The 72089-nt window shown below is 40.7% G+C and overlaps 2 protein-coding genes and 1 long non-coding RNA gene across 5 annotated transcripts; 2 read left to right on the plus strand and 1 right to left on the minus strand.

Moving 5' to 3' along the window:
- Window positions 1–3171: 3171 nt before the first annotated feature.
- Window positions 3172–5407, minus strand: LOC134286725 (uncharacterized). Its single transcript, XR_009996918.1, has 3 exons — window positions 4876–5407; window positions 4701–4804; window positions 3172–4637 (listed from the first exon to the last, which is right to left on the minus strand). It is a non-coding gene; the product is annotated as an uncharacterized LOC134286725 (long non-coding RNA).
- A 463-nt stretch (window positions 5408–5870) lies between these two features.
- LOC109413101 (uncharacterized) lies at window positions 5871–51231 on the plus strand. Of its 2 annotated transcripts, XM_062846238.1 has the most exons (19): window positions 5871–6290; window positions 13007–13189; window positions 13680–13862; window positions 19520–19702; window positions 20193–20375; window positions 20875–21057; window positions 21557–21739; window positions 22723–22905; window positions 23239–23421; window positions 23804–23986; window positions 24367–24549; window positions 34362–34462; window positions 42850–43005; window positions 44229–44556; window positions 45367–45570; window positions 45778–46111; window positions 50417–50647; window positions 50866–51017; window positions 51091–51231. In XM_062846238.1, exons 2-19 carry the CDS (start codon window positions 13040–13042, stop codon window positions 51109–51111), a joined length of 3324 nt encoding a protein of 1107 aa, XP_062702222.1. In that variant the 5' UTR covers window positions 5871–6290; window positions 13007–13039; the 3' UTR covers window positions 51112–51231. The 2 variants fall into 2 exon arrangements, with proteins under 2 accessions (XP_062702222.1, XP_062702224.1); XM_062846240.1 differs by lacking the exon at window positions 23804–23986.
- Window positions 51232–51590: 359 nt separating this feature from the next.
- LOC109429898 (synaptic defective enhancer 1) lies at window positions 51591–60294 on the plus strand. 2 transcript variants are annotated; one of them, XM_062846241.1, is made up of 3 exons: window positions 51591–51723; window positions 57163–57874; window positions 59915–60294. In XM_062846241.1, exons 1-2 carry the CDS (start codon window positions 51678–51680, stop codon window positions 57849–57851), a joined length of 735 nt encoding a protein of 244 aa, XP_062702225.1. In that variant the 5' UTR covers window positions 51591–51677; the 3' UTR covers window positions 57852–57874; window positions 59915–60294. The 2 variants fall into 2 exon arrangements, with proteins under 2 accessions (XP_062702225.1, XP_062702226.1); XM_062846242.1 differs by lacking the exon at window positions 51591–51723 and adding an exon at window positions 56615–56834 and having other exon boundaries at window positions 59915–60293.
- The last annotated feature ends 11795 nt before the right edge of the window (window positions 60295–72089 follow it).

The following is a 72089-nucleotide window of genomic DNA, read 5'->3' on the forward strand; positions in this document are numbered from 1 at the left end:
CGGTTAGCTCAGTACCGTATTTGAGGAAAAGGAGGCAACAAGTTGGGACAGCATTGATGTTCCGAACCGAAATGTTTGGAATGATCCGATGGTCGGATGTTGAATCGGGCACAAAGTGGCCGCATACGAAATGTATGAAATGGTCGGGGAGATGGTTTTATGGATGGCGGTTCTGCGGGAGATGCAGCTAGGGAAGTTTGGAAGGTTGACGAGGTTTCATAACAGGAGGAATCAAAATGCGGCTCGTCGACTACTTTTGGTATTCATCTGTAGGTTAAAGCTCGGGTAAACCGATTACAGCTGCACAGGTTATGCATTCGTAATAGATGATCGAGGAAGCAGCTGTACATTAATTTGTGGTTTATAGTGGCGAGATGACGATAATCATCCAACACCCAATCTATCGTACAAAAGTCCCGATGATATTTCATTGTTCTCCGACAGTTCAGTTTTGTTTTGCTTCAAAGCTCTGATTGATATAAACGTCATGTACGCCAAGCCTTTTAACAGCACTGTCAGTCTTCTAATTCGGCTCACAGGCTCTGGGTTTGCAAGCACTACAGTGTAGCGTAATATACTAATATACGGCTTATTTTAGTGCTTACAATTTATAATGCCTGTGAGCATTTGAAATTCACATACAGAGCCTAATGATACGGAGAAGCTGCTGAATGACCTTTAGACCGCTTATGACAGTGCTTAGTGGTTACCTGGGTAATACCAATTTTATTGGCTTTCGCGGACGACATCCTTATTATGGCAGAGGACCAGGGTAAAATGGAAGAAATCATTACAGCGCTAGAAGAAGTTTTACGAGAGGTAGGTTTAGAAATCAATAACCAGAAAAGTCAAATTCTAATAAGAATACCAAATGCCATAAATCCACCTCCAAAAACGATTGTTCTAAATGGAAAGAATTATGCAACTTGTGAATCTCTCAGATATCTAGGAGTTAATCTAACTAGTACATTGAACAGGCCAGCTACCACTAGACAGAGATCGATTAATGCGGTTAAATCTGCCAAAAGTGTTGTACAATTTTGTAAAACATTTAAGCCTTCATGGGAAATCGGTAAAATTATTTATAAAACTGTCATCGCTCCAGCCATGCAATATGGTACAAAAGTGTCTACTATCACAAAACGAAGTCGCTTGCAATTAGCAAAATATGAGAAGCTTATTTTAAAGGATATATGGAATAACTGTAGAGACAAGAAGAGAAGGTTTAACATCAAAAAAGAACTGAATGGGAAAACCATTAATAGAAGAGTCAGGGTAGCCAGAATTAATTATTACGGTCATGTGATAAGAAGGCCCAATATGCATCCGTTAAAATCAGCGTATAAATTCAAATTTTGCTTCAAAAAGGAAGGCAGACCTAGTTTTACTTGGAAGGATTCATTGCGGCAGGATCTTAGGAGATACCGAGGGATGACACGACAAGATTGGAAAGAGTTAGCAAACGATAGAGAGAAACTAAAAAAGAAAGCAGAAGAAATTTACAAAGACAGCTGTAGTGAAATTTCAAGCGGAGAGGAAAGTGTGTAGAAAACACAGAAAAGAGACGTTAATCTAGACAGTATTTCAATTGTAAGAACATCTACACGACCAGTTTCAATAAATAGTCAGAATAAGGAAACATACTGTTAAAAGTTCCACTCATTATTGTTTGAAGATACTTAATATAGGATTATTCACTAATCATGGAAAGAAAGTATATGAAGCTACTGCGTCATGGTACAGGAATCAAAATCCCAAGACATGTGAGCGTACCTTTATTATCGGTTTATATCAGCAAAGGTAAGTCATTATTGAACGGTAAAATATTGTTGTAATTTGATGACATATATCTATTTATTCCTTTCACTGTTTATTTGACATAGCTTTTTACAATTTCCATTTTTATATTGTGGGGAGAACACTCACACACACCCACACATACACACGGGGAGGGGTAGCCTAAGGGAGTTAAAAGAACTGATGACCGGACTCAAGTTCGTGGAGTAGCCAGCCTTTTGTCATGAGATAGCAACTTTTGTTGACTACCGAAGGGATTCAGCAATTTTAACTCACCCTGCTACAACAAACCATCACGTAGATAATTCCCTACCGGAATTATTCTGCAGTCATAGGTAATCCTTGCGCTGATGGTGGGTACACATTTATCATCATCATCATCATCATCAAAAACACATCGATCCAATTGGTCTTTTCACACATAAATTTTATTACCTAAAATATAACTAAGATATTTGTTGTTTATTGCCTAGATTAGTTTCACAAATACTTGGTATGTGTTAACACCCATAGCAAAAAAATATGTGAGTTCACACATAATACCAATGCTTAGCGTCTGTGTCAGCCGCCGGAGATGCGCAAAGTGAAAACATGGCGACTCAGTGTAAACATGTGCTGCAGGAGTTGTTCAGATATTTTACTTAAATCATCGCAGCTACATTCCTTAGAGTACGAAAAAGTTATAATCAGTTGCTTTACATCGATAAACACTTAGAAACTCGGGTGAAGAGCGCAGTTTTGATCATCATTCGGAGCTGCAAAGTTGATCGATTGGTAACTCACTGGTCGAAAATAATCAACCAACTTTCCAGCGCAATACGGTGTTTGGCTCTTTCTACATGAGCTTTCGACTTGTTAATTTGTTAATAAATAATGTTAACTGTATCCATAAATGTTAGATCATTGATAAAACTTTTTATTAAAAAATAAATAAATAAGCGCATATATCGATTTTATTTGTCATTCGGTATTGTTTTTATGTGTAATCACACATCACAACGATAAATACCAAAAATAATTGGTTATGTGTGATTACACATAAACATCATTTGTCCAGACGAATTGCAAAAATATATGTGTACAAAACATAAAATAAATATTTGCAGTTTTTGCAGTGTACTATATTTGGTCACCCACCCATAGCGCTACTATTTTGCGAGCGCATCCAGCAGCGACCGGTAAAGTTTGCTGTAATGATGGAGGGCTGCCAAACGGGGTACATATAGAAGCGCACCGTTAAAGGTGCTCTAACGCCCAAAATGGCCTTTTCTGACACCCACTGTCATCACCACTGGGCTGACTAGAGTGCGACCTAGAGAACAAATTGAACAAAACGGATGAGGAACAAAAACAAAACCTAAATTGAGAGTGGATGAAGCTGCTATTAAAGGTTATTAAAATCATTGAATTTCTATTGTTTAAACTAATAAAATAAGTAAAATTTAGTGGTCATTTACATGCAGTAATATAGTAAGCTATTGCTCTTTAATTTAAAGGTAAAATGTTCAAATAAACCCCTAAAAATTGATATTTTAGTTTAGGTGAACTACACGCGATCATCTGTAGTTTCGGGTACTCCAAAAGCGTTTGTAAACTAGTTTAAACGTTAACTTAGTAAGTATTCTTAACTATAAAAGCTAAATGAATTTGTTAAATATGCTAGGAGAGCGCAGTAGGCTTTGCCGCGTGCAGACGTTTTCTAAGCTGCTCGTCACATTTCGATCGCGTTTGTTAGTTTTTTTTTCTTTTTCGCGATTTCGCCGACGGTTTGACCGGTGCTACGCCATCCGGATGGTACTTCCGCGGGTGCGAGTGTTTGTTCTGTGTAGTTTTGAAATAATTTATTGATTGTGAAAAGAAATGTGAAGAATTGTGTTCAATTGTAACGTTCCGTCCTGTTCCAAAAGCTAGCGGCTTAAGCGCCACCTCCTCTAAAGAAGGACCGTTAGCTCTGCTAAGTTTTACCCGGATGAGACTGCCAACTCAGGGCAGGTTTAAGTTCCACCAGAACCGAAGTCGCACTTCAACAACACCAAAACGTCGTAGCCAATAAACCAATTCAGTACTTACCAACTTCAAATTGAACATAAAAACTAAGAAAAATATATACAAACCTCAAAAATCAAACAATAAGAAAAAAGCTTAGCAACTAATAGGAAAATTTCAACCTTAAATCTAATAAAAAAAAATCCGTGACGAAAGCAAAGTGGAGTGTGGTCTAAACTAGAAGTAATTTTATTCGTTTTATTCAATTTACGCACGCGAAATAATAGAAGCGATCAATTTTTCGAGTAATGACCGTGCAATAAGTAGAAATTGATTTATTAAATTAAGGAAAGCCTAGTTCCCTAACCGTGTGTGACGTCACGTTCTCAATTCAATTATAATAAACAGGATTTGTTTCTAGAAACAGTTTTCGAGCAAAGGACAGATCTGACCTTGTCTTCTTCCGGCGATCCCACGTCGGATGTCCTTGGACTTGGCACAGACTACGTAGCGAACCCTCAATGCGGCAGTTTCGAGCCAACAATATACGCCACCCACAGGACTCGCACGCTGGTGTCTTCTTTCGGGGTACAGATATCCCCTAGCACTGTGGAGTGTTTCCGTTAAAAATGTCACGGCTGACACCACGCGACTGATGGACTTGCGAGTCGTGTCACACGTGCGGGTTTTGTTGCACGACTGTCGAAACAGCTATGCGACGAGATGTGGGCTTCGATAGGCGTCCCCTTGGCGTCGCGTCGGTGCGAAATTCAAACGACGACGCACGTGGCTTCCGCAACCGTTGGACCGTAGTCACTCCGCACAAACCGCCCACGTTGGCTGGGCTCGATCTCCTGCTCAACGCGGATAATTTCACTATTTGCTCGAATTATTTCACGTTATTTCACTAGGCTTACCTGAATTTAGGAATGTTCACTAATCCAAAGCACGAATTATCACAAACTATCCCAATGGTGGGATTTTCTCTAAAAACTTTTATCACACTCGATTAATTGAATCACTAAATGTAAGAAAAATATCATTAAATACACTTAATTTATTTAAATAGACAAGAAACGACCGCGAACTTACTTCGAGTTTAGTGTTACACAATAAGAATTAGCTTTAATCAAACTTTAAAGTCACTTCGAAAGTTGGACTGTTCAGTTGTACGCACTCCACAATTATGATCAACCCGACGCGAGTTAGATTGGGCAGATCCTAATCGCTGCAGCGCTAATCCCGTCTATTGTTCGATTTAAGAGAGAGATTTTATTGCATTAGGTATTTCTCGCTATTCTTAAACAATACTGCACCGATTTATTCTCTACGACGCAATTTGGCATGTTACTGCGTAATAAATTTGAATATTGGAATATTCCATCCGGTTTACTAGTTCAAACACTAGGTGTCGCATTATTGGGTGGTGTCTTCGGTAAGCTTGAAAAGTACGCAGCCTAGTTACGATATTTCGTTGCAGTCAAACTTGCTGCACCCATCTGACAGCATAACAACTGACAGCACAACAAAAAGCATATCAACATGATAAACATTTCAAAGTAGGTTCACAATGTCCTTACATTCTCGCCCATCCTAACTGAATAAAAAATTTGAAATGTACAGTAAACGTTCGGTCGGTGCAAACGGTTTAACTGCAATGCTTTTTAATTGCAAGTCCGGTAAGTGCAACAAATTTGCAGTTATCGCACCGCCAAACGTCAAAATAGTGCGCCATGTTAGCCCTAATGAACAGTCGAATGAATTTTTCATTCATTTTACGTCAATTGACGGCTTGTTGACACTGTCAGGCGTTGCAGTTATCGGATTTTCGTTCGCTAAGTGAAACGTAAACATGTTGCAGTTATCGAACGTCTACTGTATTTCGAAATTTTTATACTACAACAATTACTATTTCCAAACTGAATGACAAGAACTAACATTAATCACGATCTCCACATCTAAAACGACAAATGGTTGATTGAATGAAGAATCTGAATGATTTTTTTACGGGTTGGTTGTGAATGAAACCTATTGCAGGTATGTTGTGGCTTTAATTTTAATCAGGATATTTTAATGCAATTTCGGGCTCCCTTTTCTATGCCGCATTTCGTTGCGTCGCACTGATCGATTGTATCGAATATCGATATTTTTGACGCATTCTTGAACTGGTGTTAGTGATCTCAGGCAATATGATTTTTCCTACGGCTGCGTTCTTTCCTCAACGGCAGTTTGAATATTTTTACTGTCTAGTTTTGTAGAAAGTTGGTGGTTGCTGTACTTTTTTTAATAATTCGAGAGTTTTACGACCCGGTGTCTGGTGTCTGGTGGCATTTCGCAGGTGACTGCCGAAGGACAGAAGGCATTTCAAACAGCGGCCCAAGGAACCGGAGTATTCGAGAGTTTTACGACCCGGTGTCTGGTGGCATTTCGCAGGTGACTGCCAAGTGGCTGCCGAAGAACAGAAGGCGTTTCAGACAGCGGCCCAGGGAACCGGAGTCATAATCAACGTAAGTTAATCCTTATGAGGTCGGCAAAAATCACCCGAAGAATACCGGATGAATCTATACACTTCACAATCTGAGTTTTTCCACATTTATGAACTGAGAGTTCTCTGTCAATGATCATTGCAGGCACCGGCCGAAACCATCTCCAAGCGGCACAGCATGGATACAGAAGGTGTTTCAAACAGCGGCCCAGGGAACCGGAGCTTTCGAAAGTTTTACGACCCAGTGTCTGGTGGCATTTCGCAGGTGACTGCCGCAGAAATTCGGATTTTCCCGGAAACACGGTGACCGGACCGGTTTATTCCGTTCATATGTCGATGAGGGATGATTTCCTAAATAGATACCCGAACAATACTTGTTATTAATGCATGTCCGCAGAAGTTCGGATTTTCCCGGAAAAACGGTGACCGGACCGGTTTATTCCGTTCATATGTCGATTAGGGATGATTTCCTAAATAGATAAAAGTTGGGTTTTGAAGGTATCTGAGCAGGACAGGAAGTTTTTGGCGTTTCTTCTATTGGAACATATATTTTTTTCTTCAGCTGAGTTTTTCCCAGAGCGTTCATGATTAACCTTCGCGTACCCAACGTCTATTTCGGATGATTTTCGAATCTTGAATCAGCTATGAAAAAGGCATTTCCGAACCGATTTTTTTTAAAGTCAATTGCATTCGATCCAGGTTTGTCCAAATTGTCAAGGACTACCATACGGAACCGGTTCACCCATCCGTTCCGGAGTTATTCCAGATTCCGTTGGGGTCATGACCGGCCGGAAAATGACACATTAATGTATTTGACTCTGAATCTATAGTTATTTTGGAAATTTGCACATATTATACGTCAGGAATACAGAAACTATATAACTGCAAGGAGCCATTGACTTGAAATGACACAATCAAGCAGTTTCATGAACCGGATATGTCCCGGGTGCCCCCAGGGATGTGGCCAAAGTGGCCATTCTAGCAACATTGTCAGAACCATTCATGCGGCACCTCGAACTTCATGATTTGTCGAAACATGAAGAAACATAGTCCTTCCATGCTCCTAAGACCCCTTGGGAACGGACTGGTCATACCCGGAATGTTCCGGATGCCCTCAGGGAAGTGGTCATTTCTCAAACATAGTCAAAAGCAGCCGTGTGACACCTCAAACTTCATGATTTGTCGAAACATGAAGGATAATAGTCCTTTTAGGCTCTCATGACCCCTTAGAGTGGTTCTGGCCACACCCGAAATATTCCGGATGTCCCCAGGAGAGTGGCCAAATTGGCCATTTCCGCAACGTTGGATAAATCAATCGTGCGGCACCTCAAACTTCATGATTTGTCAAAATGTGAAAGAAAATAGTCCTTCTAAGCTTTTATGAACCCTCGGGAACGATCTTTCCATACCCGGAATGTTCCGGGTGCCCCAGGGATGTGACAAAAGTGGCCATTTCCTCATTGTTATCAAAATCAGCCGTGTGACATCTCTAACTTTATGATTTGTTGAAACATATAGGAAAACAGTCCTTCTAGGCCCTTATGGTCCCTTGGGACCGGTCTGGCCATACCCGGAATGTTCCGGATGCCCTCAGGAAAGTGGTCATTTCTCAAACATTGTCAAAATCAGCCGTGTGACACCTCAAACTTCATGATTTGTCGAAACATGAAGGATAATAGTCCTTTTAGGCTCCCATGACCCCTTAGAGTGGTTCTGGCCACACCCGAAATATTCCGGATGTCCCCAGGAGAGTGGTCGAATTGGCCATTTCCGCAACGTTGGTCAAATCAATCGTGCGGCACCTCAAATTTCATGATATGCCAAAACGTGAAGGAAAATAGTCCTTCTAAGCTCTTATGACCCTTCGGGAACGATCTGGCCATACCCGGAATATTCCGAGTGCCCTGGGATGTGAAAAAAAATTACCATTTCCACAACATTGTCAAAATCAACCGTGCAACACCTCTTACTTCATGATTTGTTGAAACATAAATGAAAATAGTCCATCTAGGCCCTCATGGCCACTTGGGATCGGTCTGGTCATACCCTGAATGTTCCGGATGCCCTCAGGGAAGTGGTCATTTCTCAAACATAGTCAAAATCAGCCGTGTTATACCTCAAACTTCATGAGTTGTCGAAACATGAAGGATAACAGTCCCTTTAGGTTCCCATGACCCCTTAGAGTGGTTTTGGCCAGACCCGAAATATTCCGGATGCCCCATGGAAAGTGGTCAAAATGGCCATTTCCACAACGTTGATCAAAACAACCGTGCGACACCTCAAACTTAATGATTTGTCGAAACATGAAGGAAAATAGCTATTCTAGGTTCCCAAGGTCTCTTGGAAACTTCCTCGCCACACCGGATATGTCCCAGATGTCCCCTGGAAGGTTGTGGAAACCAATAGTGTGATACCTCGAACTTCACGATTTGTCAAAACATAAAAGAACATAGTGAGTCTTGATCCCTTGATTGTTAGAAATATTCTGTATGCCCCGTGAGGAAATCGTCGAGGATAACATCACCTTAGGTATTAGGGTCTGTCCATAAACTCCATAGACTTGGAGGGGGGACGTGGGGGGGTCTGGTCAAAGTCTACGGTCCATACAAATTTCGAAAATGTTGTATGGACGAAAGTCTACGATGGGGAGGGGGTATCTGAGATTGCCAAAATTGAGTCTACGTAGTTTATGGACAGCGCCTTATCACAACGTGTCGAAATCAATCTTGCGACATCTCAAAGTGCATGATGCTATGAGAATAATCATCCTGAAGACCTAAGACAGACTATTTGACGCTTACACTATTGACGCCAAAGCCGAATGTGGTTCTGGTTTGTAATAAGTTGAAAGGTGGTGTCGCATGTAAACGCAGAATCGAATACATACTTTCTGTTCACATCAGCCAACCCTAATTACTACCGCAACGATAAAACCAGAAAGCGTAAATTTCTGGACTGGCTTGAAACGTAAATTTCTGGACTGGAGTTGATCCTTGAACACGCAAAACAACGATAAAAACCTTTCGGTTTGTCAAGCAATGTAATCGATAAAATTTCCGCTTATCTGAAAAGTTATGAGGAAATGTATGGTGACTATCTTCCGTTGACAAAGACTTTTTTATGTGTTCGAGTAACGATAATTTGTCCAATTGTTATATAGCGCATTTAGTTCACCACTGGACTATCGCACTAGTTTTCAAAGTGTGAAAATGCAAATAAAAGTACACGATTGCAAAAAATCAACTCGGTGTCTTCAGAGCACTTATTCAGCATAGATCGTAGAAATAATGCGCCGAAGACATCAAATTTATTTGATGCAAACGCACATTTTTATTTATGTTTTCACACTTATGAAGACTGAGTGCGCAGTCCAGTGGTGAACTGAATGCGGTATAAGTATTCAAACATTACATGCAAAACCCATTCTTATACTACTAATTTGATGTTGTGCTAACTTTATAAGAGTTTACAGAAGAGGGTTTTGCATCCTGATTTCAGATTCGTATCCGTTCGAAAAAAAGGTTTTTTACTGATGCCGATCCAAGGATGTGAAAATTCATACTAAATGTTCCTCATGTCTCAAGACAATTTGTAGAGAACATGAAACAAGCGGAATTATGCAAACAATTTTTTGCAAATGCTGGGCTAGCGAAGAAAAATGAATGTTGTAAACGATTGAAATATAAAAATTTAAAAGTTTAACAATTAATGTTATTTTTGAAGTTCTGTAATTTACCCGGCATCCTGAATTCAAATACAACATTCTATTCATGTCTCAAAAATATTATATATCAATTTCACGATTGATGCTCTCAACACTGTAATCATCACCATTTTTGTGAATTCTTCGAACCATATTCTATGCAACCAGATTGATCCAGAATACTCATTGCTTTCAATCTTCTTTATTCGATTTTATTTTTCGAAAAAAAAACTACAGCACTGTAAAGATGGCATCTCGAACTTTCGGGTTAAGTTTCAAATGCGTGAAGTTCTCCAGAATAACTTCATCGCTTCATCGAATTATGAAGTTAGAAATCGCACGGTTGATTTTGATAACGTTGTTGATATGGCGGAGCATGGGAGCCTGGAAGTACTATTTTCCTTCATGTTTCGGAAAATCTTGAATTTTGAGGTGTAGTACGATTGATTTGACCAAAGTTGAGGGAGTGAGGACATCCGAAACATTTCGAGTGTATCCAGGACGTCATGGGAACCTAGAAGGACTGCTTTCCTTCATGTTTCGACATATCATGAAATTTCAGGTGTCGTACGGCTGATTTTGACAATATTTCAGAAATGACCACTTCCCTGCGGCCTTCCGGAATAGTTCGGGTGTGGTCAGACCGATCCCAAGGGGCCTTAAGGGCCTAGATGGACTATTTTCCTTCATGTTTCAACAAATCATGAAGTTATAGGTACTCACGATTGATTTGACCAACTTTGTAGAAATGGTCATTTTGACCACTTCCCTGCCTGGGGGCATCCGGAACATTCCGGGTATGGCCAGACCGATCCAAAGGGGCCATAAGGGCCTAGAATGACTATTTTTTATGCCTAAATATCATGAAGGTTGAGGTGTGGCATGGTTGAATTTGACAATGTTGTGGAAATTGCTACTTTTGTCACATTCCTGGGGGCACCCGGAACATTCTGGGTATGGCCAGGTCGTTCCCGAGGGGTCATAAGAGCCTAGAAGGACCCTCCATGTTTGGACAAATCATGAAGTTTGAGGTGCCGCACGATTAATTTCACCAACGTTGTGGAAATGGCCATTTAGACCACTTTCCTGGAGGCATCTTGAACATTTCTGGTGTGGCCAGAACCACTCTAAGGAGTCATGGGAACCTAAATGGACTGATATCCTTCATATTTCGACAAATCATGAAGTTTGGGGTGTCACAAGGCTGATTTTGACAATGTTTGAGAAATGACACCTTTCCTGAGGGCATCCGGAACATTCCGGGTATGGCCAGAACGGTCCCAAGGGACCATGAGGGCCTAGAAGGACTGTTTTCCTTTATGTTTCAACAAATCATGAAGTTAGAGGTGTCGCACGGCTGATTTTGATAACAATATGGAAATTGCCACTTTTGTCACATCCCTGGGGGCACCCGGAACATTCCGGATATGGCCAGATCGTTCCCGAATGGTCATAAGAGCTTAGAAGGATTATTTTCTTTCACATTTTGACAAATCATGAAGTTTGAGGTGCCGCACGATTGATTTATTCAACGTTGCGGAAATGGCCAATTTGGCCACTCTCCTAAGGACATCCGGAATATTTCGGGTGTGGCCAGAACCACTCTAAGGGGTCATGAGAGCCTAAAAGGACTATTATCCTTCATGTTTCGACAAATCATGAAGTTTGAGGTGTCACACGGCTGATTTTGACTATGTTTGAGAAATGACCACTTCCCTGAGGGCATCCGGAACATTCCGGGTATGGCCAGACCGGTCCCAAGTGGCCATATGGGCCTAGAAGTGCTATTTTCCTTTAGGTTTCAACAAATCATGATGTTAGAGGTGTCGCACGGTTGATTTCGATAACATTGTGGAAATGGCCACTTTTGTCACTTCCCAGGGGGCACCCGGATCATTCCGGGTATGACCAGTCCGTTCCCGAGGAGTCTTAGGAGCATGGAAGGACTATTTTTCTTCATGATTCGACAAATCATGAAGTTCGAGGTGCCGCATGAATGATTCTGACAATGTTGCTAGAATGGCCACTTTGGCCACATCCCTGGGGGCACCCGGGACATATCCGGTTCATGAAACTGCTTGATTGTGTCATTTCAAGTCAATGGTTCCTTGCAGTTATATAGTTTCTGTATTCCTGACGTATAATATGTGCAAATTTCCAAAATAACTATAGATTCAGAGTCAAATACATTAATGTGTCATTTTCCGGCCGGTCATGACCCCAACGGAATCTGGAATAACTCCGAAACGGATGGGTGAACCGGTTCCGTATGGTAGTCCTTGACAATTTGGACAAACCTGGATCGAATGCAATTGACTTTAAAAAAATCGGTTCGGAAATGCCTTTTTCATAGCTGATTCAAGATTCGAAAATCATCCGAAATAGACGTTGGGTACGCGAAGGTTAACAAAAATTTTAATCATGATTAATCATTGATGATTAAAATTCCAATTTTGGTGATTATTGATTATGATTAATGATTAATTTGATTTTTAGGATGATTAAAGATTATGATTAATGATTAAAATTGGTTTTATCTATGATTATTGATTATGATTAATGATTAAAAATGGCTCATTGATTAAAAATTATGATTAATCATGATTAATCAATCACAAAAAACTGGAAATGATTAAAATATATTTATTGTTTAAGTTCGAAAGTAAAAGGTAACTCTGTCCGGGAGATTTTTGAAAAAAGAATCATAAATTATATTATTTAGAACAGCATTTGAACCAATTTAAATGGGATCATAAATTTTATATGGTGAATAATTTTTGGTGATGAATGATTAATGATTGATTAATGTTTTTTTCTTATGATTATGATTACTGATTAATGATTAGATTGCAAAAACAGTGTGATTAAGATTATTGATTAATGATTAAATGAGATTTTTTTGTGATTATGATTAATGATTTTGATTAATCTTAATCATTAATCATTAATCATGATAAAATTTATGATTAATCATTAACGGTCTGGTTTTTCCACATTTATGAACTGAGAGTTTTCTCTGTCAATGATCATTGCAGGCACCGGCCAAAAGCATCTTCAAGCGGCACAGCATGGTTACAGAAGGCGTTTCAAACAGCGGCCCAGGGAACCGGAGCATTCGAAAGTTTTACGACCCGGTGTCTGGTGGCATTTCGCAGGTGACTGCCGAAGAACAGAAGGCGTTTCAGACAGCGGCCCAGGGAACCGGAGTCATAATCAACGTAAGTTAATCCTTATGAGGTCGGCAAAAATCACCCGAAGAATACCGGATGAATCTATACACTTCACAATCTGCTAGAAATATTTAAAGATGTATGAGGCCCATTTTGCAGTTCACATTCTGAAATACCCGAACAATACTTGTTATTAATGCATGTCCGCAGAAATTCGGATTTTCCCGGAAACACGGTGACCGGATTGGTTTATTCCGTTCATATGTCGATTAGGGATGATTTCCTAAATAGATACCCGAACAATACTTGTTATTAATGCATGTCCGCAGAAATTCGGATTTTCCCGGAAACACGGTGACCGGACCGGTTTATTCCGTTCATATGTCGAAAATAGGTAAAAGTTGAGTTTTGAAGGTATCTTAGCAGGACAGGAAGTTTTTGGCGTTTCTTCCATTGGAACATAATATTTTTTTTTTTCTTCTGCTGAGTTTTTACACATTTATGAACTGAGAGTTTTCTCTGTCAATGATCATTGCAGGCACCGGCCAAAACCATCTTCAAGCGGCACAGCATGGTTACAGAAGGCGTTTCAAACAGCGACCCAGGGAACCGGAGCATTCGAAAGTTTTACGACCCGGTGTCTGGTGGCATTTCGCAGGTGACTGCCGAAGAACAGAAGGCGTTTCAGACAGCGGCCCAGGGAACCGGAGTCATAATCAACGTAAGTTAATCCTTATGAGGTCGGCAAAAATCACCCGAAGAATACCGGATGAATCTATACACTTCACAATCTGCTAGAAATATTTAAAGATGTTTGAGGCCCATTTTGCAGTTCACATTCTGAAATACCCGAACAATACTTGTTATTAATGCATGTCCGCAGAAATTCGGATTTTCCCGGAAACACGGTGACCGGACCGGTTTATTCCGTTCATATGTCGAAAATAGGTAAAAGTTGAGTTTTGAAGGTATCTGAGCAGGACAGGAAGTTTTTGGCGTTTCTTCTATTGGAACATAATATTTTTGCCTTTCTCGTACACTAAGTGTACTGGAAAGGCTATATGTTCACTCCAAAAATGAGTTTTTGATAGAAGGCCCGGAGGGTCAAATCACATATACCAATCGACTCAGCTCGACGAATTGAGGTGATGTCTGTGTGTGTGTGTATGTGTGTGTGTATGTGTGTGCGTGTGTGTCTGTATGTGTGTGTACAAAAAAACTCACATCACTTTTTGAAAGTAAACCTCATCCGATTTCAATGACCGACGGTTCATTCGACGCGGAATCTGGTCCCATTGTTTCCTATTGAAAATGGTGCGGATCGATTCAGCCGTTCCGGAGATATGGCCATTTAGGTGTTCCGGAACGGTACCCCAGGAAGGGACCAGATATGAAAATGCATCAAACCTATGCATGCGACACATCAAACCACGGCATTTTCAATAACCTGATGAGCGGTAAGCAGAAAAATAGTCTAAGACCATATCTGAACCGGTAGTGTTCCGGAACCGGTTCCGGGTGTCCCGCCGGAAGTGGCAAATATCAAAGTGAACCATGATGGAATCCCAGCGCAGTATCGACCGGACATAAACCCGTCCCGGGACTCGCGTGATATTAAAGTAGTGAATTACGCGGACCGTTTCTTTTCTCAAGACGTCTATTTACAATGGGGGACTAGTACGGACTACAAAACATCAACAAACATTCATCGTCATAATACATATTAGCTCTTACGCTTCGTCGGTTTTACTCTAACACACACATACATTCATGGACACTCGTGAACAGCTGTCATCGTCGGTCCAGGGGGCTGTCACAACTCTCTTATTATATTTCTTACCAGGGGGCTGACACTACTCTACTCCAACAAACCAAACCCATGCATGAGACACATCAAACCACGGCATTTTCGATAACCTGATGAGCGGTAAGCAGGAAAATCATCTCAGACCATATCTGAACCGGTAGTGTTCCGGAACCGGTTCTAGGCGTCCCGCTGGAAGTGGCCAAATGTACAAGTGAACCAAACCCATACATGCGACACTTCAAACCACGGCATTTTCGATAACCTGATGAGCGGTAAGCAGGAAAATCATCTCAGATCATATCTGAACCGGTAGTGTTCTGAAACCGGTTCTAGGTGTCCCGCTGGAAGTGGCCAAATACACCTAAACTTTCATGTACGTCCACTATTGGCTTAGCAAAAAAAAAAATCTACCGACAAAATAATGATCAAAATACACATTTTTATATTTTTGTACACTTCTCCTAATCACGAAGATGTTTTAAAAAATATAAAACTGTTGAGTTTGCTCATTGTCTTAGCGGTAGATTTTTTTGTCGCTCAGCCAAGCATGGACGTAAAAAAAGGACAAGGTGTATACAATTGAACCAAACCCATGCATGCGACACATCAAACCACGGCATTTTCGATGACCTTATGGATAATGAGCAGGAAAATCATCTCAGACCGTATCTGAACCGGTAGTGTTCCGGAACCGGTTCTAGGTGTCCCGCTGGAAGTGGCCAAATATACAATTGAACCAAACCCATACATGCGACACATCAAACCACGGCATTTTCGATGACCTGATGAACAATGAGCAGGAAAAGCATCGTAGACCATATCTGAACCAGTAGTGTTCCGGAACCCGTTTCGGGGTTCCCGCCGAAGTGGTTAAATCTGAAAGAGAAACAAACCCGTACATGCGTCACATCAAATAGCGGCTTTTTAGATTACCTAATGAACAGCCAGCAAGTGTTTCGGAATCGGTTTTGAGTGGCCGGAAGAGGCCAAATGTAAAAGTAAACCAAATCCAGGCATGTGACACATCGAATCGTGGCTTTTGCGATAACCTTAGCTATAAAATAGCCTTACGTCACACTAAAGACAACTGGTTGTGTTCCGGAATTGGTTCCGAGAGTCCCGTCGAAATTGTCAAACCCTGCATGTGACACCTTCAATTTGCAGCGTTTTTGGTTAACCGATGAGCAGTTAACAAGACAATAATATTAGACCATATTTGCACAGACAAACAGACGTAACACTCTTTAAAACGGCTTGGCACATGCTTTTAACGATCAATTTAAATTTCATTTGATTTGCGCGGTTGTTCCACCAGATGCGCTAGTGTTCGATCGCTTTGACGTTTGCCAGTGTACACGTTGCTGAACGATGCAAACGAAAATTACAGGCAATTTATGTAGTAGTGTGCGTGTCAGCAAAACGTCAAATTGGAATCCATCATGGCCGATAGCGTCGCGCGCGGTTCTACCAAGAGGTGGCAGTGTGCTCATGAAAATGACACCGGGCAAAAGTTTTTGATGAATTTCCTCTAAGAGTTACGTCTGTTTGTCTGTGATATTTGGTTCAGCCGGTAGTTTCCCGGAATTAGATCCGGGTAGTAAAATGTAAAATTTAACCAAACCCATGGATGCGGTACATCAAATCACGACCAGTCTCGTAAACATTCGACACTTTTTACTACCTTCATTTCGTTGCCGCAGTCGGGTGTCAGTTGGCTTTGTTACATTCGTGCGCTATCGTTACCTCTTACCTACACACAACACGAGCAGTAGAACGAAGATCAATAAACATAAGAAAGGGTCAAATCAATGTCATCTGACACGATGACATGTGTTTAATTCTAGCTTTACGCATAGATTTTTAGCCAATTCCGACTATGAATGTTAATATTAGTTTATTATTGCATGTTGCATTGAATACGACACACAGATGGGCAACATAGCTCTTATTATGGAAGAAGACAGGAATAACAAAAGCCGAACTGTCTCCCGAAGCCGCTATCGTGGTGAAGTGCATTCGTTTGACATTTTTGTTTCGAACAGTAGTTTGATTGCTTGTGTTGCGAATGTCGGAGACAAAGGAGGCCGAATATCGACGAAAAGGTTCAAATGACTGTGATCTCTAACAAGACTGATCACGACTTATCGACAACCTGATGGAAAAATAGGGTCAGACCACATTAGATTCCCGGTAGTGTTGCGGGTTCAGCTGTGGCTTCGAAATTAGTTAGAAGTAAAAGTGAAGCAAACCCATTCATGCGATATTTCAAATCGCGGAGATTAGGTAAAGGTGAATAAATAGCAATAAAATATTCTTAGACCATTATTGGGACAACCGGTAGTGTCATGGTCCATGACTCATGGAATCAGATCCGGCTATCCCACCGGAAATTACCAAATATGTAAATGAACCAAATCCATACATACGACACATCAGATCGCAGATTTTTTGATAATCTAATGAACGGTTAGCAAGAAAATAGCCTTAGATCACATTAGAGACTAGCTGTTGCGTAGCAGAACCAACGTTTATGTGAAAAATTAAATCGTGGCTTTGTTTAATGGCCTGATAATCATTAGGTATGAACAACAGTGACGAATAGGTCTAAGTTCTCATATATGAGAACAAAATATAGACAAAACTAAAGCGATCTCATCAAATCGTACCATTTTAGATTCCTAAGGTGTAAATTTATAGCAGGATGGGTCAACGTTGAATGGAAAAATAAGAATTTGATCGCGTCAACAGAATATGGTGGCTGTTTTAAGGAATTTTGAGCTCTAAAACTATGTAAAATAAGTGTATTTGGTATGGGAAATATGTTCGGAGTCCACCAGAGTATCTAAGATAGCGGTCCAAAGTACAAGATAATGGCCCAGTATTCAAGTTAGTGCCTATTTTATAGGATTTTTAATTCTTGCGTTATGGGCATATTTTGTATGAAAATATGTCCAGAATTCAAAATTTGTAATCAGAAAACCCAAGCTGTGCGCTGTTTCACAAGGTGTGCAATATGACTATAGTTTGAATGGGGAAGAATGCCGGTCTTCGCCCAAAACTGGTAACCAGAAAATCATAAACGACATGCCAAAATGCAATACGGCGACTATTTTATGTAATTTTAGGTGCAGAGTCCAAAAATGAATACCAGAACATCCAAGATGGTGTCTCAATGCGGCTTCATGACACTTCCCAGGTAACCACTAAGCACTGTCATAAGCGGTCTAAAGGTCATTCAGCAGCTTCTCCGTATCATTAGGCTCTGTATGTGAATTTCAAATGCTCACAGGCATTATAAATTGTAAGCACTAAAATAAGCCGTATATTAGTATATTACGCTACACTGTAGTGCTTGCAAACCCAGAGCCTGTGAGCCGAATTAGAAGACTGACAGTGCTGTTAAAAGGCTTGGCGTACATGACGTTTATATCAATCAGAGCTTTGAAGCAAAACAAAACTGAACTGTCGGAGAACAATGAAATATCATCGGGACTTTTGTACGATAGATTGGGTGTTGGATGATTATCGTCATCTCGCCACTATAAACCACAAATTAATGTACAGCTGCTTCCTCGATCATCTATTACGAATGCATAACCTGTGCAGCTGTAATCGGTTTACCCGAGCTTTAACCTACAGATGAATACCAAAAGTAGTCGACGAGCCGCATTTTGATTCCTCCTGTTATGAAACCTCGTCAACCTTCCAAACTTCCCTAGCTGCATCTCCCGCAGAACCGCCATCCATAAAACCATCTCCCCGACCATTTCATACATTTCGTATGCGGCCACTTTGTGCCCGATTCAACATCCGACCATCGGATCATTCCAAACATTTCGGTTCGGAACATCAATGCTGTCCCAACTTGTTGCCTCCTTTTCCTCAAATACGGTACTGAGCTAACCGATCTCACGCTGCATCAATGGATCAGATGGAAAACGTGACGAAATAAACTTGAAAACAGCAAGCCCGAAGATTATCAGTTCGAATCTGGATCAGCAGGCCGTAAAAATCGAAGAAAAAATAGACTTCGATGGAAAGGCATCCGGAGCAAAACATAAAAAAGATAAATAACTTTTTTTTTTCTTTTTTCTTAACTCACTTTTGACAGCTCTTTCACCAGAGACTCGGTACGCAGATTGAAGCTGGCCGTATATCAGCCGAATATTTCGCCAAAAGTGGCTTTTTAGCAGATCTATTATAGGATGTAGTTCTGAAAAGCTCTGTTGGCAATGTTCTTCATATGAATATAGAACCAACTTGGTGCCAATTTTTACGGCTTAGTGGTTACTTGGGTTGTTTGGTTTGAGTTTTGGATCGTTGGATCGTTCTGAATATTGGATGTTATGCTAATATAAGATGTATCCATATTGAGTAGATTTAGCAAGTAGTTTTCATTTTGTATTTATGTCAATGTCATCAACATGTCGCTCGAGTTTTGTTGAAAGGATATTTTAAAGCACGAGAAAGGCACCATCACCGCTAGGTGAATTAATTAGGGTTTTTTTTCTTCTGATGAGTTTTTCCACATTTATGAACTGAGATTTTTTTTCTGTCAATGATCATTGCAGGCACCGGCCAAAACCATCTCCAAGCGGCACAGCATGGTTACAGAAGGCGTTTCAAACAGCGGCCCAGGGAACCGGAGCATTCGAAAGTTTTACGACCCGGTGTCTGGTGGCATTTCGCAGGTGACTGCCGAAGAACAGAAGGCGTTTCAGACAGCGGCCCAGGGAACCGGAGTCATAATCAACGTAAGTTAATCCTTATGAGGTCGGCAAAAATCACCCGAAGAATACCGGATGAATCTATACACTTCACAATCTGCTAGAAATATTTAAAGATGTTTGAGGCCCATTTTGCAGTTCACATTCTGAAATACCCGAACAATACTTGTTATTAATGCATGTCCGCAGAAATTCGGATTTTCCCGGAAAAACGGTGACCGGACCGGTTTATTCCGTTCATATGTCGATGAGGGATGATTTCCTAAATAGATACCCGAACAATACTTGTTATTAATGCATGTCCGCAGAAATTCGGATTTTCCCGGAAACACGGTGACCGGACCGGTTTATTCCGTTCATATGTCGAAAATAGGTAAAAGTTGAGTTTTGAAGGTATCTGAGCAGGACAGGAAGTTTTTGGCGTTTCTTCTATTGGAACATAATATTTTTTTTTTTCTTCTGCTGAGTTTTTCCACATTTATGAACTGAAAGTTTTCTCTGTCAATGATCATTGCAGGCACCGGCCAAAACCATCTCCAAGCGGCACAGCATGGTTACAGAAGGCGTTTCAAACAGCGGCCCAGGGAACCGGAGCATTCGAAAGTTTTACGACCCGGTGTCTGGTGGCATTTCGCAGGTGACTGCCGAAGAACAGAAGGCGTTTCAAACAGCGGCCCAGGGAACCGGAGTCCTAATCAACGTAAGTTAATCCTTATGAGGTCGGAAAAAATCACCCGTAGAATACCGGATGAATCTATACACTTCACAATCTGCTAGAAATATTTAAAGATGTTTGAGGCCCATTTTGCAGTTCACATTCTGAAATACCCGAACAATACTTGTTATTAATGCATGTCCGCAGAAATTCGGATTTTCCCGGAAACACGGTGACCGGACCGGTTTATTCCGTTCATATGTCGATGAGGGATGATTTCCTAAATAGATACCCGAACAATACTTGTTATTAATGCATGTCCGCAGAAATTCGGATTTTCCCGGAAAAACGGTGACCGGACCGGTTTATTCCGTTCATATGTCGATTAGGGATGATTTCCTAAATAGATAAAAGTTGAGTTTTGAAGGTATCTAAGCAGGACAGGAAGTTTTTGGCGTTTCTTCTATTGGAACATTTTTGTTTCTTCAGCTGAGTTTTTCCACATTTATGAACTGAGAGTTTTCTCTGTCAATGATCATTGCAGGCACCGACCAAAACCATCTCCAAGCGGCACAGCATGGTTACAGAAGGCGTTTCAAACAGCGGCCCAGGGAACCGGAGCATTCGAAAGTTTTACGACCCGGTGTCTGGTGGCATTTCGCAGGTGACTGCCGAAGAACAGAAGGCGTTTCAGACAGCGGCCCAGGGAACCGGAGTCCTAATCAACGTAAGTTAATCCTTATGAGGTCGGAAAAAATCACCCGTAGAATACCGGATGAATCTATACACTTCACAATCTGCTAGAAATATTTAAAGATGTTTGAGGCCCATTTTGCAGTTCACATTCTGAAATACCCGAACAATACTTGTTATTAATGCATGTCCGCAGAAATTCGGATTTTCCCGGAAACACGGTGACCGGACCGGTTTATTCCGTTCATATGTCGATGAGGGATGATTTCCTAAATAGATACCCGAACAATACTTGTTATTAATGCATGTCCGCAGAAATTCGGATTTTCCCGGAAAAACGGTGACCGGACCGGTTTATTCCGTTCATATGTCGATTAGGGATGATTTCCTAAATAGATAAAAGTTGAGTTTTGAAGGTATCTAAGCAGGACAGGAAGTTTTTGGCGTTTCTTCTATTGGAACATTTTTGTTTCTTCAGCTGAGTTTTTCCACATTTATGAACTGAGAGTTTTCTCTGTCAATGATCATTGCAGGCACCGACCAAAACCATCTCCAAGCGGCACAGCATGGTTACAGAAGGCGTTTCAAACAGCGGCCCAGGGAACCGGAGCATTCGAAAGTTTTACGACCCGGTGTCTGGTGGCATTTCGCAGGTGACTGCCGAAGAACAGAAGGCGTTTCAGACAGTGGCTCAGGGAACCGGAGTCCTAATCAACGTAAGTTAATCCTTATGAGGTCGGCAAAAATCACCCGTAGAATACCGGATGAATCTATACACTTCACAATCTGCTAGAAATATTTAAAGATGTTTGAGGCCCATTTTGCAGTTCACATTCTGAAATACCCGAACATCATTTATTTAGTTAACATCAAATTCATGATAATACTGAATCAACAATTTGCCGCCATAATACTCGATTTGCAGCTGCAGCTCTCCAACGTCGGTCACGCCCAACACTCGCCAGATCACGCTCCACCTGGTCCGCCCATCGTGCTCTCTGCGCTCCACGCCTTCTTGTACCAACCGGATGGTTAGCAAACACCAACTTTGCAGGGTTGTTGTCCGGCATTCTTGCAACATGCCCTGCCCATCGTATCCTTCCGGCTTTGGCCGCTTTCTGGATGCTGGATTCGCCGTAAAGTGCAGCGAGCTCGTGGTTCATCCTTCTCCGCCACACACCGTTCTCCTGCACGCCGCCGAAGATCGTCCTTAGCACCCGTCGCTCGAAAACTCCGAGTGCTTGCTGGTCCTCCTCGAGCATCGTCCATGTCTCGTGTCCGTAGAGAACCACCGGTCTTATTAACGTCTTGTACATGGTACATTTGGTGCGGGGGTGAATACCCGAACAATACTTGTTATTAATGCATGTCCGCAGAAATTCGGATTTTCCCGGAAACACGGTGACCGGACCGGTTTATTCCGTTCATATGTCGATGAGGGATGATTTCCTAAATAGATACCCGAACAATACTTGTTATTAATGCATGTCCGCAGAAACTTGGATTTTCCCGGAAACACGGTGACCGGACCGGTTTATTCCGTTCATATGTCGAAAATAGGTAAAAGTTGAGTTTTGAAGGTATCTGAGCAGGACAGGAAGTTTTTGGCGTTTCTTTTATTGGAACATATATTTTTTTCTTCAGCTGAGTTTTTCCACATTTATGAACTGAGAGTTTTCTCTGTCAATGATCATTGCAGGCACCGGCCAAAACCATCTTCAAGCGGCACAGCATGGTTACAGAAGGCGTTTCAAACAGCGGCCCAGGGAACCGGAGCATTCGAAAGTTTTACGACCCGGTGTCTGGTGGCATTTCGCAGGTGACTGCCGAAGAACAGAAGGCGTTTCAGACAGCGGCCCAGAGAACCGGAGTCATAATCAACGTAAGTTAATCCTTATGAGGTCGGCAAAAATCACCCGTAGAATACCGGATGAATCTATACACTTCACAATCTGCTAGAAATATTTAAAGATGTTTGAGGCCCATTTTGCAGTTCACATTCTGAAATACCCGAACAATACTTGTTATTAATGCATGTCCGCAGAAATTTATTCCGTTCATATGTCGAAAATAGGTAAAAGTTGAGTTTTGAAGGTATCTGAGCAGGACAGGAAGTTTTTGGCGTTTCTTCTATTGGAACATAATTTTTTTTTTCTTCTGCTGAGTTTTTCCACATTTATGAACTGAGAGTTTTCTCTGTCAATGATCATTGCAGGCACCGGCCAAAACCATCTCCAAGCGGCACAGCATGGTTACAGAAGGCGTTTCAAACAGCGGCCCAGGGAACCGGAGCTTTCGAAAGTCTTACGACCCGGTGTCTGGTGGCATTTCGCAGGTGACTGCCGAAGAACAGAAGGCGTTTCAAACAGCGGCCCAGGGAACCGGAGTCCTAATCAACGTAAGTTAATCCTTATGAGGTCGGAAAAAATCACCCGTAGAATACCGGATGAATCTATACACTTCATAATCTGCTAGAAATATTTAAAGATGTTTGAGGCCCATTTTGCAGTTCACATTCTGAAATACCCGAACAATACTTGTTATTAATGCATGTCCGCAGAAATTCGGATTTTCCCGGAAAAACGGTGATCGGACCGGTTTATTCCGTTCATATGTCGATTAGGGATGATTTCCTAAATAGATAAAAGTTGAGTTTTGAAGGTATCTGAGCAGGACAGGAAGTTTTTGGCGTTTCTTCTATTGGAAGATATATTTTTTTCTTCAGCTGAGTTTTTCCACATTTATGAACTGAGAGTTTTCTCTGTCAATGATCATTGCAGGCACCGGCCGAAACCATCTCCAAGCGGCACAGCATGGTTACAGAAGGCGTTTCAAACAGCGGCCCAGGGAACCGGAACATTCGAAAGTTTTACGACCCGGTGTCTGGTGGCATTTCGCAGGTGACTGCCGAAGAACAGAAGGCGTTTCAGACAGTGGCCCAGGGAACCGGAGTCATAATCAACGTAAGTTAATCCTTATGAGGTCGGCAAAAATCACTCGAAGAATACCGGATGAATCTATACATTTCACAATCTGCTAGAAATATTTAAAGATGTTTGAGGCCCATTTTGCAGTTCACATTCTGAAATACCCGAACAATACTTGTTATTAATGCATGTCCGCAGAAATGCGGATTTTCCCGGAAACACGGTGACCGGACCGGTTTATTCCGTTCATATGTCGATTAGGGATGATTTCCTAAATAGATAAAAGTTGAGTTTTGAAGGTATCTGAGCAGGACAGGAAGTTTTTGGCGTTTCTTCTATTGGAACATTTTTTTTTCTTCAGCTGAGTTTTTCCACATTTATGAACTGAGAGTTTTCTCTGTCAATGATCATTGCAGGCACCGGCCGAAACCATCTCCAAGCGGCACAGCATGGATACAGAAGGTGTTTCAAACAGCGGCCCAGGGAACCGGAGCTTTCGAAAGTCTTACGACCCGGTGTCTGGTGGCATTTCGCAGGTGACTGCCGAAGAACAGAAGGCGTTTCAAACAGCGGCCCAGGGAACCGGAGTCATAATCAACGTAAGTTAATCCTTATGAGGTCGGAAAAAATCACCCGTAGAATACCGGATGAATCTATACACTTCACAATCTGCTAGAAATATTTAAAGATGTTTGAGGCCCATTTTGCAGTTCACATTCTGAAATACCCGAACAATACTTGTTATTAATGCATGTCCGCAGAAATTCGGATTTTCCCGGAAACACGGTGACCGGACCGGTTTATTCCGTTCATATGTCGATTAGGGATGATTTCCTAAATAGATAAAAGTTGAGTTTTTCTTAGTTACCGCCGTAGAAAGAACTACCGGTTGGTTCGAGAGTTGAACATAGAATGACAGTTTTATTTTTTCAATGTGTAATATAGGGTTACTATGATTAAAATAAATCCAGGTCCAAGCGCCTACTACTAACACTCCTCCTCGATTGGATCTGGTTCTATTCCGATCATCCCCCGCAATGTCTCCAAACGTACTCGTTGAAGTGGCTTTGTGAGAATGTCGGCTAGCATTGTTTCGGTTGGGCAATACTCCAGTTTGATAACTTCTTTCTGCTGCAAATCTCGTACAAAGAAATACCGCACATCAATATGTTTGCTTCTGCGTTCTATCCGGTCACCTTCCACAAGTTTTATGCAGCTTTGATTATCTTCAAATACGATGATTGGTCCTGTACCTTCTTCAGCTATTTCTTCCAATAGTCGTTTCGTCCAGCTCAGCTCTTGACAACCTTCTGCCAGGGAAATGAATTCCGCTTCAGTAGAACTCAAGGCTACGCTTGTCTGCTTTCTCGAGCCCCAAGCGATGACACCTCCACCGTACTTGATCAAATAACCGGAATTCGACTTTCTGTCCCTGCAATCGCCAGCGTAGTCAGCATCAACGTACATGCACAGTTGCTCCCGTGACATTCCTAGTTTCAGCTTGTGGTCTCTAGTGGCATATAAATATCGAAGAACCTTCTTTGCTTCATTCCAGTCTTGCTGACTCGGTGAACTAGATTTCTGGGCCAGTAACGAAACACTTAGGGATACATCCGGTCTAGTTTGTACTGCTATATACAGCAGACCCCCGATAAGGCTGAGGTACTGCGAATTGTTTGATAGTGGCTCTTTCTCCTCCTTCTGTTGTAGATAGCATGGGTCCTTTGGGATCTTGGAGGGCTTCGCATCTTGTAAATGGAAACGCTCAGTCAACTTGCGGATGTATGCTTGTTGGTTTAGCTTGTACCCGTCGTCATCCTTCTTGACCTCGATCCCAAGGAAACTTCGTACGTTGCCGAGATTTGTCACGGCGAAATTCTTCTCCAGTTGGTTGTAGATCGACTCGAATTCCTGTTCAGTTGTTGTAACGATAATCATGTCGTCTACGTAAATGAGAATGAATTCTGTTACTCCTCCTGCAGTCTTCCGCTTGTACAAACATTGATCCGTCCGGCATTGCTTGAATCCTAGTTTCTTGAAAACTGAATCAATCGTCCAGTTCCAGACTCTCGCCGACTGCTTCAATCCGTATAAACTCCTCCTCAAACGACAAACTTTACGCTCGGATCCAGTAACGTATCCTTCGGGTTGTCGCATATAGATTGTTTCCTCCAGTTTTCCGTTGAGATATGCCGTTTTCACGTCCACATGCTTCACGAACATCTTCCTCTGGCTTGCAATCGTCAACAATGAACGGAAGGTAACTTGCTTGGCAACCGGCGCGAAAACTTCATCGTAATCCACGCCGTACTTCTGCGTAAAGCCTTGTGCCACGATCCTTGCTTTGTTTCGGACGACGTTTCCCTTCTCGTCTACCTTGGTCTTGAATAACCACTTGCATCCAATCGCTTTCTTTCCGGCTGGTAGATCCACTAGGTCCCACGTGCAGTTCCTCAGTAATGCTTCGTGTTCCTCATCCATGGCAGCTCTCCACAGCTGCGCATCGTTGCTATTTAATGCTTCTGTTGGAGTTCGGGGATCTCTGATGCATCGTACTGCCTTCAAACCATGATTCGGATGGGGTCCCTCATTGATATCGGGTTGCGGGTTCGTATGACTGGTTGATGGTCCCTCGGGTTGCGGGTTCGTACGACTGGTTGTTGCTCGCGACGTATCTGTAATAGGGTACGACGACAGACCTTTGTTCGGTAAATAATAGTCATTATACTTGCCGGGGAATGCGCGCTCCCGTCCACTGCGCCTCAACACCGGTGACAACGGTGGATTTGAAGTTGTTCGTGGAGGGAGCGCCATTATAGTCACGTCACCAGAATCATCAGAACTATCTTCATGACTGCTTTCAGTTTGCGAGAAATACTGCGAAACTTCTGATTCTTGCAAATCTTCATCATCAGAATCGACTTGGATCACGTCATCATTACACACTTAAATTTTATTACCGGGCTCGGTTATCCAATTACCGAGTTTTCAACAGCTGAGCTCTCGGTTATCACCTCGGTAATTGAGTTCGACTACCGAGTACTCGGTATAACGATTGATCTAACAAAATGTCAAAAAATACTGAGCTACTCGTCAAATGATTGCTGAATACTTTGTAAAAATAATACCGAGTATTCAGTAACATTTTATTTCAAAGGTTTTGTGGTTTACCGAGTGGCTCAGTATTTTTTTACGGGTTCCCGTAATTTTTTACCTTCCATAAATAATAAAAAATAACTTTTCATCACTATTTATTGTTTTTATTGTAATAAACTTTTAAACATTTGCATGCATCGTTTAGTAAAACGATGTCATAGAATATAACAATTCTCTTGACGCTTACAGTAGATTTACTGGCTCTGAATACCCTCGAATGCTCAAGTCGAGCATGGTTATAAATGGTGCTGTTTCTCGGAGTTCTGACTTGTTTTCAAGTACCATCAGCTAATCCTGAAGAAGGAAAATGAATAATTTGCTGTAAGTATTTTAATTTATTTTGATGATAATGCAAACTTACCAATCATTTCTGTACAATTTCACGAACTTCGCGGAACAAAAAAGTGTTTTCTGGACAACATTCTGTATCACACATCAGCTCCGACCAACCAACTCTGATAAAAAACAAATGGCGTCACACATGTCCTGCAGGAACTGAGTGCTCGGTAAAAGTTTTGAAGAGTATTCAGCACTTTTTTACTGATTGTACGGTAACTTCAATTACTGAGCTCCGTGCTAAGCTCACAAGAAGTACCGAGAAATGCAATGTGCAGAGTTAATCAGTATTTTTTATAACTGATATTTGTAAAATATTTTATCATGCACGGAAATCGGTAAAACTAATTACTGAAGTCGGATAATTTCATAAAACTTTACTGATTCCTCAGCATAAATTTATTTTTACAGTTTCCACTCAGCAAAAATTATTACCGAGGTGGAATCTCAGGTTTTAGTGTGTAGCTTTTGGTAAAAACAAATTTCATAATTTTTAAGAACAATAAAACACATAGGTAGTAACAATCAAAAGCTAAGTTATTTTGGATAAATGCTTGTAGGATGGAACAACCAAGTGGCATGTTTATTTACAACAAAAAACATGACTTTGAAACTACTAAATAGAACCTTTGAGCAACTATTTCCTTAGCTTGAAAAACAACCAAGGTATTGTTTGTTTCAAACCACATTGATTTCTCTCCGTGATAAAAACAAATAAAACCAAATAGAATCAGGATTGTTACTTGGGATTCCCCAGGAAGAAAATAGAACTATTATCCTATTATTTTATTTCTAAATGGTTTATATTAATCGCTAAAAATCAAATATTTAATAGTTAAAAATCACCAAAAATTCTCATTTGACAATTTAGGTTGTTAGTATAATTATTGGCATCGCAACTGCTTACTTTTTCAACTTAGATTTACCCTTTTTTCTGCATAGGCTGTTCTTCCGAGTTACACTTTCCGGAATTCCGCTCCCCCAAACTAACGCGATTTTCGACCGCGACAGCGATTTTTCAGGTGAAGGTGCTTCGAAGCCGAACTTCAAATTTTCAAAAGCACAAATTATAAAAAGTAAATATCGAATCGCGTTGAAAATTTAATCAATTACATGTATTTACACTCAGTGAGTGATCAACCGTTCAAAATTTCAACGCATGACGATGTTTGGTTGTTTCAAGTTGCGCTTTTGAAAATGCGCTTCATGGCTTAAATGTTCACTCACCTGAAAAATCGCTGTCGCGTCGGTTTGGGGGAGGCTATTATCAGCATAGGTGTTTAGAAATTTATATATATATGCTGAAAAAGTAAGCAGTTGCAATGCCGATAATTTCCTGAAAAGTGTAACTCGAAAGAACAGTCTATGCAAAAAAGAAACCTGAGGCTTTCCACCAAGCAGCACGAAAATTATTCAATTTTTTTTTTATTTTGCATTTTTGTTTTGCTTACAATTTTGCACAGCTGTTCTAATAAATACAAATAACAAATTTCTCATATTACAGTCAAGTCTTTTTTTACGCGGCCGCGTAAATGAAAACTCCATACAAAAAAACATCGTCTTATTTTTGCATGATACGACGAGAAATGGTGAGACTTTTTTACGTGTTTTTTATAATAAAAGTCTAGCGTAACATTGAGAAAAGATCTAATTCTTCCGTATACGGAACATTCACCGCCGCGTTGAAATGTCTACTCCAAGAATTTAGATGAACCAAAGTAGACCTTGTTGTCTTCGATCGGCAGGATTGATAGTTTGTTGATCGGTCGACGGAATGTCGACTTGCCGCTGTACACGTCTACGGCTCGTACCAAACAATCGGCTCCAGGAAAGGTCTTGGTTACAGTCCCCAGCTTCCACTGATTTTTCTTTCTAGGTTGTAAGCTGCTCAGGTAGTCGCGGGACCAAGTCTTTCAGAAATGCTCCCGCAGCATCTGTAGGTGTTGCTACTTATCCAAACGGTTTGCCTGAATACCTATCTTTGTAGGACGGCTCTGGTATAGAGGTGAGTGGACGCCCGATGAGGTAATGGGCAGGCGTAATCACCTCGGATCCTTCCGGCGCTGATGGCACAAATAGCGGACGAGAGTTCAGGATCGCTTCAATTTCCGTCAGGATGGTCGCATACTGCTCGAAGTTCAGAGGAATTTCCAACTACTTTCTTCAGATGGCTCTTCATACTCTTGACTGCAGCTTTCCATATGCCAACAAACTCGGGGGCATCTGCCGGAATGAAGTGCCATTGGTCGTGCAAAACGATGCGATTTGGTTCGACTCTGCTCTTGCTGAAACGCGTGGTACAGCTGGTTCAGTTCATGATGCGCACCACGAAAATTAGTTCCGTTGTCGAAATGTAGCTGATGGACAATTCCACGCCGACTCACGAACCTCTGAAGCGCAGTGATGGATGCACTAGTCGTCATGTCTGACACCAGTTCCAGATGCACGGCTCGAGTCACCATGCAAACGAACACCGCTACATAGCCTTTCACAGTAGTCACCTTGAGCAGGCCCTGCTTGATATGAATTGGCCCAGCGTAATCCACGCCAGTAACGGAAAAGGGTGGCGTAGGTGTCACGCGGCAGGATGAACTGGTTTGTGTCCACAGGCTTGACTTAGAAACACTTCACGCAAGATGTGGTTACTCCACGGACAGTAGCTTCAGCGTTGATCAACCAGAAATCTCTTCGAATCACGTGTACCATGCCAGTCGGTCCAAGATGAAGATGCTCTTCATGCAGGGCACGAATAAGCAAAGCATGTGAATGATGGGACTTTGGACTGCAAGATGATCGGATGCTTCTCATTGTATGGGAGGTTGGAATGCTCTAAGCGTCCGCCGACACTCAGAACACCGTTCACTAGGATGGGTCCCAGCGAACCAAGTTGCATACACCGTTCACCCGATTCGACTCGAGCAATCTCATCGTAGAACTCTTCACGTTGCACCACTTCCACAATAATGTCCATTGCAAGTCGAAGTTGTCTTATGAACTCGTGAAGCTGAATCCTTCTTCTTGCAGTTGCTGGCGAAACGCACCACCAGCGCAATAACATGTTGCAGCTTTCTGAACGAGCTGTACTTTGAGAACACTTTCAACTGTTCTTCTTTAATTGCAGGTAACACTGTTGGAGTTGCACGCAGCTCCGGAATCTCTTCTTCACTGTTTTTTTCGGGTGGCTTGTTTTCAAAGTTCACTGCACTCAAAAAGTTTGGTCCATGCCACCACAACTTATTGTTCACAAATTCGTTGGACATCTGCCCACGCGACACTATGTCAGTCGGGTTGAACTCCGACCGGACATACATCCACTCGAAATCCGCTGTTTCTTCTCGGATTGCAACCGCACCACGAACACTTGAAGCTGATCGAGGGATTCGCGCAACCAGGCCAGAACAATTTGGCTGTCCGACCATAGCACCACACAATGAAACCGCATTTGGAATGATTGCAGGACCTTATTCACCAGTCGCGCCAGCAAAAGTGCAGCGCACAACTTCATCAGCAGCATCAGCAAACCCATGAAGCTCGTAGCACGCTGCTCCGTCAATCAGAACACGCATTGGAATGCGCATCCTGTTTGTTGCTTCGAGTGACGCCTTCAACTGTGTCCACTGTTCAGCTATTTCCACTTCGACAGGCTTGTCCCAGCCCACCTTGCTACGCCACAGCTGTTGCAGTAACTTGGCCAGAACAATCACAGGTGCTAAGAATCCGAGAGGATCATACAGCTTGGCAGTTTCGGACAATATGCTTCCCTTCGTATTGGATTCGGATTCAGCATCAAAATTAGGAGATTTGATCGAGAACAGGAAATCATCGCTTCGATGGTCCCACAAAATACCAAGCACCTTAATGACCGTGTTGATACCTTGTTCTTCGAGGGCCTTGGGACTTTCATGGTCGCTTTCTGGAATGTGTTCCAACATCTGGTCGGAGTTAACCCTTATGTGGCCGGCAGGGTACCCGGGTACCCAGCACCCATTTAAAATGCACGGTGTGGAAAAAAGCAAAAAGTTTGCCGGCCACATAACGGTTAAAACACCACTTATGGATGGCGAAACCACAACCAGCAAGCAATTCTTTCACCTGCTTTTGTCGCTCGATCCTTGTATATCCTTCAAAAGAAGAATATTAAAGATGTTGACAAGTCCAAGGCTTGTGCAGTCTCAGCTGTGTGGTCCAATCACCACCCGTATTTATACTACCTTAGGTAGACATAATGAATCATACCTAGACATTTATGTACTGTAATGAATAGTATTTCAAGTAGGTAGATATCCTATGCATATAACCATTAGGTAGACACTACATTTCCAACGTATCATCGCCAGACAACATGTCGTCAACGTAAAAGTCTTTCTTAACGGTAGTTGATCCCAGGGGGTATTCGGAATGACCATCTTCAGCCAACTGAACAAAGCAGCGAGTTGCAAGGAAAGGCACACTCGCTGTACCGTGGGTCACGGTGGTCAACTGATATACTTTCAGAGGCTGCTCGTGCTCGGGACTCTCTCCCTAGAAAATGCGTTAGAGGGGCGTTTGACGGACGGAAGAACAGTAACGGCCAAAAGTACTGGGCAAGGAAGAATTGTTGGACGTGGATCAGAAGGCGAAACGGTGGAAATTGATGTCAAAGGGTTGCTGTATGTGCCAAGTTTGGTCGGAAGTGTCCTCTCCGTTAGCCGAATTACGGACCAAGGATATTCTGTCGTGTTTGGCCCGAGAGATCCTAAAGAGTGGTGCTGTTGTTTCTGTTGGAACGAAATCGAATGGTTTGTACGAAAATTGGTCATGGTTTGTACTATCTGTCACAGTAGGAAAAGTGCATCCGTCCAGGAGGAGTTTTTGTTCCAGGAGGTAAGGTTATGTGGGCTGCATTAAGGAGGAGTGTTGGAGAAATGTAGTGTCAGCCCCCTGGTTTAAGATGTTTGTATGTGTTGTAAAACAGCTGACGAAGCATAACTGCTAATGTGTGTTTACTTGACAATGTATATTATGTTTGTAAAAATAACCAGTCCGTGCCAATCTGTTGCCCCGAATAGATGTAAGTCGAAGAAGCTATACGTGTCGATCTTTCTTTGTCATATCACGAATCTCGCGACGGTCCGGAACCGTGTCTACTGCGCTGAGTATTCCATCAGTTTACTTGGGACCCGCAATCTAGCAGCACCCGACAACAGTGAGGCTCACCTTGAGCATCGAAAACGTGCACCATTGCCGTCAGGAGGAGAACGGTTTTCTTGGTCGTTGCTGCCTGAAGCGAACACGATGACGTCACGTTGTGTGCACCTTGCGATGTGGGGGCATTGGAACTGTTGGCTTGAGCTTTCTTCACCACTTCGGACTTTCTTTAGGCTTCGGAGCGGAACCCGACGGAACGGATTCTTCGGCAGTCCTGATTTCGGGTTGGTTGGGCTTGAACCACCGACGAACCGACGTGACAGTGGTGATTCAAAAGTGTCCCCCCCAAATTTAACGGTCGACCACCGAAGCGAGCGATCGCTTCTGTCAAATCAGCGCAGACGCGAACCGTTTCCTATATGAACACACGGGGGTTCGGTGTCGAGCTATCAAATCATCGCGAGACGTTATAGAGGTGGCGATAGTGTTCGGCTATTTTTCATCATGGCGTCGCGGACAACAAATTTGAATTTATTTGTTCTAGCTGTCACGTCGGTTCGTCGGTGCTTGAACTTGGTCTCGTCATGGAGTTATGTATTATGACGCTGGCGACACTTCAAACACTTTCGATCGGATGGGCAGCCGGTGGCCCTTCCTCAGGCAATTGAAGCACATGCCCATGAAACGCGCTTTCTCGACCCGCTGGGGTACGGTCATGGATTTCAGCCGCCACTAGTAGAAGCAGCAAGGATATTCAGATTGGACCTCGGATTTGACTTCGATTGATCTGCGGCCTTCACGTTTGATCTTTCCGCACGAGGAGTGGGGACTTGAGCTGACGTTTCGCAATTCTCAAGGATGTCACACTATTGCTTCAGGAACTTCATCATGTCTTCGTACTTCGGAAGCGTTCCTCGAACGATGGTTACTTCCCACTGCTTCCGAGTAACGGGATCCAGGGCTGATGCAAGTAGATGCACCACGATTAGTTCTGACTATAGATAGTAGAGTAAACATAGATACGCGGTACTGACATCATGAGGTTCAAATATTATTCTGATTCGTGTCCTAGGAGTTGTCATACTTTTTCTATTCGTCCCCAAACGTCATCGCCCCACCGCAAAATCGCCTGAAAAATAAAACCAACTGACACGACTCCATCTTTCGAATGGTGGACGGCATTGATATACCTTTTTCGCGGTGTTGCTTTACCGTAAACAATACCGCGAAGAAGTTACCTTCACCCTCCCCTACTCGAAAGGTGGTGGCGCGTCGATCGCTGCAAGTTTATCGTTCGGCAGTCGATATTAACAAAACCAGTGAAGCTTTTGAAATGTTGTTCATATAACTTTTACAATATTAAGAAGTTTCAACGTGAATATATGATGAAGCCTGTAGGATTCGAATTTGGAGTGATTGTGCTTCGATTTCCCAAGATTAGAATGAAAACTTTTATTGTCTCGTATATCCATACGCGACGATATTCGATTTGACGCTATGAACGGTTTATTGGCAACTGACTTTGTATTCTGACTGCTATCGGGTTTTATCGAAATACGGGATGATCGGTGCAAAGAATCGGTACAGCCATCGGATGCTGGGATGGCTATTTGTATGGTATTGGAATAAAGGAGATAACTAGCTATGGTCATATTCGAGCAGTTGGGCCATACAATAATTACGTTACTGGAACATTTGAAAACATGTTTATGCTGATCATTACCGCAAGCCGTCTCTCAGTGCAAGCGAGCATTAGGTCTATTGTTGATTGATTGTGATTCTAACTTTTCAGGTCCCTGTCTTGCAGAACGCCAAGATAAAACCATCGCCGCCGCAGCTCGGACCATCACATTGGCAGCAAATCGAACCGTATCCGCAGAAGTCGCTGACTAGGTAAGATTAGAGCACCTCCTCAGTGTTTAAAAATATTTCCAATCAGTTGCTTTTGGTGATTTCCTATGTACTATGTTTTTTATTAGTAGTGATAAGTGCACTGTTTGAATACTGGAAATAACAGTGTAATTGTTTTTTTTTGTTTGCAAGATCATTGTACTCTTTGATTTTAAATTCAATATTCATTTCAAGTATGTACAGGGGGTGGCCAAAATGTATGGGATAGGCAACTTTTTTTTCTCACAAAAAATTTAACATGCTGTAACTTTCCAAAGAGTGCATCAAAAATTCTCAAAATTTGACTGTTTGTCAACCTATTATATGTGCATCATTGGTACGAATTTGAGCTCGATCGGTTAATCTTTCGCGAAGCTAGAACCGTTCTCGTAAAATAGTATTTTTTAGACAACTAATTTTTTGAGCTGTCATATCTCGGAGACCAGTAAACCAATTTGAATGAAATGTTGAACGTTTATCAACAATATATTAACTGCTTAAAAAATCTTTAAAACATAGGTACTTTTCAAACGTTGAAAAAAGTTATGATGGATTGCCACTTTTAGAATCTTTCTCATAACATGTAAATTTTTCGCATCTACTATGTCATTAAATTTTATTTTTGATATCCACAGATTTTCTACTTCTGTTCTTAAGCTATCTATAATAAGATATATTAGAGCCAATTTAGATTAAAGGAAGAAAACATTTAGTATTTTTGTGCGGTATTGTAAATTTGACTCATTTTCCTCTATATGGGTGAAAATGTTAAATCATCATAACTTTTTCAAAGTACAAAATGTACCTATGTTTTGAAGAAGTTTCAAGCATTAATATTATTGTTGATTATCGCTTGAAATTTCATTCAATTCGGTTCACTGGCCTCCGACATACAACAGATAAAAAATTAGTTGTCTAAAAAATAGTGTTTTACGAGAACGGTTCCAGCTTCGCGAAAGATTAACCAATCGAGCTCAAATTTGTACCAATGATGCACATATAATAGGTTGACAAACAGTCAAAATTTGAGAGTTTTTGATGCACTACACGGGGGATACATACCGAGTAAAAATAAGCCGCGCTAATACAAAAATCCGCGTAAATGAAAACCACGGTTATTTAAAAATCCGTGTAAATAAAAACCGCGTTAATTCGAAAATCCGCGTAAATGAAAACCTCGATTTATATCTTTTAACACAATAATTTCCTTCTTGATTGTATATTAAAAAATATACTCAACGAGAACGAACTATTTTAAGACAACATTTTAAGATTTTTGCCTGTAACTGCAAGTTACATATCATAGCCTCTGATCATTCAATTGACATCAGCTCCAGCCTCAGTCAAGGCACATATCATTCAATTGAGTTCCAGCTAGGAAGCAAAATGTGTGGTGTTGTAGGTTTGAAGCTTTTTCGCTTTTACCATCATTGATGACGTCACACCCGACATCAACTTATCATTCACCTATTTTTATTTTGGCCACCAAACCCAACATGGACCCAATACATATTCGATGTTGGTCCAACAGTGGCCTAACATTCTATAAAAGTTGACCCGACTTTGACCCGACATTCGATATTTTTTCAGTCTGGCGGATTATTGCAGGATTTTTCGTATTTCGTGCCCAGCTACTCATTCGAATTCAATTGACAAGGATTCGCTTCTCATTTGATAGGTTTGATGAATAAAAGGAAAAATGATTATAAAAAAATAATTATTCCAATTTATTTATTATTATTCCAAAATTCCAATTAATTATTATTTCAAAATAGTTTTGAAATATTCCACATCAGCCAATTGAACAGTCAGAAGATTTACTGGACATAATAGATTACAAATCGTAGCTTTGTACAATGAAAAACGTACCAGTACACCCGTAGACTTTAGGATGTAATCTTGAGAACTGTTTGGATGTCCTTAGACATCTCAACAGATAAGTGTAGAATTAGCTTCTAGTTGAAATACACATTAATAAAAACCAAGGGGAATGACATATCCTTTTCTAACCGGAATATCCGCATTTATCCGTGTCTAACCGTCGCTAACCGCGTCTAACTTCTGCTCACTTAGCAGCTCGCTTAGCAACGGTTAGCGACGGTTAGAAACGGATAAATGTGGATATTCCGGTTAGAAAAGGATATGTCATTCCCCTTGATAAAAACAAAATCTCAACAGATCTGATGCTGTCTATTGAATTTTGAGATGTCCAGTATGTCATGATAGATTACAAGTCGTTCCTTTGTATTATGAATGATGTCATCGTTACACCCGTTGACTTTAGGATCTTAACTCTAGAACAGTTTGGATGACCTTAGATATCCCAATTGATCTGAAACTGTCTATTGAACTTTCAAAAGACTTACTGCTGGATGACCTAGGATATCCAGAAAAAATACTCTGCATCATATTCTACCCTTTTTATGCATTTAAACACCAAAACTAAAGAAATATGTAAAAAAACTATAATAAAGCTTGGAAAAATTCCGGCTTCAAGGGGTTAAAAATCCACGTAAATGAAAACCGCGTTAATGGGGCACGTTCGGTGTAGTACTAGATTTGTAGTAATGAGCTGAGTTTTAGTATGGTGAGAAGGTCAGTTCTCTGTTTCTGTTTCTATATTGTTTATATTGCAAAAAATGGAGAAAACAACAACACTGTTGCCCAAAGTTTTGCTCAAACAGCATCAAATTAGGCAAGGAATCATAATACCCATGCTTTTTGTACCATTTCACTGCAGAAACGGAGAATTGACCTTCTCACCATACTAAAATTCAGCTCATTACTACAAATCTAGTACTTCACCGATCTGTCCTATTCAAAAATCCGCTTAAAAAACCTCGTAAATGAAAACCGCGTAAAAAAACTGACTGTATATGAAAAGTTACAGCATGTTGAACTTTTTTATGAGAGATAAAAAAGTTGCCTATTTTAAACCTTTTTGCCACCCCCTGTATATAATCTATTGCTAATAACTGTCCAACATTTGGTTTCTGCCAACAGAAATTTTAATTGTTAATTGACATTTAACTTTTCACTACGGTCAAACCGTCTTAGTCTAAAATTTAGTTCAGGTTATTTTTTGTAGAAATGGTCTCAAGTGGTATCGCTAACTATATAATACACTGAAGTTTTTTACGCGGTTGCGGTACCACGTAAAAAAACGCGTTATTTAAAAAAAAAACGTCATAAAAAACCGCGTTATTTCAAAAACCCATCGTAAAAAAAAAAAGTTTTTTTTTTTCAAAAACGCGCAAAATAGCCAGGATCACATCTAACGTGACTTGACTTATTTTACGACGTTTTTTGAATTAACGCGGTTTTATTTACGACGTTTTTTTTAAATAACGCGGTTTTTTACGCGGTACCATTACCGTCGTAAAAAATTAACTTCAGTGTATACGTTTTATATGTACTATTCCCCGCCGGTTGACAAAATGAATAGATACATAAGTTTTAGTATAATAAATGTTGGACCATTTGGCGCTTCTATTTTTCAGCGTACCATTCGAACCATTTGTCGGTCTGCGAGGCACGAAACAAGGAATCGTTGTGGATGGTTATATATTCCATATCGACAGAAAAACATCTACAAGCGTTTTGTATAAATGTGCAAAACGAACAACATGCCGGGCCCGATTTGTTGTCAGGTAAATCTATTTCTGTAACATACCCGAACAAATAAAAAATATATATTGATGTATGAAAAAATTTACTTGGGCAGCCATCCGTTTCCAATGTCAACCTTAATAACTCAGCTGTATTAAAATCATCTTTTTGGTAAGGGGCTGTCCATTTATTACGTAAGGGGATTTTCACGATTTTTCGACACCCCCCCCCCCCCCCCCCCCTTGTAAGATTTTTTGTATGAGAGCCCAAATATTTGTGTAGGGCGCGTAAGATTTCTCAAACCCCCCCTCCCCCCGAAAACCCTTACGTAATTAATGGACAGCCCCTAATGCATATTGCTGATTGCATTGAAAAATGGACCGACATAACAATGTGTACTCTCCATAAAAGTGTAGTCCCGCCAAACTTAGGATAAGTCTACGATGAACCTACCCTTCAAAGACCGAATGGAATACCAATAAATAATCGAGTCTCGACATTTTGTCGGTAATGGCTTAATATTTTTTCCCACAAACGGCGTTTTCCGGTATTCGGAGGTTAGATTTCTCGAAATTCAGAAATTATTCATCGGCTTATTTCAGGGATCAATGAGTTATTCCTAGCGACTCCAAACTATGGAGTCCATAGTGACCATATCAAAGCTGGGCTCAAAAATATAATTTATCTGATCGGGCTGGAGTTTTGCACAGTTGATTTGGGACCAAAATGAAACTTAAAAAGTGTACTGAGTGTACTCAGAACTTTTCCATTTTTTTAATATAAAAATGCCGGGACACCCTGTTTTTTTTTTAATATTTCCCCATATGACCGACCGTGTCCCAGGCTACTGTAGACTGGCAACGGCAAAGTTGCTGTGTAGCTGTGTCATAGGTGTTAATGTTGGTAATTGATGCCTTGTCCAAGAACAGCCCTTCTCCATATTTAATTCATACACCCAAACTTCTACCACAGACAAACTGACATAGCACTAAACGACATCATCGAAGCGCTTCTACTACTTGGCCTGGCGTTTGACGCTTTATACTACTGCGTTCTGCTGACAACGTTTTACGATACTCTATTTAGTACAATGTACTCAACTAATAGTGATAATGCTGTCGCATTACGGATTTCGGAGAAAAATGTTCCCAGTGTTACATCAGGACATCAGGAAGGACACTGCAACAAGTTAACAATTGTGAACACGGAGAGACATCTGAGACAGAAGTAACTACAGTGACTAATATACGTGATAACCTGACCCTTGGACTGTGTGGCTAACCAACCTTTCTGACTAATTGATCCTATGATGAAGATGGGCAAGATTTAGACTAGTGCTACTAACGCCCATAACCTCATAATTGTGAACAATCGAAAAAATGTATGCGTTTTGTCATACTGTGTATAACAAAAGCATAAGGAAATTTCATAAATTGATTGACATTTTTGTCTCCAAAATATCAAAGAGGTGGCTACAACTTTGAGTGATTTTCATGCAATTATATTTCTAAAGCTGTGTTTTTTCAAAGACAGCTTTTGCAGGCATCAAGGTTGAAACGCCCTCAAGGATTCACAGGACCAATAAATAGGGATCCTATCAAAAGGCGGAAGCACGAAAGGCGAAATTTTGAAAGGCAGACCGTCTTAAGGCTCAAATGAGAATTTCTCATTACCTAAAACTGAAAAAGCACTTTTCTCCAGAATGACGGAAACGCTAACAAATTCACCGTGTCCGATTGTCATAATTGACTAAATAAACAATCGGACATTTTCATTTTCTTCGATTTGTGGATCATTTTGGGAAAAAGTGCTTTTTCAGTTCTGAAATATTTGCCATTCTCAATTGAGCCTTAAGCATGTAACAAAAGGCGAAAAATAACGTTAGGTATAATTCACAATTCAATCGAGTTCAATCATTCTTTTTCTTTTTTGATAGAGTGGAGCTTTTAAGGACCAGTATCAAAGACTTTATGCCCTGTTCAATCGTTCATATTCCCAAACAAGTTCGTATAGGTCATGTAGCGGATGGTTTTCATTGAATAGGCCCATAAGTTCAGCAGGTTAGTTCCGATATACATCTACTTGACGCCATGTTTAGACGGGTTAACTCTAGTTAGATTTTGGGCTCAATGTCATCCAGGAATACACCGCCTCATGCAAGGTGCATTTAACCTAACACATAACATAAAATAATGTTTAATTGTACCTGATGTTAGGCCAATTATCAGTGGTTAAACTGCAAACGCTGCCATTGGATATTTTTTCTTCTTTTCATCAAAAGCTGTTCCTTCGAGTTGCACTGATATACACTGTATACAGTTTATTGGCGGTCAAACGCTAACTTTATATGAGGTTTGACTGGCACAAGGACTGGCAGCCAAACTGTTATTTTTCCCATCCAAGATTTCTGAAAGCTGTTCTTTCTAGGCTCATTATATGATCGGTCTAATATATAATCTACTGGCCTATCGTATATGTGTTACTACCTAACTTCAATCAATATGCTCAACAAATCTGGCGAGGAAGATAGAATCACATTAGGTTAATAAACAATTTGGTGAACTTTTTGAACCACAAGGGCAAGTGGCAAGGACTCAAAATTTCATAGTTTATTTAATAGAAAATCCGAGCTGTCATCTGTAAAGAGACATTCCTTAACAAAAAAAAAATGATTGGAAATGCACCATAGGGCACTGCATCAAATTGTCTCCTTCTCTTTCACTCTTATAGGAATTTTGTAAACAACAAGGCCAAGAAACGTCTAAATATACAAAATCAAAACAATGCAGTGCCTTATAACAATAGTTCGATATAGTGCAATTGTCAAAAGCATAACTGAATCATGTTTTAAACAGAATCAATCAAGTGAAGCACGGTTAAGAGGAATACGGAAAACGCAATAAACTATGTATTTTATTCCCGACATGATATGTCAAGCCCAACGACATCAACATTGCGTAAACAAACACGTTTCTGTCGGCTTAGGGCCTTCTGAACTCCACCCACACATCTCACCATCATTAACAGAAAGCTTGATATTTGCGCTTTCTGTTAGTGGTGGTGAGGTGTATGGGTGGAGTTCAGAAGGCCCTAAGTCGTCAGAAACATGTTTTTTTTACAAAATGTTGAAGGGGCCTTTTCAATTGTTGGTCTTGATACTTGATATCTACCAAATGTCGAGTTCTGGTCGAGTCAAGTCAGGTAAAATTATGCCCTAAGCTAGACAAATGTTGAGTTAAAGTTGGTGATCAAAACATAACCGGTCAATGTCGGGTTAACAAACCCGTATCATAATTATTTTGGCTTGCAAGGCAGTCTTGTGAGAGTCTGTATATTGACTGAAACTGGGGCTTCTTTCATAGAAGAAAAGGGATTAAGGGTCAAGATTGTTCATATCACCGGAGTTGGTTGAAGACATACACACAAAACCATGCCTAAATAGGCAACTAATTCATCTAAGGTCAATTGGGTTTTTAAATTAAGAAAAATTAAATGATTTTTTATTTTTAAACGAAAGAGCACCTTTTTCTGAGCCGCTATGATTTTTTTCAGATTTTTAGAACTTTATTCTGGTATCTAAAATCAATTTCAAAGAGATTTTTTGAAATCACCTTTTGACAGCTGGGCAACTGCTTGACAGCTCCGCTCAGTACAAAATGCGACGAGGGGTGATTCGACAAATCGCTCCCACACAAATTTCAAATTGATTTTTAAATAGGTTCCCGGGCACCAAAATTGATGAAAATTTGGATTTCGGCTCAGTTTGGCATGCAGATTCAGAATATGGAATTATTAATTTGACCGGCCGTTTGCTTTGCTGGTTCAAAAAGTCCGCCAAATTTTAATTAGCCTTATGTGATTCTGCCTTTTGATAATTCCGCCTTTCGTGCCGTTCCGCTTTTCGATTATTCCGCCTTTTAGAATTTTGTATTTCCGGCTTTTGTAATTCCGCCTTTCGTATTTCCGCCTAACGTAGGACACCCATTTCTAAAGCTGTGTTTTTTTTTTCAAAGACAGCTTTTGTAGGCGACAAGGTTGGAACGCCAACCATTGGATTCACAGGAGCAATAAATAAGAATGTGTGCGTGTACATGTAAATACGTACCTACATGAAAGTTGTAGCATCTCACGTACACCAATCCATAAAGTTCGCGGTGCTTCTTCTTCTTGGCGTGACGTCCTCACTGGGACAAAGCCTGCTACTCAGCTTAGTGTTCTACGAGCACTCCCACAGTTATTAACTGAGAGTTTCCTCAGATCATTTTGCACATGTATATCATGCGGCAGGCACGAAGATACTCTATGCCCAAGGAAGTTAAGGAAATTTCATTTACAAAAAGTTTCTGGAGCGATCAGGAATCGAACCAGCCACCCCCAGCATGGTCGTGCTGGAAATCCACAGTTGCATGTCTTGTTATTATGTAGTCGTTTTCAGTATATTGCTTCTGTTTAACTCGTTGATTTTTTTCAGAATTAGCACCATTTTTTTTAGAATTTGAAATATTTGGAGAAACACTATAAAAAATCAAACAATATTTCGATTGTAACTTATATGCGATTATAAGTAACACCACCGTTAAAACGCTTTTAAAAGAAGCTGTTCATAAACTACGCACTCATTTTTGAGAATTAGTTTATGAATTTTGCCCAGTCTCCCTCATAATAGTCTTCTTGTTTCTCAGACCCTTACAGCTAAGCTAAAGTACTTGATGACCAGAATGGGAGATGTGACTAAAACAATATTTTACTTTTTATGTTTTTGACAACTGTTTTTATTTTAGGGGGACAACAGGTGCGTACAAGTGCAGCAATCATTCGCACCCCAATCATACGCTTGACATCGCCAAAGCGGAGCTGAAAAAAGCTCTCAAAGAAGCCAGCTGCCAAAGTTTGGAAGGGTATAGAGCTGTTTTTGATAGGGTGTGCAACATGACGGAGTAAGTAGAAACGTATTTTCAATCACCATACTACGGTCAGGCTGCTAGTAATCCATATGCCTTGTCTTTCTAATGCCGTTTTCAAATTTTCTCAAAAAAAAACTTCAGAGAATACAAACATGGCTGCCACAATGGCCGACTTTTTTCCCTACTCACGTTTTCAAGACCATCAATCTTTGAAATTCGTAAAAAATGCTCTTGATTTGGAAAAACTGCCTCTTTTTGCAAGTGAGCAAAGCCAAGTTAATCAAGTGCGGTTTGGTTCGATGCATCGTTCGTCAGATTTGTGCCTCTAAAATTTATATGCAAAATTGCAATGGGATTTCTTGATGTTTCACCTTAAACACAATGTCGGAAGTATTTCCCAATTTCAGACCCCCTCCCTCCCCTTACGTAACAAGTTTTGTATGGATTATTTCGATTTTTTTTGTGAAGCGTAACACAGTGGTTGACCGACTTCCTCCCCTCTTAGCGTTACGTAATATGCGAACGAATCAGGTGTACAATACAACGCGCCACTTTCGACATTGTGTTTATCGCAAGGCAAAAGTAGCTGAAGTATAGACCACTTTGTAGGAAATACGACGCTCCTTCAGAGAGTTTCAAAACAACAGGACCAGTACCTGTCAAATTTGACAGGTGTTGACAGGTCCTGTTGTTTTCTAATTTCCCGTAGGAGAGAAAGAGAGCGATTTCTTGATGACGTCACCGTGCAATGGGCAATAATAAAATAGGGTCTTGTACCATTTGGGCAGGTGTACCTATTTTGGACACTTGCCGCTATAACTAAGTCAATTTTATACCAACTTTTTTTGGCATACAATGATTTACGCACATTATCTAACCCTATACAAAAATTGGTATGAAATTGAGGCAAGTGCCCAAAATAGGTACACCTGCAGACAAGGTTGCGAATTTCATTCACGCTGTGGAAAGTTACCTTCACAGCTCGCTCACGACTTTGGTATACGTTTGCGACCCCAATGTTATTCGGCAAACTTTCAGATAAAACTACAAGGTTAAATTCATCCATACATTGTTTTTCGATAGCATGCTTCTGAACTGAGATAATAGCAAATGAATGTAAATTTTCGCAAATGAATGGTTGCAACCTTGCCTGCAGATACAAGACACTATGTCGCTAATTCGGTATTGAACTGAAAACATAATACTATCTTATGTGAGATTTCTCTATTATTTACATATTTTAATTTATGTTACAGGCACAAATACGCAGCGGCCCACATGACGTATGCAAGTGTTGTAAGCTCCATGCAAAGCGCTAGAAGTAAATGTTTCCCGAGGGTACCAAAATCGGCGAATGATTTCCATAACCTAATGCAACAAGAAAAATCAATAAGCTTCCGTAATATTAATGGGAAGCAATTTTACCACGGGTGTAAGGAAAACACGTTATTTTTTGTAGTTCCGGCAACCCTCGAAGCTTTAAGTAAGACAGCATCGACGGTTTTATACTTTGATGGGACATATAAAACTAAGCCTTCTATATTCAATCAGCTATTTATGGCTTATGCCGAGCTAGATCATAAGGTATGTATCGATATATTGTGCATTTCCCACCCGCTTGATTTTTTTTTTCACAGTTTGCGAACGGAGTTTGAGTGTCGGATTTTTCTGCGCACTTATTCAGTCCCGTTATAGGGTCCGGGACCATTTGGGCAGGAGCACCTATTTTGGGCACTTGCTGCTGTAACTTAGTCAATTTCAAACCGATTGACTTGAATTTTTGTGCAGGGCTAGATACTGTGCGTATCTGATCGTGTCTCAAAAATCAAGTCAATCGGTTCAAAATTGACTGAGTTATAGCAGCAAGTGCCCAAAATAGGTGCTCCTGCCCAAATGGTCCCAGACCCTATTTCTCCGTTTTGACCCATTGTCACCCCCATCGACGGTAGCTTACAATTAGTAGGTGCGCAGAAGACTTCGACACGATTCTAGTCTAGTCCAGTCTACACATTTTTTTTTTAATTCATTGTTGGGTATCTAAGTCACTACGACCACTTGTTAAATCTATTGTGACATATGCCCCAGTTTGTTTTAGCTATATCAAGTTGACGTATTACTACTGCTGGCAATAATCAATCTTTGACTGTGCACCCGACTGTGCGTTTGATCCCAACATCGTGACACAGCTCGGATAAACTGTACAACCGTATTGGGGATGGATCTCCAGACATCAAGGGGTTCTATCAGCCCCTTGTCGAAGACCCTAATTCTTTTAATGGCCAAATTTCCCCACTTGAGCCTAGACTTGACGCTAAATCTCGGATTACAGAATCCCTAGTTCAGACTTGTTTTAGAGAGATTATTTATCTAATGAAATTTATTTTGCATTTATAGGTATTTCCATTGGCGTATATGCCATCAGAGCACGGTGCTCCAAACGAGTTGCAGTATTGCAGCATATTGGAGCACCTGCTCTCTATAATGCCACCAGTCACAGTTGTTGGAACCGTCACGGACTTTGAGAAGGCGCTTGTCAAGGCGTGTCGTGCGATTTTCCCTACGGCGACGCATCAAGGCTGCCTTTTTCATTTTAAGCAGGTAACTATTATTCGATATACATATTGCATTCCCTATATACACTCATTCTCACACATTCTACTTGATAAACACGAGTAGCGCGAGAAAAAAAAGGGGGCAGAGTGCCTCCTCTTCCATCTCTGGTCATGTCTATTTAATAACACGATACATAGTTTGAACTCTTGTGCTGATGTCTTTATTGTGTTTCGTTTCTTTGATCATGTATAGGCGGTAAGACGGCGGATTATAAGTGATTTACATGTGCAACCAACTAGCCCGGAGTATAAACACTATCGTATGGCAATGCAACTTGCCCACCTGCCCCCATCCAAAATGGTCGAAGGAGTGGACACGGTTATCTCCCATATCAAACGGAACACTAGCAACCAAGAAAAGGCCGATTCATTTGATAGTTATCTTCGCAGGACATGGTTGCGGAATGTTAGTCCACATGTGTACTCTACGTACCATGTGCCAACAACATCCAACAATGCCGCGGAGGCCTACCATTCTAAAATGCTTGACCAGATCGGTTTGTCGCCGGCTGCTTGGGTTTTTGTAGGTATGTATTAAAGAAATAAATATTTTACCATTGTTACACTTCTCTTAAACTATTGAGTTCTCAAAAATTTATCTCACGAAACCTATTGCAAGCCTATTAATATACGAGAGAACAAAAGATGTTTACATGCTGTAACTTTTCATAGAGTGCATCAAAAAATCTCAAATTTAAACTAGGTTGACAAACCTATTATATGTGCATCATTGGTGCAAATTCTGACTCGATTGGTTAATCTTTCGCGAAGTTAGAACCGTAAACACTATTTTAAGACAACTAATTTTTCAACTGTCATATCTCGGAAACCAGTGAACCGAATTGAATGAAATTTTGACCGTTTATCAACAATATATTGATACTTGATACGACGTTATAAAATGTTACATTTTCTTACGACAATAAAGTTATACCGGTTTGATATTTTTACCCATATAGAGGAAAATAAGTCAAATTTACAACACCACACAAAAAAATACTATATATAATATAACATTAATATATTATTGATAAACGTTTGTAATTTCTTTCAATTCCCTGGCCAAGTTCGCAGGGTTTGACGGTATTAAAGTGAAGGTGTTTCATTTTGATTATTGTAATGTAGTGTTCTTTAGTGAAACATCACCTTTTTAACACTTTAATGCGCCTCCAACGGTTCATCACGAACCGGCTGCTGCAGATGGAGTATGGCTGATCATATGCTTTGGCATATTCATCAGACATGCTCGATAAACACGGAGGGACCGCCGGGGCTCAATAGATTCTATACCCAAGCAATAGTACCAAGTCGGTTGGATTTGAGAAGGTTTTGATGACCATAGTGTTGTAATCATCTGTGAACGTGTCTCAAATGTATCGATGTATTGAAAGAGAAACAGAGTATACTATCGAATCTAGAAATAAACGGCAGTCTGAAACTGACCCACAACGTGTAAACATGCGTCTATTCATTTATCCCCTTTTACTCCGATTCTCATCCGACGGACCTTTAGCACATCATAACAGTGGCGAACGAGGATAAAGACGATTTCTTGTGGCAAATTTACGCGTGCATTTTGAACAGTATATTTTTATTGTGGACCAAGTTTATTGTGTTTTTTTTATGTGTTATGGTGCTTAGTGCTATAATTTTGTCCATTTTTAGCAATGGATTTTTATATGTTTAGTGGTGTACTTTTTTTTTGCAGAAATTCTTTTTTGTGAGACTTTTTCGTATTTTATCGTATTTGTTGATAAAATCATTTGTTGCTGCTCACGAATTTATAGATTTCTGTTTTATTGTCACCATTTGTTACTAAGCATTTTTGTGGTAAACATTTTTTGTGGCGGTGCAGACGACCACTACTGTTTTTACGATGGCCGAGTTTACAACAATACCGGATGAAAAGCAATAATGGAAGATTGAGATGCTGAGGCACGGCGAGACGATCGAGAATAAAACCATCTGTTGGTCCATCAAAATGATAAGGCTACCAAAAAACTTGTTTGTCATAAGTGTTAAAAGCGTGCATTTAATCAGTTTGTGTAATTGAGTGTAAACTTTGTGTCGTGTTTGGTCTCATTTGGCTAAAATTTGTGGTATATGATCATTACGCCGTGGTCTTATTTTTTCACAATAGCCTGTTTTTGCTTTTGATGGAGTGTACACGAAAAAAAAAGATTACAACTGTACGACATTCCGTCGGTTTAGTTGAATCTAGTTTTTGACACAGCATGCGCTTATGCATGTTTTATTTCTTCCATGGTGGAGAATATTTTATGTCATTTTTATTTCTACGTTACTCTATAGTTCAAAAAAAAGTTGCGTGAAGTGATTTTCAATATTTTTTGTTATGAATATTTTGTTTTGGTTCATTAGAGCTGTTTAGTGTTTTTTTTTGTCAAAACCTTTTTGTGTGAACACGTACTGTTTATATACCAACTATGTATAGCAAATTGTAATTTGTTTTGACATTTTATTTTATTTGCAACAAATTCACGGTAACGTTTTTGTGACGCTCTCCAACAAAGCATAAATAAAGCACTATTTTACAGAAAACTCCATTTTACCATTTTTTGTCGGTGTCATGAGCAAATGGTTTGTTCAGACAAACTATTTTGCGAGTTTCTGTTTTTGACTGCATTTTATTTTGAGCGCACCATTGCAATGGATTTTTTTTCGAGGTGGAAAGAGGATCACCACCGATATGAACAATAGGACTATACTTCCGAACATGAGCCGCCATGGATTAAATGAGAAATGCAGAAATAAGAAGATGCTGAGATGGGTGAGAAGGCTACGAGATTATGGTGTGAACAGAGGCTGCCAGCAGATTATCGTATGCATTAGTCGGAGTCATGACTTACAAGACAAGTGATAATTAGCAATAATGTTATTTCATAAAAAAAAACTAATTAGGGACGCTCTTGATTTTTCTTACATGAGTATGAAAATTATTCGTTTTTATAAACATTTAGAGTAAGCAGCTTAAGTCTTAAAAAATGATGTCTTCGATCAGAAGAGTTCTGAAATTGTATACTATGTGCTAGTTTTACAATACTATTGTAAAATCTCATAATGGGTGAAGGAGTTGTTGTAATCATCTGTGAACGTGTCTCAAATGTATCGATGTATTGAAAGAGAAACAGAGTATACTATCGAATCTAGAAATAAACGGCAGTCTGAAACTGACCCACAACGTGTAAACATGCGTCTATTCATTTATCCCCTTTTACTCCGATTCTCATCCGACGGACCTTTAGCACATCATAACACATAGAAATATTATAGGTTTTGTGACAAGTTTTGAAACCTTTTTATTACCAGATTTGAAAATGTTGTTTGTGATTTCTTTCCCACATTTTTCGGTTGATTTTGATTACCTACTACTAAATTTACTATAACTTAAGTAATATACCTACAATAATTAAAAATATTCAAATTTGTAATTTCATCAAAACAGATTGGCTTTTTAAATATTACAATAATACCTCGAATAATACCTACCTAGTCATATTCTCTTTAAATAAATCTAGTGAAATCAACCAAATAATGGAGAGGAAAGTTGCAGCACTTAATAGTGCTGATAGATTCGAAGCTAACGTGCGAACAATATTTAAACACCTTGTTGGCGTCAATGCGTTCGACGTGTCATTTTGGACTGACTGCGTTTTATTAGCTGAACAACGTAACTTGTGTATGTGTTAAAAGATAGGTTGTCAGCTTGAGCCGTACGCTTGAGCCGCAGTTATGTTGGCTACGAAAACATTGCATTGGTGGGATAGGGATGCCACTTCCTTGGGTAGGACCGATAGGACAATTGAACGGATTCGTTTTGTTTTAGTAGTTACCTTAAATTCTTTTTGTATCTCGTATCATTGGAAGCTCATTACTAGTTCAAAACTAGTGTCTATCATTGGGGATGGCGCCGATGTTGTATTGTACCAACATAGGTGTTATCGCAGCGAGGGTGGTTGTCTTCAATTGGTATTTGACCGTAATTGCTTTGATTAAACATTTTACATAATATTTAATGAAAGTAGCATAAGCACAGTATTGAAAACTAGAGGACGAATACAAACCAATACGATTTGTATTTACAATGTTATGATAATCCGTCCTTAGGTGACCCACCTTGCCCCGCCCCACCCTACATCTATGAGAGGGAAATGCAATATTTTTATTAAAACTACTTAGGCACAATGTAAAAACTAGTGTTAAATTGGGCATTCCTATTGGTCTTTGTAGAGATGAAATTTAAATAACGGGTTCAGCCATGACAAACAAGCTGTCACGCAGCTCCAACTGAACACCCATTAAAAAATCATTAAATTCGGTTCACTGGTTTCCGAGATATGACAGTTCAAACATTAGTTGTCTGAAAAATAGTGTTTTATGAGAACGGTTATAGCTTGGCGAAAGATTGATCAATCGAACTCAAATTCATACCAATGATGCACATTTTATAGATGGACAAACCACAGTCAAAATTTGAGAATTTTCGATGCACTATATGAAAAGTAACAGCGTGCTGATTATATATTGCATATTGCTGACTGCACCCCAAATTGGACTGACACAATAATGTGCACACACCTTCGAAGTGTGATTACAGTGCAGGGATACGTCGGATCGAATTGAGGTCTTCGGTGCACTTATTCCTTATAAATGCAGGAATAACTGCACCGAAGACGTCGAGACGATCCAAGGCAAATGTGCACTTTTATCATAATTCTTAGGCGTACCAAAAAAAGTGTGATAGTCCAATTTGAGATGTAGTCTGCAATAAATACCATATCAACTGTACTATAAATTTTGATTTTTGTTTGCAGAAAAAAATATCAACATGGCGAATACAACGGAGATCGACATTGCACGGGTACAAAACTTACCATACAAGCGGCAGCAGAGCGAGCGCCAAGAATTTGTTAATATTTGCACTGCTGCGTTTGACAGAGACGGTAATTTGAGCAAATTCTTGGAGGCACTAAACTCAAATAAGAAAAATGAGATCTTTGGATCTCATCCAATCGTTGAGAAAGAGCTGCTGGAAGCACTGGACGGTACATTTTTCTATACATTCCGAGTTATTTTGCATCTTAAGCTATAGCTATAGTATAGCTATAGTATGACACCCTTTGACCAATGCCACATATTTGACCACTTTTGACAGTTAAATTTTGACCAAGGTGCCAAAATGTATGTCAAAAGTGGTCAAATATTTGGCGTCTGGGCAAAAAGTGTAATAGCACCCTTACATTCTACCATTCTATTTCACTAGATTGCGTTCTGTGCTCAAAGTGCGCATCGGTATCATTAATACCATGTAACCATAAAACATACTGCGAGGAGTGTGCATTACCCGCAATTATGAAAAATACAAAATGCCCAGTATGTGCATCCCCATGGCTCGGGTTTGTGAAAGATAGCGATGTAAGTACACATGTGTGACTTTCAATGTTGATAAAAAAAAACTTAAATTCTTACATTTTATATTGGATTGCAGGTACAACTAAATCTCAACTAGTTTCAATTTCCCAAAAGCAGTTCGGCTTCCTCTATCCCATCCAGTGCGGCTTTGTCCAAACGAAGCAAAAAAGGCAAAGCAACCATGATCAGCCGAAATTCTATAGCGAACGCTGCGCCTACTGTAACTGCCAACTCGAATTATCGCCCACGCGTCATTATAATGAACGACCATCACAACGAATCCGGCACAAGTCACGAGTTCACCTTCGGTTTCGACATCGACCAGGAGCTCCTTTTCGGAGACTTCCAGGAGGACGAGGTGACTTCCAGGCTCGACCAACACCACCAGTACCATCACCAGCAGAGAACTTCCCCGAAGCATCACAACGGTACTGAAAATGTTCCTTCGCCGACGAGCGCCATCAGCAACACCTCGACTGATCTCGGCAACAGCTCAATGCAGCAATCGTCATCGTCCATCACCACCGCTTCGACCGGCTCGCCAACGTTTTCCAATAACTTGTCATTGTCGTCGTCATATACAACACAACCAAACAAACCGCCGCAACAATACCAGATCATCACAAACAACACCACAATCAAGCGCCGACACAGCCACCACAGATGGAAGCGGCGTACGATTCGGTGCTGCACTCCTCTGCTGATCCTGGTGAGTAGGGTCTTGTACCATTTTGGCAGGTGTACCAGTGTACCTATTTTGGGCACTTGCCGCATAACTAAGGACTGTATCGTTAATTATGAGTACACCTGAAAGTTGCTGTATTTAAAAATGTTTTTGTAAATTAAATTCATTTACATTGTTTATTGACCATCAGAAAAGCCCATGACATCCCAAGTAACCACTAAGCCGTAAAAATTGGCACCAAGTTGGTTCTATATTCATATGAAGAACATTGCCAACAGAGCTTTTCAGAACTACATCCTATAATAGATCTGCTAAAAAGCCACTTTTGGCGAAATATTCGGCTGATATACGGCCAGCTTCAATCTGCGTACCGAGTCTCTGGTGAAAGAGCTGTCAAAAGTGAGTTAAGAAAAAAGAAAAAAAAAAGTTATTTATCTTTTTTATGTTTTGCTCCGGATGCCTTTCCATCGAAGTCTATTTTTTCTTCGATTTTTACGGCCTGCTGATCCAGATTCGAACTGATAATCTTCGGGCTTGCTGTTTTCAAGTTTATTTCGTCACGTTTTCCATCTGATCCATTGATGCAGCGTGAGATCGGTTAGCTCAGTACCGTATTTGAGGAAAAGGAGGCAACAAGTTGGGACAGCATTGATGTTCCGAACCGAAATGTTTGGAATGATCCGATGGTCGGATGTTGAATCGGGCACAAAGTGGCCGCATACGAAATGTATGAAATGGTCGGGGAGATGGTTTTATGGATGGCGGTTCTGCGGGAGATGCAGCTAGGGAAGTTTGGAAGGTTGACGAGGTTTCATAACAGGAGGAATCAAAATGCGGCTCGTCGACTACTTTTGGTATTCATCTGTAGGTTAAAGCTCGGGTAAACCGATTACAGCTGCACAGGTTATGCATTCGTAATAGATGATCGAGGAAGCAGCTGTACATTAATTTGTGGTTTATAGTGGCGAGATGACGATAATCATCCAACACCCAATCTATCGTACAAAAGTCCCGATGATATTTCATTGTTCTCCGACAGTTCAGTTTTGTTTTGCTTCAAAGCTCTGATTGATATAAACGTCATGTACGCCAAGCCTTTTAACAGCACTGTCAGTCTTCTAATTCGGCTCACAGGCTCTGGGTTTGCAAGCACTACAGTGTAGCGTAATATACTAATATACGGCTTATTTTAGTGCTTACAATTTATAATGCCTGTGAGCATTTGAAATTCACATACAGAGCCTAATGATACGGAGAAGCTGCTGAATGACCTTTAGACCGCTTATGACAGTGCTTAGTGGTTACCTGGGATCATTGTATGTTCAATTTTTCATGGATCTTGCCACCTCTCGCACTTTATTCTTGATGTTCTTCATAAGGTTTTGAACAACCGTTCCGACGATGGTTTTGCTTGAGTTGACCCAGTTTTTTCTTGAATTTTGTGACGTCCTCTGCTTTTCTATCCTTTTTCCGTAGTGGTGGGCATAGTGGTAGGATGCCAAATGCGGCCAAAATAATGTAGGACCTTTGTGCTTTCAGATGAGTGGCAGAAAAAGTTTCTGTAGACATTCATTCCGGTATATTTCGACGTCAATACTCGGAACGGTGAAGAAAGGTGACGATTTCATACCACATTGACAAATTGCTTGCCGAACCAACACATTTTCCCAATTTTTTCGCAAAAAATCAAGTTTTCCTATGATGATTAACCTGGGCTTGTTAGGGGAATATCTGTAAATAAAAAGAAAATCGGGTTAAGTACGGTTCCTTTGAATTCCACTAAGAATTTGCATCCTTTGACAGATACGTATTTCGACCTCAACTGTAAGGTCGTCTTCAGGGTCTTGTACTTGACTCGACTCCTAGTTTTCCTAGTTCATAACATCTGTGCCACGCTTCACAGTGAAAAACTGTGCCCCTGGAAGTGCCTTGTAGTCCAATTTGAAATATATTTCATCATCCATGAATATGCACATGTGATTTTTGCTCAAAGCATCGTCGGGCAGTTTCCAAGCACGAGTTTTCACATAATCCGCCAGAATTTAAGTGCGTTTTGGACATTTCTGTTTTGGGTAGGTCTTTAGGGAATTACGCTCCTTGGCACGCTGAACCATACCAACAGTCGCTCCACACTTTTTTGTGCAATCTCTGCAACCTCATATTTTCCTTAAACGATTTTGCAAATTTTGCTGTCCAAATTTGATTTTGACGCATCTGTTTTTTGCCTCGTCTGGATGAGTATTTCAGTGTGTTATGCATACCGAATCGTTTGATAAATAGCATTTTTGGCAACAAAAACCCCAACACATTCAACTTTTGCAAATTTTCTTAGCGATTATCATTTTTCATTGTAGTATACCTGGTCACAATAGATTTTCGATTAAAATTTTAACTTTTAATGAAGGTTATCGTTTGTTTACAACGCAACGTTAGCAAAACATAGATACATAGAAGTTGTCAAAACAATACATAGGCCCGTATGAATAAAAAGTAGTAACTACTCGTGTTTTGTAGTTACTAGGTACTTTGAAATATGATCCACGCCAAAGTAGTAGCTTTGGTATGAATAAAACCATTTTTCGAAATACATCGTTTGGTTTTCTCATATATTTATCAAAACGGTGTATCTATCAGCAAAATTGTAAACATCAAAATAGTTAGATACGTCGTTTCGAAAAATATGCTTAGTTAAACAAGTTAAGCAATAAATCATCAAACATTGTTGGGGATTCTTTAATTTGCTTTATGAATCATACATGCAGCTGAAAACCCGGATTTGTTTACATTTGCGAGTTACGTCGGATTGAAAAGTTATGCTTGAAATGAATTATTATTGAAAAATAGTGGTTTTCGCACTTTTCGCAGTAGTTTCCACATTAGCAATGTATTTAAGTTATTGTCGGGCCGCCACCAAACCGGACTTCGCACAATCAAGTCGCGACGCAACCCAACTCGCGACGTTTTTTAATCATGTCAACAGTAGTAAAGAAAATAACAATTTTTGATTGAATGTCGGTCTTGATTCCAACCGGATAGATAATACAAAAAGAATACTCCACATCCGACGCATACGGCGCCGTGACATCGACCTGAGGCCGCGCCAGTACGGTAGAATATAATATTTGTCTTTAACGAGCAATGTGCATCCGCATTCTCCCGATTCTCCCGTGTTGGTGTGCCCACGCCGCGCCACGGTCATAAGATCCAGAACACTCCCCCAGTACTCTCAACTTTTTGTGCGGCTCCGTGGTCGTGCGGCTAGGGTCACCAAGCTCTTAGTCGCATCGTGCTGAGGAGTGCGGGTTCGATTCCCGCCGCAGCTGTCAGGAAAAGTTTTCGGCTGTGTCACTGGGCGTTGCAGGCTAGACCGTTGTCTAGTGTCGTGCTTCCTTCAAAGAGCGAAAAGCTCACTGGAAGCATTGAACGTGTCCGTGTCTTTTTAAAAAAAGAAAAAAAAAACTCAAAATAACCTCTATTATCCAACAAAATCCATGACAGACGCAACACCATCACGCCGCATCATCTCCAGGTTATGTTATGGCAGGTTATGTCAAGTCCGTCGGAACTTGCATTTCAATGTTAGCTTATTTTTTGTGTAAATTATATCTGGAGTATTTTCCGGAAGAAATTGGAATATCCTAAAGAGAAATAGGGTAAAAGCATTAGACTTCGCCACTGCTCTAGTCTTCACCCATAAAAAAAACTCAATTTTTTATGTATAAAGTGGCGAAGATTAGAGCAGAATTTTAGGGGGGCAAAGTCTAGTGTTTTTACCCTACAATAACTAACTGAGTAATGAGACATTTTACGAAGTGACAACAATGTTGATGATGATATTGGTTTTCACGGGTTATTGGACGGAGGTAGTCAAAGTTCATTCATAAAATCGGCTCGTAAAATGGACTATAACTCAGCTCTTCAATTTAAAATATAAGTTATGATGATTTCAGGCAGAGCTGCCACATTACCTGTATTCCGTACACGAAAAAAGTTGGCACCCCCTCGTTTATTTTGCTACCTCAAAGTATTTTACTAGGACTGAAAGCTTAAAAAATAGTTCCAAAAATATACTATTTTTTGAGTTAACAAACTTGTTCCATTGCCTTGTGGTTTAAAAATAAACGAGGGAGTGCCAAATTTTTTTTTCGTATACAACCCTGTATGTGGCAGCTCTGATTTCAGGCATACGCATCGCAGCAACCTCTTGAGCAGACTACAAATTTCTTGTAGGGTACGAGTGCCATCAGTAATCTCACGCTCCCATTTTCATCCTATCCGAGAACAAGCGATTACGGCACCGTTTGATTCCGTTCTTTTGTGTTTCATACGTGCTCACTTCTAACAAAAAATACAAAATTAAGAAACAAAACAAACAGCGCTTCATTCCTTTGTTTTTAGTAGGATGAAAATGGGAGCCACATGCTTAATAAGGGAACCAATACCCTAGTAAATACTACTTTTATTCATTCCGATTGTGGAACATGTTCCACAAAAGTAGTAAGTTTGAAAGTTGTAGTGTAGTAAATGCTTTATTTACTTTTATTCATACCAATAAACGTAGTATTTACTACAAAATTGTAGTAAACTGTGGATTACTAATTTTTATTCATACGGGCCATAGTCTTTTTTATATAGATAGAGCCTCAAAGGTGTACTCATAATTAACGATACAGTCCTTAAGTCAATTTCAAACGAATAGACCACCTCACGGCGAAATTCTATCTCTTTCGCTCTTTCAGAGAGTTTGAAAACAACAGGACCAGTACCTGTCAAATTTGACAGGTGTTGGTCCTGTTGTTTTCTAATTTTCCGTAGGAGAGAAAGAGAGCGAATTCTTGATGACGTCACCGTGCAATGGAGTATTGATTTGAATTTTTGTATAGAGGTGTAGGTACGCACAGTATCTAATTCTATAAGGCTATCTGACGTTTGATCTCCTTTCTCTGTTTCGCTCCCGAGGAGGATAGGTTTGTTTTCATACGGAAACGTTTCCGTATGAAAATATTAAACAAAAAATTGCTATCTTCTGTGTCTGCTTGAGAGAGAAGGGTGATGAGCGCTAAATTGCCTTATACACAAACTCAAATCAATCGGTTTGAAATTGACTCAGTTATAGCGACAAGTGCCCAAAATAGGTACACATTAATGAGCGCTTGCACGCTGACGTCATCACTGTCTCCTTCTCTTTCTTTCTTTCGGCGTCGGCCCATAAAGCCGTCCTTGCCCTCAAAAAAAAATTGAGGGCAATGTTTACAAATCGTATGAGAATTCGATGAGGTTATGTTTTTGATGCAAGCCTCTATAGGGCACTGCATTGTTTTGATTTTGTATGGGATTTTGACGTTTCTTGGCCTTGTTGTTTACAAATTTTCTGTAAGAGTGAAAGAGAAGGAGAGAATTTCATGCAGTCCCCTATTGTACAATGGAAGCACGATTCTTCTTACGCAATTCGTTTTGTTCCAGACACCTACCGGGACGGCATCGAGCATAAATTCCACCAACCGCCGCTACCGATGGTTCCGGCGATGTACACCCAGCCACCGCCGCAACTCCCGCCGCCTCACGTTCTGGCCGCTCAACAGCAGCAGCAATCCGCTCGTCAGCCTCGCACGGCCGGCCCCAATCACTACAATCTGCCGCCGCCTCCGGTGATTCCAAGCTACATCCAGCAGCAGCCTCCGCCAGCGCTTCCAATCGTCGCGGCCAAACAGGACACCGCCACGAACACCCCGGCCATCATGAGTGTTCCACCGCCTCCGCTGCCACCGGTTGTCGTCCCGGCGGCGGCGGCCATACCGACCGTGCAAGCCGTCATCCTGCCAGCTGGACCGCCTCCGGTGGCCACCTCCAGTAGCAGTAGCAATACGAACCCTGCGGCCGTAACCGCAGCTGGCGTCATCAGCAGCAGTAGCAACAACCAAACCATGACCAGTAGTAGCGGCAGCAGCAGTAGTATCAACAGCTGTCTGTTCGTAGGTGTCACTTCAACAGGAACCGAAGCCTCAGCGGCAGCCGGCGGCGGCTCAGCAACAACAGCAGCCGCAGCAGCAGATACAAAACAGTGCGCAGCCTCCGACTCGGGAGAAAATCAAGGAGATCAACCTGCGGTTTATTGCGCCCGACCAGCTGCAGACAATCCACAATCACGATAAGATTGTGAACTTCATCGGGATGGGTAAGTAGGTATACAAGAATCTTTTGAGGTTCTCAGACTATGTTTTCATCTCCGTTCATTCAAAAAAGTCCTGAGAAATGCTGTACATTGTCGGACTTGTTTTTGTTTGCGAATGCCATTCTCCGCACCCGATATGTCAATATGTGTACATCGTTGAATAGATCATCCCTGGCCAAGTTCGCAGGGGTTGACGGTATTAAAGTGAAGGAGTTTCATTTTGATTATTGTAATGAAACACATCACCTTTTTAACACTTTAATGCGCCTCCAACGGTTCATCATGAACCGGCTGCTGCAGATGGAGTATGGCTAATCATATGCATCAGTTTAGTCTGTTTAGTGAATATCCCTATGTTTTCAGTTCAAAACCGAACTGCCGTGTGCAGCATAGTTGTCCCATGTTTATAGGGGTTCCCATAGAACATGGGACAATTATGCTGCACACGGCAGCGAATTAGCGACATATTTTCTTTTACTTTCGCTGCTTTTGCCTTTTGACGCAAGGCAAGAAAAAATGTCGCTAATTCGGTTTCGAACTGAATACTTAATAAATATCTTTAAGTAGGGTCTTGTACCATTCGCGCAGGTGTACCTATTTTGGGCACTTGCCGCTATAACTAAGTCAATTTTAAACCGATTGATTTGAGTTAGATACTGTACGAGCCTAATTCTATACAAAAATTCAATTCAATCCGTTTGAAATTGACTTAGTTATAGCGGCAAGTGCCCAAAATAAGTACACCTGCCCAAATGGTACAAGATATTATGATATAAAAGCTTTTATCGATGCTTTTATTAATAACAATCTTAAAACTATGGGTTTTGTATAATGCTGTAATAAACCCCTAATAAAAATCAAACAAAACCAATCAGTAATAAAATTGTTACTTGGGTAAACCATGAATATTCTACAACATGGGGCGCCAAAGATAGCATGATAGATAGTATGATAAGCATGATAAGATAGCAAATCATGGCTACTATCATAGACTTAATAGTTGGTTGTATAGGCCAGGGGAAGTGGTTCACCTTCTTCTTCTTTTTTCTGGCCAACTAGCACCGTTCGGCGCCAGTTGTGTTTTACGTCGGCTGGGTCTAGAAGCTAAGCCTTAAATTCCGACGCCCCAGGGAGACAGCCACCACACCTGAGGACCCTACATATCGAACCCATCAACACATGGGCCGGGACCTACTGCTTTACTTCCTATCCGAGGGAAGACGTGATCACGGATTTTATGTCTCAGAAAATCCCATCGGCGTCGACGGGAATTGAACCCCGACCGACTGGGGTGAGAGGCAACCACGCTTACCACTACACCACCGACGCCGACAGTGGTTCACCTAGGATGAACAAAATGTCAAATCCACTATTTCTTTTCATAGAGGCTGTATGAAAAGAAAATGTGGTATTGACAATTTGGTTCTTCCAAAGGTGTTCCCCTACTTCTTCTTCTTTATGGCTTTGTGTCCTCACTAGGACTTGGCCTGCCTCACTTCAACTTAGTGTTCTTTGAGCACTTCCACAGTTGTTAATTGAAGTGCTTTCTTTGCCTGCCATTGCATGAATTTGTATACATATATTGAGAGGCCAGAAAGTCGAGAAAATTTTCCCGACCAGAACGGGAATCGAACCCGCCGTCTCCGGATTGGCGATCCTAAGGCTTAACCACTAGGCTAACTGGCGCTCCCCTGTGTTAGCTTATAGGGCAGTGCATGAAATTATCTCCTTCTCTTTCACTCTTACAGCCATTTTGTAAACAACAAGGCCACGAAACGTCAAAAGCCCATACAAAATCAAAACAGTGCAGTGCCCTATACTCTGACGTTTGAGCGGAGCCGCCTTACACAAACGTCAAAAAATCTGGAAAAGTAAGCAGGCAAGCGTAAATTAGTGCAGCATTCCATAGTTTATTCTAGTTTAGCTTACACATATTTAATCAGCGATCCATTGGAAGAATACTGAAAACTTATAAAATCGACCAATATATTTATAAAAAAAAATGTAGGTACCGCGATTTACTACTTTCTTCTTTTATTCCAGATCGGTACCTATTGATGGCAAGAGCGCTTTAACGATTGGGCCGGAAACGAGTTTCCACGACCAGAAAGGACCGGCATAGCGATATTTGCAAAAGTTAACATTTCGGATCACTTCATTATTATTATTAGTATTATTTGTCTTTATTAACGAGACTTTAAGTCCGCAGCTGGTTCGTCTCCATCACTATTTCTTTCCATCATTCCATATTGTCATCTTGAAAATATTTTCACTCTCAACGTTCATGATAACCAAAATGATAACTGTATTTTTTTTAAATGCATACCGTCTGATAGGTACGAATAAAATTTATTTTATTTAAACTTACATGAAACTCTTTTCACTTCACGGTTCTCCCTAGACCAGGGGTTTTCAGACCTTTTGAATCACGGTGCACTTTTTGAAAATAAATCCCTCCGCGGTGCACATGTTTATTATTGCTAGAAAAAAGCATCTTGTAAAAAGAACTCATATTTTTCGTAGCGACTTCAGGTGCATACACTCGTCGTCAATATATTTTTCGACACTGACTTTTCCATTATCGGAGCATAGTGAAGTGGCAAAGCTATTCGATCGACTTGGAATATTTTTTGCTGAGAATATATTTTTTTTTGTGTCTGTATTTGATAGGCTTTCAGCCTGGCCGCTGGTTCGCCTCTAACTGCTGAGAATATTTCTAAGAAATCAAACAAGATCTTTATGAACGCTGAATGAAATCCAGAAAAGTTTCCCAGTATAATTCCTCTCCTCAAGTTAGTGGCATTTTGTTTTCAAGGAATCATAATGAGAACCTCGGTTTTTGATGACCCCTGTATAATTTTTGATTCATGTTTTCCCAAGACTTTAACTGGATTTCTGAAAAATTTCTTGCAAGACACTTGGAAGTTTCATTTTCAGAACTTTGGCATATTATTGCCAAGATTTTTGATAAATTCACTCCGAACCCTCTTGTCAATTCTGGCGAAGTTCCTTTGAAAATCATAAAAATGTTGCCAATAGATTTCCAGGTCAACCGATTTTTGGAGCAGTGAAAGATTCCTTCTCTGGTATTAGGCAAGGCCTCAGAAATATTAGTTATTTTAGTTATTAAACGAATTCATTGAAAATTCCTTGTAGGGTGCTTGTAAGTTCGTGGAAAACATATAATACTTAGGAGGTGAGTTTTTGAAGACTTCCTCCATGATTCTTCGCGGATTTTTTATGGCTTCAGGCTGGCGTGGGAATAAATTTACTCTCAATCCATTGGAGCACCTTTCAATAGTTTAGCCATAGACGCTTCAGTCTAATGATTTCGAAGTACTTTTTATTAAACAGGTAATCAATTTGAATATACAAGAATTTTCTGAAGTGTCATGGTGCACTTGTCATGGCTAAGCGGTGCACCAAGTGCACCGCGGTGCACGATCTGAAAACCCCTGCCCTAGACCGTTATTAAGCGAAAAATGAGAAAACTGCAATAGGCGTCAGGTCACTTTGCGGTCTTTGACAAAGTTGTTTCAAAATCAAGCTTTTCTAAATCGAGCGCATTTGTTTACGAATTTGGAAGATTAGTGCTCTTGAAAACGTGAGTAGGGGTCCAAGTCGGCCATTGTGGCAACCATAATTATATCCTCTGATGTTTCTCCTTAAGTTCTGTTCCTTTTAATTCCACTAAGGGTCGATTTCTTCACCTCGGCTTAACCGGTAAGCCAGGCTTACCCATATAGTTGAGCCTGGTTTAACGCTTAAGCCAGGGTGAAGAAATTGGCCATAAGAATTTGCATCTTTTGACAGATACGTGTTTGGACCTCAACTGTAAGGTCGTCTTCAGTGTCTCGTACTTGACTTGACTCGAGTCGAGTCAAGTGGGCAGTGGCAAGAATATTGCCACCAGCGCTGATGGCCTAAACAGGCAGTGGCAACTATTGTGCTCATTCTGCGAATGGAGTGACGTGAGAAAAGTCGGAGTCGTATATCGAGATGAGGAATCCACTCTCGAATGAAGTGACTCGCCGTGTAAATCAAATGGAGAGTCACTTCATTCGAGTCGAGATTTCTCACCTCGATATACGACTCCGACTTTTCTCACGTCACTCCATTCGCAGAATGAGCACATATATATATTGCCACCTCAAAAGCTCGTTTTTGGGGTAAACGGGCAGTGGCAACTATATTACCACCTAGATTTTTGAGAGTTTATTTCAAACAAAAATTGTTTTGAACACCGCTAGCCATCATGGTTTCCCATAGCGGAAATCATCATGGCTACAGGTCGCAAGCCCTCGTAAAGTGTGGAACGTTTTGATGGCTGTGATCCCTGACCATCATGTAATCAAAATCCCCAGGGATACTCAAGTGACCATACTGTTGGGTTGTGGGGGTTGCGTGTTTGGGGTGAATATATTGACAAGCATTGCTATGGATCGTTAGGGCTGAGTAGGAGTGGGGAATGAATCTACGATTGCTTAATTGCGATTATACATGCTGGTATAGTCGTGGTTCAACAGTGGCGGCGCCGCTTTTCGCTTGTGTTCGGCCTTGGTGGCAGAGAGTAAAAAAATCGAAGATTGAAAGTGAAGATTGACATTCTCATTTTTTCATTCGCGTTTGGCCACATTCATTGTCAGCTGAATGCCTCTCTTTTTTCATTCAATTCTCTGTCACGAATATTTTTTCGCACGTCCTAAAATGTCCAATTTCTGTTAACAGACGCACAATCCGACTCAGTGGACAAATAGATAGCATAATTAATATTCTAATTAACTACTATACACAAGTTTTGAGGTGATTGGAAGTATAATCGGGAGTTACGGTCCAGTTTTATTTCTCAGTGAAAATTTTCAGTGACAGAAATATGAATGAATAGGTGAAAAAATTAATTTACCAAAATGAATTTTATTTTGATCCCTCTGTTGAGAATTTTCAAAATTCACGTTGAATTTCATTCATTGAAAATTAAAATTTCAAACTCTGCTTGGTGGTTTATTTAGGCGGTGCGGGTACCACGCCTTTCACATGCCTATATCAATAACATGGAGTGGCAGTTCAGATATCAGGGGCCCATCTTCGTTTGATTAACACATTTTGGGGCCATTATAACAAAAGAGATGTTGACAACAATGCCTGCCTGCCACTGGGCTGGTAATAACCCATAGGATGGTTGTTTCATTTTGACAGCTGGGAAAACAACCGTTTTCGTGAATAGTTAATTCAGCTGACGTTCTTTACGTTTTCCCTAATAAATTACTGTTTGAAAAAACTAATGTGGTCGGTTGAAAAGACAAAGTTACCGGTTGAAATTACCGTTTGGTTTATTTTTTTTAATTAAAATAAAAGTAATTTTTATATTTTGCAAATAAATATTAACTATTTTTTTATTTGATAAACCTAAACACTGAGTAGCATAAATTTAGAATTAGATAATTAGATATTTAGAAAACAAATTTAGAACATTGATGTACTTCTGGTCCTCATTCCGCGTGTCTGTTGTGGGAATCTTTTACGGGAGATGGGTTATTGCACAGTGTTTATTGTCCTGGTTGAAACCCGAGCGGAATATTTACTGTGCTCAGCTTGGTTATTTCTCTGACTGCCACTTCTCATCCTATATTGGCATCTTCTGCCCTGGTCACAATTCCCCAACATTGCTTCTTTGACGAGATCCTGGACGAGATTGTTATCTATTCCAGTGAAATGGTGTAGCCATGGAAGGATATCTCTACGACTTATATTCGAAGTGGGAAACTGCGAAGCGCTATCGACATTTTTTTTTACTGGTGGCTAGCTGAAATTTATGAGAAACACCATTATATTTGACAATTATTTATAAAATCACAAAAAATATATTTATCTATCTATCTATATATATAAAAATGAATTTCCGTCTGTCTGTCTGTCTGTCTGACCGCTATGCATTCAGAAACTACTGAACCGATCGGTGTGAAATTTTGTATGTGAGTAATCTTGGGACCGGGAAAGGTTCTTAGCTTGGTGCGGGACCTATCCGGTCTCTGGAACGGGGGGCTCCCATACAGATGACTTTGCGGGGACGTCCCTTCGGAGCTGCCCACAAACACGTTAAAAGTGATCTAGAGTGCCGTGTTTAGAAATCGTTTTTGGCAATTGACAATACACCCTCTTCCAACTTTGAGTCTCTGAAAGTTCCTATATTGTGTGCAAGAACGGGCGTTCAAGCAAAGCAAAGCTGACATTTACAGTGGTTTTGCATGGTATGTGAATAATAGTTATTTGTGAACTTTCAGTTCCATAAATATAAAAGAATGGCCATAGAACCAAGTTTCCACCGAAAACAGGCAGTCGATCCAAGAGTTAATTGGGGAAGTGAATTGAGAAGCCCGGTATTCGACCATAGAGTTTGCTCTGGTGCTCCCCTAAACCACAGTCGATGGAAATAATGCAGGTAAATGCACCATGATGAAATTTTAACGTGGCTCAAATTGCTCTAAAAATGGTCAAAATGTTGATGAATTCAATCGCGGATTTCCATATTTATTCACTACATATCATGTTTTGAGCATTTGCACTGCAAAAGCATATCAGTTCTTCGCAATATGTGGTACGTGGAAAAATTAACTCTGCACACACCTACTTCCCGGTTGACACCCACCTCAATTTCTGTGTTGTCTTTCGACCGATCCAGTTGATTTTTAGAATAGAGTAAGCTTATTTCGCAACTACACACAAAAATATATCAATCGTATGTAAGGCAGCTGAGAAAATGCGGTGGACGTAAAGCGGGAGGCATCGTGTATAACGTATTCCGACTGTAGTTCAACTCCGAATGTCGTAACACTTGGTGGGATTGTAGTTAGTTCTTTTTCGACAAAAAGGAGACCACTTTTATGATAGGGTGTTAAACAATCAATTTTGTTCATACCTTTTTTTTTACAAAAAGTGTAACTTTTGAACCAATTTTTGGTTTCTGATTTGCGTTTAAAAGATATTGATATTGTAGTTTTCAGGATTCCACCTGGAAATCATCAAGAGAATCTTCAAAGGATTCTTCCAGAAATTCATATAGCGATTTCTGAAGGTTTTTTTAGGATTCCCACCTCTACAAAAAATCCTCCGAGGGTTCCTCGGGTAGCAGTTCCTCTAGGATTTTTTTTCAGGAGTTCTGGGATTCCTCTAATAAATCCTCTAGGGATGCTACCAAAAAAACTTCTCCAGAGATTTCTTCAGGAATTTCATCCTTATTCCAACCAAGGATTTCTCCAAGAACCACTACAGTGAATCCTCCAGGAATTCATCAAAAGATTGCATCAGAAAATCCTCTAGGGCATAGGTTCCCAAACTTTCAGGTGCGCGACCTCCTTTGGCCAGCAAGCGTACCACCACAAAAATTCTCTCATTTGTTGTCTGTTACAATAAAATATTCAACTGTCCCTTGCGACCCCCTGGATGAAGGCCGGCGACTCCCTGGGGGGTCGCGACCAACAGTATGGGAAACCATTCTCTAGGGATCACTCCAGGGTATCCTCTAAGAATTCCTCCAAGGTTTTCTTCAGGAATTAATCTAAATATTCCTTCAGGCCTTCAAGTATTTCTTCATGGATTCCTCCAGGATTTTATTTTTCAGAGATTTCACCAGGAATTTCATCAGGGATTCCTCCAAAAAAAAATTCAGAGATTTCTGCAGAAATTTCTCTAGGAGCTCCAACGGGAATTTATTCAGGAACTTATCTAGAGACTCTTTCAGAGATTTCCCTAGGGATTGCTCCATGAAATCCTTCAAGGAATCTCGCAAGGAAACCTCCAAAATTCATCCAGGATTTCTTAAGGAATTCATCTGGAGATTTCCCCAGGAATTTGCCGAGGGCTTCTTCCACGAAATACTCCATGAGTTTCTATATGGTTTCTCTGAGAATACCAAAGAGATTTCTTCAGAATTTCCCATTATATTAGTCCAGGAGTTCCTCCAGGGATTTATCCCGCAATTTCTTACGATATTCTTCCAAGAAATCCTTTTGAGATTCATTCAAGACTTCCTCCAGGATTTTCTACAAAAGTTCCTCGAGTAATTCTTGGAAGAATCTCTGGAGGAATCCTTACAGTTCTACCTGAAGGTTTATCTGGAGGAATATCTGATGGAATCTGCGGATGATTTCCTGGATAAATCCCCAAAGAAATTATGGAGTGTTTGAAGAAATCCCAGGAAGAATCTGGGGGCAGGATGGGTCACCTAAGAAATGGACCCCTATAACTGTCTGAATATCCCAAGTAACCACTAAGCCGTAAAAATTGGCACCAAGTTGGTTCTATATTCATATGAAGAACATTGCCAACAGAGCTTTTCAGAACTACATCCTATAATAGATCTGCTAAAAAGCCACTTTTGGCGAAATATTCGGCTGATATACGGCCAGCTTCAATCTGCGTACCGAGTCTCTGGTGAAAGAGCTGTCAAAAGTGAGTTAAGAAAAAAGAAAAAAAAAAGTTATTTATCTTTTTTATGTTTTGCTCCGGATGCCTTTCCATCGAAGTCTATTTTTTCTTCGATTTTTACGGCCTGCTGATCCAGATTCGAACTGATAATCTTCGGGCTTGCTGTTTTCAAGTTTATTTCGTCACGTTTTCCATCTGATCCATTGATGCAGCGTGAGATCGGTTAGCTCAGTACCGTATTTGAGGAAAAGGAGGCAACAAGTTGGGACAGCATTGATGTTCCGAACCGAAATGTTTGGAATGATCCGATGGTCGGATGTTGAATCGGGCACAAAGTGGCCGCATACGAAATGTATGAAATGGTCGGGGAGATGGTTTTATGGATGGCGGTTCTGCGGGAGATGCAGCTAGGGAAGTTTGGAAGGTTGACGAGGTTTCATAACAGGAGGAATCAAAATGCGGCTCGTCGACTACTTTTGGTATTCATCTGTAGGTTAAAGCTCGGGTAAACCGATTACAGCTGCACAGGTTATGCATTCGTAATAGATGATCGAGGAAGCAGCTGTACATTAATTTGTGGTTTATAGTGGCGAGATGACGATAATCATCCAACACCCAATCTATCGTACAAAAGTCCCGATGATATTTCATTGTTCTCCGACAGTTCAGTTTTGTTTTGCTTCAAAGCTCTGATTGATATAAACGTCATGTACGCCAAGCCTTTTAACAGCACTGTCAGTCTTCTAATTCGGCTCACAGGCTCTGGGTTTGCAAGCACTACAGTGTAGCGTAATATACTAATATACGGCTTATTTTAGTGCTTACAATTTATAATGCCTGTGAGCATTTGAAATTCACATACAGAGCCTAATGATACGGAGAAGCTGCTGAATGACCTTTAGACCGCTTATGACAGTGCTTAGTGGTTACCTGGGATAAATCGCATTTCTCTGTATTCTACCACGACTCTCAGATACACTAGTCAGCTATGATATAAAAGTATAGAAAGGTCATAAAATTTGAACCCTGCTTCTTGACAAGCAATTTTCAAAACATGACCCATCTTGCCTCACCTCATTTTTACGGGGGCAAGATGGGTCAGCTATCAGAAAACTCGATTTTTCTCCAACAAAAAATACTATATCTTCTATTTTTTCTCTATACATCTAAGCTTCACAGACGTACAGATTACATGAAAAAAGTGTTGAAATATATCGGTAGATTATTCTCAGAACTAGAAGATTTTTGTTCAGGTAGTCATGAACGGACTTTGAAAACTTATATTTTTTGTAGGAAAATTTCTAAAATAGTTTCACAAACTCTCAGTGCTCTAATTGCTTCGATAATGTAGGTCACAGAATAGCCTTTCAATGAAGAATAAAACATTTTCAAAAACTTTGCAAACATACCGAAAAATTAGGGTGACCCATCTTGCCCCGTCTACACAATACACGTAGTTATATGGAATGTATAGCATAAGGAGTATAACGAAAAAATATTTTATTTTTTTCTGTGCAAGGAACGTAAAGAATTTTTAAAACAATATATCACTTTTTTGTGTATCCACTTCGTTCATCTGGGAAAATTATTGGAAGATTTACAAAATATATAGTACGGTTGAAAACGGTACTGACCCATCTTGCCCCCTGGCCCATCTTGCCCCCACATACCATACGTTAATTCAATAATTCAACACTGCATGCATGCATTTATTTGTTCAACATCCAGGGTTGTTACAACAGCGCGGATTTTGCGAATTTCGCGGATTTTGCGAATTTCGCGGATTTCGCGATTTTCGCGGATTTGGCGCGGATTTACCCATGGAATTTGGCCCTCGCGCGGATTTGGCGCGGATTTGTTTTTTGTAGTTTGTATAGCGATATAATTGAAAGATTATCGACACTTGATAAAAAAAATATGAAACGTGTTTGTTTAAATTGCCAGGTTTGGATTTTCAAATGGATTCAGCATCGATATATTTCAAAAATATGTTGAACTAGCTGTCTCCGTTCAACACGTTTCGTTCACGAGTTATGCGTGGTCCTACGCAAGGATGGAAATCTAGTGATCATGATAGGATCCCAAATGTGTCGCTGTTTGAGGGCATCGCGCGATCATAGCAACAACGATAGAATTTTGTCGTCAAGCATTCATAACAACCCATGCTCCGCGAATAATGAATCGCTCGGCATGTGCGGCCGCGATGCGATCGTTATCATGAAGTCGAAATGATAAATTTCGATTTTCGGTCACTTTTTGTGCATTCTTATTGCTGAAGCTTCACGATCTGCATTTGAATGTAGTATTCCAGATCATGAATTTTGGTTCCGGGTGCAAAAGTGGTCATAATTGTGATGAATAAAGTTTATCGCGACTTGTAACATGATCCGATAACGATAGATCCCGCGATAAAGCGTGCATCAGATGTTTGATTGCTCTGTGATACGAGCACAGCGCGAGGGTGTCGCATCATGCTACCGCAAGAGCAACGACTATCTTTGATTGTTCGTATGGTGTATCATTTATCGTTAGAAGTGATTTTCTTCCATCCTTGGTCCTACGTATGCCATTGCATTTATATATACAGCACAGACAAACATACGTAACACTCTGATAAGATGACGAGGAAAATAGGATGAATTGGGCAGACAACTGATTCGAAGCAGTCTAACAATGGTGTGCATGAACGTTGACCAAGCGTATCCTTTGGAGTTTACCCTTCCACTAACAACACCCAAATTCCCGTGACACCTAGGCCTGAGAGATCGTAGAGTTGTCTACATTTTTCATAGGTGCCCAAAACTAATCATCCTTTCCCATTCCTCAGCAGTCGCAAGGACGTGGCCAGGACAGTGCTCGACCATTGGAGGATTGCGTCAGTCTTGTCTAAGAGTCAGAGATTAGTCCCAAATCTTTGTGCTTTGGTTCGGACGGGAAGGAGACAACCCTCATAACAGCGGTCTAGGACTGTACCACCTACGAATTTGTGCGACTCGCTTAATGCTAAATGCTAATGCTAATGCTAAGAAAAAGTTACTCTAAAATGAGTAAGATTCACACAAAACTGAGCTAAACTGGAACAGCTCAAAAAAATGAGTAAATTGCATTTCCAGCGATAGCGCTAGCCCAAGTGCAAAAATCCAAACAGTTTAACCCTTTCCTTCCCACGACTTTAAACGATAATTTCTATGCCAAGAAAGCGTTTCCGAAAAAAGTGCTTGAACAAAAGTTATTGCAAACTGGCCAAATTTTTCGAAATCAACATAAAAAATTTTAGTTGTAAATCAATAGTATTTTGATTGTTTATCAATAGTTCCACTATTGAAACAAGTAGTTGGGAGTTGGGTTTACCTAATAAGAATACAATCATATTTTAAAAACTATTGCATCATATTCATCTAATTCCGTTTGTCTCGAGTTCGTCGAAAATCGATGGTGCTCTAGAGCAACCATGGGAAGTAGAGGGTTAAGCTGTATAATATTCTTCACATCAGCAAGAATATTATACAACTTAAACTGATGAGATTTTCGCACTTGGGCCAGCGCTATCGCTGGAAATAAAATTTACTCATTTTTGAGTTGTCCCACTTTAGCTCCAAAATGAGTGAATTTTCTGACCGTGTACAAAATGGCCAAATGTGTCGATATGGCCGATTTGGTTGAAATTTTGGCAACCAACATGAATTTACGGGAATTTTGATTTGTATTGAATTGATTGAGTTCTGTTCACTACTTCCAAAGTTACAGATATACGAAACGACAAAACAATAGGATTACTTTCAGGTTGCCTTTACCAAAGGATATCCACTTATCCGCGAGCGGTAATGGCGGCGGCGGGCACAAAAAACCGATTCGAATTTTGACATTTCGTGGGGATCGCAATCGGTTGGCGGCATCAAACGGTAGGTGAAGGGGTGAGGAGGAGAACGAAATTGTTTTGACTTTCCCCCAAGAAACGTCAAAATCTGAACCGGTTGGACATGCCCGCCGCCGCCATTACCGCTCGCGGATAAGTGGATATCAGAGTATCTGATGGTCGATGATTAGTACGATGTAGTAGTATAACTATAGGATGCCATTTATCATCGAGCTCGCCCTCGTCTGGCAAGGCGGCTTCGAGATTTTGCGCGTATGCTGAGGCGACATCCGGTTGCTTCAGTCGCTCTAGGTTGTACCGTGGCGGTCGCCGGTACCGTACATTGATGACGGAGAGTTTTGGGCGCAGTTTGACCATCACCAGAGAGTGGTCGGAGTCGATGTTGGCGCCACGATAGGTCCTGACGTCGATTATGTCGGAAAAGTGCCGTCCGTCAATCAGATGGTCGATTTGAGATTCCGTCTGCTGTGGTGATCTCCAGGTGTAACGATAAGGGAGCCTGTGTTGGAAAAAGGTGCTACGTATGGCCATATTTTTGGAGACGGCGAAATCAATGAGTCGTAGGCCGTTTTCGTTCGTTTGCTTGTGGGCGCTGAACTTACCAATCGTCGGTCTGAATTCCCCCTGCTGGCCTACTTGAGCGTTCAAATCTCCTATGATGATCTTGACGTCGTGGCTTGGGCAGCGGTCGTACTCGCATTCGAGCTGCGCGTAAAATGCGTCCTTGTCATCATCAGTACTTCCGGAGTGTGGGCTGTGCACGTTTATTATGCTGAAGTTGAAGAATCGGCCCTTGATCCTCAACCTGCACATTCTTTCGTCGATCGGCCACCAACCGATCACGCGCCTCTGCATATCACCCATCACGATGAAAGCTGTTCCCAGCTCGCGTGTGTTGCCGCAGCTCTGGTAGATGGTATGATTACCTCTAAACGTTCGCACCATGGGTCCTGTCCAACACACCTCCTGCAGCGCTACGATGCCGAACCCGCGGTCCTTCAGTAGATCGGCGAGTATGCGGGTGCTCCCAATGAAGTTGAGAGATCGGCAGTTCCACGTACCGAGTTTCCAATCGCAAGTCCTTTTTGTTCGCTGGGGTAGTTGCTGTTGGTCTCGGTTCGTATTATTCTGTTGCTGATTTACCGTTACAATGGTTTTTTACGGCTGGCTCGTAGGGCCTGACACCAACCCCCTACTTTCCGGAGGACCATAGTGCACAGTTGAGCTTAGGACACATTCCACGCACTTCTACACCGCGATTTTTGAACTTCATTGAACAATATTTCCGAGCTCTTGCTGTCGATTTTGATTCTTTTTGCATTAAAATGAAGATAATTGCTTATATTTTTCGGAAAGTACCTGAAACTTTAGAAACTGCTTCTAAAAAGTAGCAAATTTCTTGTCGTTCGGTCAAAAATCGTCATTTTTTGCGATGGTGTCCCGTTACGCTGTATTTCTTGATTTCTCTCGAAGTACAAAGGTCCAATTTCCAATTGAAAAGCATAAAATGAATCTTCTATTCAAATCTGATCGTTTGATATGCTGGTTAGCATGTATTTAATAACATAACAGTTTTTGGAAGCAAAAGTTTGATTCTCGCCCAAAACGTAACGTGTCGCCACGTCGATGGTTTGGTCAAAGTCTCATTTATCTATTGTAAGCACAATGTATTCAACGCTCACTCTTCACTTGATTATAGTAATGGCAAGAGAAGTGCCACACAAATATTCCTATTATAATGATTTATAATAATAAGGAACATAATAATTGTAAAAATAACGTTTGATGAATCGCGTTGGTCACAAATTCATGTAGACCGGTGTAAATTCCAATGTGCAAAAATCAATCTGAATCGATTGGAAACGAGCCAACGTTCCACCAAACGTTATCACCATTATGCTTTGATCGCGTAGCGTT

Source organism: Aedes albopictus, chromosome 1 (genome assembly GCF_035046485.1).
Source record: "Aedes albopictus strain Foshan chromosome 1, AalbF5, whole genome shotgun sequence".
Lineage (NCBI taxonomy): Eukaryota > Metazoa > Arthropoda > Insecta > Diptera > Culicidae > Aedes > Aedes albopictus.

Bases quoted from the DNA above. Each gene is read 5' to 3' on its own strand.
- LOC109413101 (XM_062846238.1), top strand. From the start codon at position 13,040: ATGGTTACAGAAGGCGTTTCAAACAGCGGCCCAGGGAACCGGAGCATT. The intron at 23,422-23,803 runs GTAAGTTAATCC...TGATCATTGCAG, and splicing joins GAACCGGAGTCCTAATCAAC to GCACCGGCCGAAACCATCTC. The intron at 51,018-51,090 runs GTAAGTACACAT...ATTGGATTGCAG, and splicing joins GGTTTGTGAAAGATAGCGAT to GTACAACTAAATCTCAACTA.
- LOC109429898 (XM_062846241.1), top strand. From the start codon at position 51,678: ATGGAAGCGGCGTACGATTCGGTGCTGCACTCCTCTGCTGATCCTG. The intron at 51,724-57,162 runs GTGAGTAGGGTC...GTTTTGTTCCAG, and splicing joins GCACTCCTCTGCTGATCCTG to ACACCTACCGGGACGGCATC.